Genomic DNA, 72,089 nt, shown 5'->3' with positions numbered 1-72,089 from the left:
TCATACTACAGCATCACACAAAAGTATCACAAGTAGCAGATCCACAAGCAGAAACCTTGTATCTCCATATATAACTTTTTTATTTTATTTTTTTGTATTTGTAATTTCATGCATATACTTTGTCATACACAAGAGTGTTGCACAAAAGCAGTGGAAACAGCAGATCTACAAGTTTCTTTTAGATCTGCTATTTTCAAATCATCATCATACAAAAGGAACGGTTTGGTTTCCACCCGACAGAGACGATATATATACAGTATATATATAGCTCTAGTTCCCCGTAGGCAGCAATCAGACACAGATTAATGATTCTATGTTCTATTATTATTAGAATAGAACTATTAATAGTAATTATAGGGATTCTATGTGAACCTGTATGTGGCATAGATCGGTCCAGTGGTTTGCGAGATTAGCTCGGGACAGACACACGGACAACCGAGCCCCTTTGACGTCCAATATAGAACATTATGTGAACAAAATAAAAACTAAGTGGGATTCTATGTGAGATTCTCTGATTGATCTCCTTTCCCCCTTGCCCCCCTCCCCCCACTCTTCTCCCGGAAATAACAATACGATGGGAATTATGTACAAAGACACATTTCACCCACTCTTTTACTTCTGTAAACCTGTCATGTGTCAATAAAGCTGACAATTCTGAGCCTGGCAACAGTGTGCACGAGAACTTTGGCGGTCCATCAGTCCATCAGTTTGCGCGAGATTTTCTCCGGATAGACACACAGACCCACAGGCCAAACCGTAAAAAAAAGGGACGATGGCAAGAGATGGCGGGTGTCGGTGGGCATGTTCTTTCCTACTGAGACTGCCGGGGCGTCAGGAGTGGATGTTTTCCCAATGGATGGGTCGCATCCTGTCTCTGCCTCCTTGACCTGCCGGCCAGGCTTTCCACCGGCCTGTTGCAGCGTCTCTCCTTCTGGGGCGCTCTCTGCGAGTACCGGGGCGTGCGGCGTTTTGTAAGGTTTCCAATCGGCGGCGTACTTGTTCCCTTGCACCGGAACACCTCCTGGGCCGGTGACGTTGGCCACCTCCGCTCCCCTGTCCCGCTCGACCACGTCGAATTCCACCATCTCTCCTCCTCCGACGCTGTGAAGGTAATTCCTTGGGTTGTACTTTTTTATATGTCCGTCTGATGCACAAAGACGTCCTCTTTTGTGTCATTCCTGTTGATGAAACCGAATCCATTCCTGACGTTAACCCTTTAAGACCTGGTACTGTGTAATTTTTAGATTTGAGCTAAAAAGCATAATTGTACACTTTGGCTATTCAAAAATAGCAGATATACAAGCTCATAGCGCGGCACCGAGTGCCGCGCTATGAACTTGTAGATCTGCTATTTTTGAAAAATCGTGAAAATGTGTGAAATATTTGAATATAAATATTTTTAAAGCGAACATTTTTAACTCTATTCTTTGCTTCTGGGGGTCCCTGGAACAAAATATTTTGATGGGGGTCCGCGGCCAAATACATATCATTTTGGGGGTCTTTGACATGAAAAAGATTGAGCACCACTGACATAGAAACATAGGTTTTTCAGAAAACTGTTGGAATTTAGGAGACATGTAGAATCAGCTTCAGGTCTCAATGGGTTAAACCACTTCACTGTGCCCAAGACCTTAGTTGCAATGAACTTCTGCTTGGCAGAGGCTGCATTAGCAGGCTGCGGCGGTTGTTGCATGTCGGCCTCGCTGCTCATGCTTGCTGAGCGGTTATGGCCTGTGCCGGTGGTGTCAGTCTAGTATTATGTTGCTCGGTTGCTAGATGGTAACCTTGGCCGCCGGTGGTGGGGGGGGCTGTTGTCTGCTTTCCTCTAAACCCTCGATAACTCTCTCGATTTCTGTCTATCAACTGTCAAGATCTAAAGTATTCTGCAGCACCCTCACCACCTTATATAGACTGGTCGGTCACACAATGCACAAACTGTTGCCATGCGTGCCTCTGACATCGCTCATTTGTGCAGGCGTTCTTATCTGCACACATTTCTCTTAATGTTTCTCACAGCAGCCATTATTGCGAAGAAATTCACAGGTGTTGCCAATGATACTAATGAAGGCTCTGTTCCATTCTGGTCAAACAGAGTCAGAGTGCTGATATTCTGCATGTTGGGCTCACTGGAAACACTGGGTGTAAAATTGGGGTCCAGGGACCCTAATGGTTCCTTTGAGGGGGTTCCAAATGGCCCCTTACGGGCGTGTAGCTCTGAGAGTGTGGTTCCATTTGTACACTCTCAGAGTTATGGGGGGTCGTGGAAATTAAAAAGTCTGAGAGCTACTGTGCTACACTAAATGGAACAGAGCCTTCATTAGTATCATTGGTAACGCCTGTGAAGGAAGTGATAATATGGCTGTCTTACCTATCTTACACTCAGGCAGCACAGAATGGTGCAAAGCTCAGAGCAAGTGTCATTGCTAGTTTACAAATGATACATGTTCATCCATGTAGACAGTGGTGGAAAAAGTACTCAATTTGTTTACTTAAGTAAATGTATCAATACCGCAATGAAGAAACAAGTAAAAGTCCGGTAATCAAAATTTGCTTGAATAAAAGTACAAAAGTATTTGCATCAAAATATACTTGAAGTACCAAAAGTTAAAGTACTCATGATGCAGAATGTCCCGTTTCAAAAGTTATCATTATGTGTCAGATATATTACAAAAAAGCACACAACATGCAACGTGTTGTGTAGATCGTCTATTTTCAAATAGCCAAAGTAGATAGGGCTGAAGTGGTAAATGTATGTTTTGTAATAATAATCCAAATCTACAAAGTAACTTGGAACTAAGGTTTTCAAATAATTGTAGTGGAGTAAAAGTACAATATTTGTCTCTGAAATGTAGTGGAGTAGAAGTAAAAGTATAAAAAATTGGAAATACGCTGTAGAAAACATTCAAGGCATATTTGCCAGCACTAGCCTATATATGGAGATCCCCATAAATGGAGACTATCAACTACTGCCCAGATCTCCATATATAGAGATAACCGTCACGTCCAGGACTGACGGCATAGTCCCATATTCGGGCATAACCGACGTAGGCCGATCCATATAAAAGTCATAATGGTGTTTGGGAACATACAGTATAGCAGTGGTAGCAGTTTTTCGTGCCAAGGACCCCCAAAATGTATATATATTTGGCCGCGGACCCCCATCTGAAAATGTTTTGTGCCAGGGACCCCCAGAAGATTTTTTGTGAAAAAACGTGTATATCTGCTATTTTTGAATAGCCAACATATACATGGATGAAGTGGTTAAAATTATGCTATTAATACATTTTGCTGGGGACCCCCTGGATTTTTGGAAAAAGCCCAAAGTTCGAATATGTAGATAACTGCCTGACAGCAATGATATACTGTACATATATTCTAATTTTTTGGACACTTCACCGTCTCTTGAAGATAAAAATGTAATGCCTTCATTATTTATGACCATGTAACGAATTAACGCTGCAGATATTGAGGCTCTGTGTTTTGTATCACAACAGGTGTTATATGTTCTGCAACGGTTAATTAGACTGTCTAAATTCAACCGTGTTTTCCTATTTTCCCATTAATGAGACATGCGTGCACTGGAATTGTACATTCATCGTGCATTAGCACTGAATGTTTTTTTATTATTGCATTGATGGAATACCAATGAAAGCAGGGACCTTGAAATGAGTTCTTCTATAGCTACTATAGCAGATCCAACCTGGAGAGGCACATACACTGGAAAGAATCAGTCTGCGATGTATGTGTGTTTTCAATGAACACCACATATCGTTGCTGTCGGGCATAAAACTCTTATCTCCATCTCAACTTTATGTGTTTTTTCATAAATTAACGCCCTACTTGATCATACTACAGCGTCACGCAAAAGCATCAAAAATAGCAGATCTACAAGCTCAACAGACGTCGCAAGCTTGTCGATCAGCTACTTTTGATTCTTTAGAATTTGAATCCTGAAAAATAGCAGTTTTGTACATGAGGTTTCCTCCCGACAGAGACTAAATGGTAATCCTCACATTTCCAGTCCTCTGGTGTACAAAAGAGTGACATTTTCACATGACTAATCGAATGCAGTTTTGCTCTCAGGGAAGCAGGAGACGAAAAGAAAAAAAAAGACCTCCTTAAAGAGATCATAATAAAACTGGGACAGCCATTTATTCTTCAATTGAGATGCTAGAAAGGACATTACATTCGGTAGAGCATTGAGCCGTTCACCGACAATAGCGCTGCTGCAGCCCAGCGACCGTTTTGCCCCGCAGGCAGCTAAGCAACAGGGGCCCTTCTTGGCTGTGTTGTGTTGTGTGCTGGCTGCAAGCCTGTGAGGCACGCTTTAGGGCACAGAACAGCCTGCGTACACACAGTGTACACAGGTTCAGTTTGGACCACAAATAGCCTAAAGGGTGATGAATGGCACATTGGAGAGAGAGAGAGCGCTCGTGACTTTTGTGTGATTAACAATGTCGTCCCTGCCGATTCATAACTAGCAGACCTACAAGCAGTGATGGGAGAAGTACTCCCATATTTTATTTAAGTAAAAGTATCAATGCCGCAATGTAGAAGAAATACTCTGTTACAAGTAAAAGTCTGGTATTCAAGACTTGAGTTAAAGTACAAAGGTATTGGCATCAAAATATACTGAAGTACCAAAAGTAAAAGTAGTAATGCAGAATGTCCAATTTCACAGGTTCAAAATGTATGAAGATGTTTTGAAAATAGCTGATCTACAAGCTTACAACGCGTCGCAAAGCGACGCGTTGTAAGCTTGTAGATCAGCTATTTTCAAATAGCCGAAGTATATACTGTAGGACTGAAGTGGTTAATGTATATTTTGTAATAATTGTAAATCTAATTCTAAAAAGTAACAATTAAGTAACTGAAGTTATCAAATCATTGTAGTGGGGTAAACGTACAATATTTACCTCTTGAGATGAAGTGGAGTAGAAGTATAAAGTATTGAACATTGTAAATACTCCAGTAGAGTAACAATACCTCAAAATCGTACTTAAGTACAGTACCTGAGTAAATGTTCTTAGTTACTTTCCACCACTGCCTACAAGCTCACAATGCTGCGACGCATTGTGAGCTTGTACAGACCGTTGTCTGCTATTTCTGACCCGTAACACAGTTGTGCGACGGAGCAAAGAAATTAGTCTTTACAATGGCATTAATGTGTCACAATACAGTGTTTGTTATACGAGGCATTTTTTTCTTCGTGAAAATCAATGTCCTGACCCTGTAGTCTTGAACTATCGATCGTTGAGTAATTATGCAGTTGAAATGGCGAAGCTGTACTAAACAGACCGGCCGCTTTTGTGTGTATGTCCTAGTGGTTTGTCCAAATGGAAATTATCTTTAAAATCTCTATAGACCAGAGGGGTCTTCAATGTTTTTCAGGCCAAGGACCCCAGCTGAGAGAGAGAGAGAGAGAGAGAGAGAGAGAGAGAGAGAGAGAGAGAGAGAGAGAGAGAGAGAGAGAGAGAGAGAGAGAGAGAGAGAGAGAGAGAGACACACACACACACACACACACACACACACACACACACACACACACACACACACACACACACACACACACACACACACACACACACACACACACACACACACACACACACACACACACACACACACACACACACACACACACACACACACACACACTGTTTCATAGATTCCATAGAGTGGTACAGTAAAACATTAAGGCTAAAAGGATGACACAAACAAGTCCTGGGGACTTGTTTCCATTGTGGTCCTATGTATTCATATCATCGACATAGCATAAAGAATTAACACAATAATACATGTCACGCAACAAATACAAACAATATATGTACAAAGTTGAAAAAGGAAAAACAGCATCAGTGAATGACGCCTCCTTTCGATGGGAATTTATTTATATTTACCTCCCCTAGTGGTCTCCTGATAGGTGTTTAGACCAATTTTTAAAGAAACCGGCAATGAAACACGTGTACCCAGATGTCCCTGGTGGACATTTTGCCTAAAGTAGCCGATCTACAAGCTCACAGAGCAGAGGCTTCACAGTGGTTAACCATCATTTTAGTTTTTGTGTTATTGTCCAGGCAGGAGGAGACGACCACGGGAGAACGACATCCTGACGGTGTGTACAGGGAGATCCACAGGGAGAAGCAAGTGTTCGAGAGGGAGAGGAATGCATTGGAGGATGCACGATACGGAGGAACGGTAGGCCGAACGGCCAGGAGACGCGCCAGAGGGCAGATGAACACCGCCCAGAGGAGGCAGGAGATTGCCCATCACTGACGCATTCCAAACAGGTTTCCTGATCACGCTGGGCCAGCTTGTGCATGAGTATAGCCGCCGTGGATGTTAAGCTAGATTAAAGTGTGGATTGTATTTATTTATATGGATTTGCACTGCCCCAGGACTTTCAGAACACTTATATAGTTTTCTGTACTTTTTCTTATTAGTAAGAAATAAGTATATTCGTACACTGGATTTTCTGTGGTTTGCATGCACTGGTTTTGCTGTGACTTGTTTACATTTGTCGTGAATAAACAGTTTTACTAACATCCATTTGGTTCCATTTTTACACTCCGGGTTTGCAGATCTGTAAGGGACCATTTGGTTTGAATCTACTGAGGTAAAAGGGTTAATTATTATAGGCAAATATAACCACACACATGTTTTTTGTTTGTTTTATAAACATAAATATATCGTCCTGTGATGACAGGACTTCAACTTTTAGCAAGTATTTCAACTTGCAGTTTTCACAGCTACACAATCAGAGTTCCTCCACCTCTACTGCCTGCACATTTGATTTCATTGGTGTACAGCAACGGTTCTCAAACTATGGGTCGCGACCCAAAGTGGGGTCACGGGAAGGTGCCATTGGGGTCGTGCATTGGCAACCGTGGGGTGATGGGGTCTCCCAAAAAAAACTCATAATATAGGGTTGTGGTATAAAAAATGTTTAGAATCCCTGGTGTACAGGATCTGTACTCCACTTGTGCTTGCATTACAAAGGCGTGTCAATGGCCGTAGTCTGCTGCGCATAGCTGTGGATTCGCGCATTTTACATTTCAGGTGCTGAACACATGCATGACAAAGAAAGGTAGCCTTTGAGTCAAATTACAGCAATAGGCAACAATCTCCACCTGTACTTGCATTACAAAGGCGTGTCGATGACCGTAGTCTGCTGCACATTAGCTGTGGATTCACACGTTTTACATTCGGGTGATGAACACATGCATGACAAAGCAAGGCAGCCGTTGAGCCAAATTACATGGCTGCTCCAAATACAATTAAAATGTTGATACAAGAAATTAGCTAGCTCGCTTAAGGACAATAAACCGTGGGGAGGGGGATACTGCAAGGGGGTACTTTTGTGTAATGAAAACGGCAGGAATTTTGGGTGCTGGCCTGGGCCATGCCGTGTGGTGTTGTGTGGGGCTAAAGTGGCACTGGAAATCCAGAGTGCCAAAGTAAAATGTGTCAGACTGTTTTGAAAATAGCTGATCTACGTGCTCAAAATGCATCCCCATGTGACTCGTCGTGTGCTTGTAGATCAGCTATGTTTCGAATAGCCAAAGTACAAAATTAGACTGGTCAATATATGAAAGAACATCATAGTATAACCCCCAAAGAAATGATACAAAATGGTTGGAGAGACAGAGAGTTTAGAAAGGTCGCCAGTCGCCACTGGGAGATTAATGCAGGGACGAGAAGAGGGGTTGTGGATGGGTAAAGGTGTGAGATTTGGGGGGTTTACATGTATCGGCTTCACATAGGCAAGAAATATTCTGCTCTGTAACTGTAGCTGTTATTTTTATTGTATAATTGTGTTTCTCCTTTGCGTGATGTTCTGTTTAAAGGGCCATTCACACTGAGCACTATAACGATAAATATAGAAATATAGTTTTAAAAGTTGTTTCAAGTCAAGTGGATGTTCACACAAACTTAACGATATAGTTATTGTTATCGTTATAGTTATAGTGCTCAGTGTGAATGACGCTTAAAGCAGGGGGTCCACAGCTAAATGATAGATAGTTAGGAACCAAATGGACCCTTATGGGTCTGTAACTCAGAGAGTGTACAAATGGAACTAACGGGTCCATTTGGTTAGATTAATTTAACATTGATTGTACATTATAAATTGGGGTCCCAGAGATAGAAAATTCATTAAATAGGGGTCCGTAGCCTAATGCATGTCAAACATCCTTACATTTTAAATGGTTGAAAATCACTGCTATAGAGCCGTAAAAATCTTCTCTTATGGGGATTCTAGACATTATCTTTTCAAATGGGGGTCCGCAGGCTAATAAGGGTCAATTTGGGGGTCCTTGACATGACAAAGTTGGAGAACCACCGGCTTAAAGCACATGGAATTGCCTTGTCGGCAGTTTTATTTGTGTCACATTTCAACGACAAGTTGTCGTTGAAATGTGACACAAATAAAACTGCCTCACCTTGCCTATATCTCGAATTCATATTGGACACAAACAATTTCTTCACGTGAGTGACTGGCACACAATAAAAAATGGTTGACACAGATTTCCGCAAGGATTCCTTAATTGGTCCTTGAATGGCTTACGAAGCAAGGACCGCTTAGCCATTGTGAAACCCTCTGGCTTAGGGCCCAATAAAAGGCCACAGAATGTACAAGTTGTCTTGGTTGCTCTGCAACAGCGGTTACATCACATAGTTAAACAGTAGTGCATGGGCCAGTGGTACAGGGTCCAGGCAGAGGCACCACTGACCCCATGTCAAATGATGGACCTTGTGGTTAGTGGTGAAAGGAATGAGCCAGTATCCTATCCGGTGTGGGATATCACAAGCGGAGGCATGGATTCTACCCAGCAAATGGAACCCATGCCATTTTGTGATCCCTTGAATGAAAAAAAAAGTATGACAATCCCTGGTTTAACCAATTATGCCCCATTCTCTATACTCTCTGTCGTGCAATGATGATAAGCTGAAATGCCAGTGAGCTAGATCTGCTATTTTCGTAACCTGGTATAAGCCCACATTTAAAGAGGTTCAGAGTAGAAACCTCATTATGTCCAAAACTGTTACTTTTCAGGATTCAAATTCTGTGAATCAAATAGTGTGATCAAGTAGGGCGTTAATTTACGAAAAAACACAAAAAGTAAAAAATATGGAGATAAGAAGTTTACGATAGGTATGTTTCTCTTTACTGGCAAGTAAAGAGAAACCAACAGATAGTAGGTCATGATGTGTGTGTGTGTGTGTGTGTGTGTGTGTGTGGGGGGGGGGGGGGGCAATCAGGGTGTAATTTAGCATAACAGTAAAGTAGCTCACAGCACAGAGAGGAGGAGGCGCTACATACAGTTATGTTTATCAAAGGTGCTGCCCAGCATGGGTAAAAACCTGGCCTCATCATCACACCTGCCCCCCCCCCCCTCCACCTCCATGCCTTTCCCGCCACCTCCTTACAAATTCCAACCTCTTGCACACAAAGGCATCTGCGATCTGATTGGCAGAGGAGACATTAAGGTGTTATTCATTGGTATAGTGACCATGTTCCCCTCTTACCTGCAGGCCTGTAGGATCACTCATGCTGCACACATAGAACAACACAGCCTCAGGAACAGGAACTAACCCAGGCTCCTGGCCATCCATCCATCCATCCATCCGCCAGCCCAGCACATGCATGCATGCATGGTTCATCTGTTCTGCTCCGTCTTGTTGTGGTTCTGATTAAGGCCGGTCATCATCATCATCAAGCTTGGAAACCCACCACAGCAGCACCATGAGGACCGAGAAGGAGGCCCGGGAGAGGGAGATGCCGGACGCGGTCATAGTGAACACCTTTGCAGAAGGTAAGAGAGATTGAAATTGTAACCAAAGTATACCAAACCAAAGTAACCAAAGTTTGACATTGCGTTACATTTGAAAGGCATTGTTTCTTTAGCGTAGACGACATGGAGCCCCCCCCCTCCTTACAAATGACAAAAGATGAGAGCCCCCCACATGTGCACGCATGTGTGTGTGTGTGTGTGTGTGTGTGTGTGTGCTCGCTCACACGCGCGTACACACATGCACACATGTAACATTTATGCTATAACTCTTCTTCACAATGATGTTACATGTGGGAGACATGTAGCTATGTTAAAGGGATAGTTCACCCCCCCAAAAAAAACAATCAATTAGTCACCCGATGGAGACTGGAGATTTTTTTTTGGTTATTGTCGCATTCCTAAGCCAATACTTTGATGACCAGCGGACCGGTAGGCAGCAGTTCCAGTAGGACACAAAGGAGACTCTTTGTGTCTCCTACCGGAACTGCTGCCGGTCATCAAATTGTTGGTTTAGGAATGTGACAAAAACAAATAAATATCCATGAATTCAAGTCTCCATGGGGTGACTAATCGATAGACAAAAAAAATAGTCATTTTGGGGGTGAACTATCCCTTTAAGTTGACAGAGGGATCACAGATATTGTATGACGATGTGATTGTGAATGAAAAGCAAGGACCTAAATGATCAGGAGAATTAGCTATATGACTTTGTGTAATATTGGACTACCACAAGCAGACAATGCCTCAAGCCCCCCTTTACAATGCTTGACCTCAACTTTTTGCATCGACCTATACTGTATGTGTGACCACTTGCTGTGTTTTCTTTTCTCGTAAATTAACGCCCTACTTGATCATACTACAGTGTCACACAAAAGCATCAAAAGCAGCAGATCTGCAAGCTTGTCGATCTGCTACTTTCGATTCTTTTGAATTCTGAAAAGTAACAGTTTTGGACATTACACATGATGAGGTTTCCAGAGAGGATTCGATATGATATGTTGTTGTATGTGATTTTTGAACACACCTTTGTTGTGTTGTGTTGTGCTTGTTAAGTAGAGCTGGCAGAGGGATTGATAACCTTGCGTTTAGAATGAGGTCAGGGTGTTGACTTGATAAGCAGCTGGTCAGTGTCTCCATCTGGCGTTAACCCATTCAATCCGGGAACGCATCTCTGTCATTTTAGATTTCTTTGGCTATTCAAAAATAGCAGATCTACAAGCTCACAGCGCGGCACCGAGTGCTGCGCTATGAGCTTGTATACACAAAATACTTTAGAAAAATACTGGAATTACTTTTTAATTGATGAAAAGTTATAACTTATTTTTTGTTTAAACTTTTTTTAATCTTTTGATTTTTTTTTTTTTTTTGTATGTATAGGAAACCCATAAAAAATGGTCTGCGACCCAAACATGAGTCCAGACCCACTGTTTGGGAAACAGTGGTGTACAAGATATGTGTCAGTACATAAGTACATAAGTCAGACCAGTGGTTCTCAAACTTTTTATTTTTAAATTTCAAGGACCTCCATAACTCTGAGAGTGTAAAAAATGGAACCACATGGACCTGTGCATTCTCAGAGTTACATACCTGTAAGTAAGGGTCCATTTAGAACCCCTTCAAGGAACCGTGAGGGTCCTTGGACCCCACTTTGAGAACACACTGAGTTAGACATAATGTACCCAAATGTCCACTGAGCCTCTTTACTACGATCAATTCAACTTTGAGTCTTTTACCGTGTTAATGATGCAATATATCTTTCCACAAAGTGACCAAATGAGAGCTCTCTCTCTCTCTCTCTCTCTCTCTCTCATTGCACTGTCAGGCTCTTCCATGTGATTAATGATCACACATGTGTTTGCAACAGTGGTGGAAAAAGTACTCAAATGTTTTACTTTTAAGTACTCTGTTACAAGTACAAGTCCGGAATTAAAAAAGTACTCCGGTAAAAGTACAAAAGTATTGGTATCAAAATGTACTTGAAGTACCAAAAGTAAAAGTACTAAAATGTTTGAAAATAGCCTAGGTATAAAATAGGGCTAAAGTGGTTAATGTATGTTTTATAATGTAATGTATATCTGCAAAGTAACTAGTAACTGAAGTTTTCAAATAATTGTAGTGAAGTAAAAGTACAATATTTGCCTCTGAGATGTAGTGGAGTAGAAGTAAAAGTATAGACAATTGGAAATACTCCGGTAAAGTAAAAGTACGTAAAAAATGTACTTAAGTACAGTACTTGAGTAAATGTACTTTCCACCACTGGTTTGCAAGTGTACCCAAAACGTAATGGTTGACTGCAGATGAGCTGCCCAGCCGTGCGTGCTGTTAAGACATTTATAGCTCTCATTCAGTAACATATTTTCAGCTACTGCATTTCTTCAGTAGTTATGACCGGCAAAAGTAGGTCAGAGCGGCTTATTGCCGGTGTCAGCCGAGAGCGAGGGCACCTATATCCCCACTTTCAATGCACTAGACTAGACACCATGCAGGGAGATGACGTACCATCAGCTTCCAGTGTTTGCCACACCCGCTGAGAGCAGTTTTTTCTGGGCGGGGCTAAACACCTCACCTGATGACACGCTGACAGATATCCACAGGTTGACAAAACTAGACATAGCTAATGTTCTGGACACTTTATTTTATATTGTGTACATATCGATGTATTATAGCTCTATGGAACATCCATAGACATTCTACCCGTAAATACCGCTCTACACGTTTGTTTACAAACATTCTGACCTGGTCCATACAGGTATGATTAGCATAAAAGCTCTTTAATTGGAAGAGTGGTCAATTAGAAATGTGCTTAGCACAGGCCAAAGTGTAGTGATCCTCTATTGAACCAGCAGAGGGTGGTCTTTCAACACTAAGCCAGTCTATTATACTAAGTGGTTCTCAACCTTTTCGGGCCGTGACCCTCCAAAAGAATCATATTTGAACTGGGGACCCCCCACCCTGATAAGCAGTTGGAATTGTAGGAGTTGAGGCATTACATTTAGTTTGACTCGGTTCCACAGATCAACATTGTGAAAACAGCCGATCTACAAGCTCACAACGCCTCGCATTGCGAGGCGTTGTGAGCTTGTAGATCAGCTATTTTCACAATGTTTGCCTCTTTCTTATATTATTTGACAATTTGGCCAATGTTTGACCAGTTTTTGTAGTATAGTTTTGTTTGTTGATTACTTTTGATGCAGTAATCTGTCCTCGTTGTTTACAGTGGGGAAACACAAAAACTAATGGCCAGAGCTGTCAGATAGTTTTAAACAGAAATGTGTTTTGGTTAAAATAAGTGTTAAATAGCTCCATATTATTTGATAGTACTCATTGATATATAGAATGGAGTCTCCATGTCTCTCCAGCTCGATCTTTAGTAAGCAGAAAATGCATTTTCAGATCAGGATACCTATTTAATCCACTCGCACAGGATACAGATTAAACAAAATTGGAAGTGATGACACAAAGAAATGAGCAGACAGAATTGGAACTGGAACACTATAAAATTTTAAGCTGATTGATTGCCTGAGTTATTTCAGATTTTTTGCAGTTTATTGCCAGAGAATTTTCATTGAAAAAAAAAAAGTACTCAGGAGCTGAGATACAAAATTTTAAAGTTTTAAGTTAACAAGGAAGTGGATAGGAGTCTAGATCTTCGACTAATCATATCTCCTTGGTCTTTGGGTCAAATTAAAAAAAAAAAAAGTTAAAAAAAAAGTTTAAAAAAAATCTATCTAGGCAATCAAGTGATGGATTTTAAAAACGAGTAAAAACGAGTTAACTCGTTCTAGGCAATCAATGTGTTAATGGGTACTATTTCCTGATTGGCTGATGATTGGTCGCCCACCTGAAAATGTATTTTGTGTTTATCAAACATCTGGAGAGACAGGGAGACCCCTGTGACAGAACAAACACTCTATAGCAATGATTACTATCAGAATATAATGCTTTAACCCAGAGGTCTTCAACAGGGGGTCCGGGACCCCTAGGGGGTCCTCAGAGTTACTACAGGGGGTCCGCCAAATCTTTGTGTGATTTTTACATTAACCACTTCAACCCCAATCCCTAGTCTGAGGAGAACTTTAGCCAAAAATAGCAGATCTACAAGAGACTCGCACTGCGAGGCGTTGTGCGCTTGTAGATCTGCTATTTTCAGCAAAGTGGTTTGGTGTAGAGGGGGAAAAAGCAGACTAAGTACAGAGTGAAAGGTCAGGTTTACTAAGTATTGTTTAAGTGCATGGTTAAATGTCTGGAAATACACATTAACATGAATCCAACATGATAGTGCTGTGAAACAAGTCATGAAGCTGCCGATGAAATCTATGAAAAAATAAATATTTTATACAATACATAATGGGGGTCCCTGCTTTATCTCGCTCTCAGCCAAGGGGTACTTGGCCTGAAAAAAAAGACCCCTGCTTTAACCTTTTAACAAAACACTTTTTGTTTTAACCAAAACATATCACTTACCCTACCTTTAAGAAATCATGTTATTATTATTATCATCATCATCATGATTATTATGATTATTATGTAACCTCTCCTCAGTGAGTCAGTTTCAATCGATGCTCTGCCTTTGAAAACCAGGACATGCCTGCCATCTGCTGGTAGAGAAGTACACAAAGAAAAAGAGTCACTGGTGTAGCCTATACTCACCCAATAATTAATCGCTGCCACTTGGGGTCAGATATTATTGTCCTCTAGTTTCATATTCATTTGAAAGTTCTGGCAGAAAACGTGTGTTTGTATATTATTTCCATTGTTCTACGAAGATTCACACAGACAGTAGGCTATTCTGCTACTAAACCAAACGAACCCGAAATAAATCTGCTGGTCGTGCTCGTGCTGGACTGAACAAATGAAAACTTCCTTTGTTACTTGTTACTGTGCAGATAAAAATTATTATATTATAAAAATATGCATTAACCACTTAAGCCCAATTTTATACATACCTATTTTAAAATAGCCGAATCTACAAGCACGTTGTGAGCTTGTAGATCTGCTATTTTCAGACTTAATAGTACTTTTACTTTTGATACTTTAAGTGTATTTCCATGCCAATACTTTTGTACTTTTACTCAAGTAACATTTTGAACACAGGCCTTTTACTTGTAACAAAGTATTTTTTATATGGCTATTAAAGTAAAAAAAGGTTTTCCCACACCTGTCAAGTGTGTGTGTGCCCCATACATAGTGCTCCCCAAAGGAAGTGTTCATGTTCGGTGCAACAGTCATTTCGGTCCCCGTCGCGGGCAGAGACAGTCCTCCGTGTGAATCTTCGTGGGAAAAGTGGAGATATCTTACTAAACACACGTTTTCTGCCAAAACCATCATATGTATATGAAACTAGAGGACAAAATATCTGAGCCCAAATAAGTAAGTCGCAGCAATTAATTATTGGGTTAGTGACGCGGCGCAGCACAAAATGTAATGCCGTCCAGATGAGTCTGCTACCCGGGGGCATGGGGGGTGATCTATGGCTGTGTAACGGAATACATGAACATGAAATGTATATATCACAGCCATTCTAGAGCATTACTTGGTCTGGTGATGCGATGCCAAGACATTTAAGTTGCAGGCCTGCAGCCCCCGAGCTCCTCCTATGGATGGAACTCACTCCCAGCCAATGTTGCCAGATTCTGCGAGAGAAATAAGCAACCAGGTCTACGAAAACAAGCCAAAAATAATCTAGGCCACATGAGCACTTTATACTTTATTTAGTTTACCTATGTGCATCGGATATTTGATCTGCTATTTATTATTGTTTTTAATCTTGAAAAAAGTGAAACATTTTGAATCTTTTAAAAACATTTGAACAACACAAAGGATTCCCTGTTACAAAATATATTGTGTGTGTGTGTGTGTGTGTGTGTGTGTGTGTGTGTGTGTGTGTGTGTGTGTGTGTGTGTGTGTGTGTGTGTGTGTGTGTGTGTGTGTGTGTGTGTGTGTGTGTGTGTGTTGATGTACTTTATTTAGAAAGACATGAGAACAGTAGGCCTACATGGAAGTACAAATTCACAATAAAAGGTCTACTAAACTGTAAGGCTCATAAAGCACTAAGCTTGTTTAAAATGAGATCCCCACACACACAAATCATGATGACATATACTGTAAGAGACAGACAGATAGTTTGTGTGTGGGGGGGGGGGGGGGGGCTCCGTGGCCAAATAATTAGGCTACAAACTAATTTGGGGGTTCCTTGACATGAAAATGTTTGAGAACCACTGATTAAACAACATTAGGAAACAAGCCCAAAAACCACAACCCGCAACTACCAAGCGACTTTACAGAAATACAAGCCCAAAATCGACATTCGACAATCGATTTTTAATAAGCAGACATGGCAACATTTCTCCCAGCTCAAAGCTGCCCCCACCCTCACCACTCTATGTATTATAACTCTATGCTCTCAACCCACCTCTTCAGACTCTCATTCCCTATACCTAATTCAAATGCCCCTTTAACCTTTTAATTCTAACAATTTAGTTTTTTTTTCTTCCTATTTTCTTATTTTTGTTTACCATTGTAACTAGTTATTTTCTTAATAAAGCGCTCGAAAGGCGCTATATAAATTGCATTTATTGTTATTATGATGATAATGATTATTATTATGTTTGCCTCCACCCGCTCATCAAAATGCAAGCTGCCCTGTATGAAATAAAAACATTACTGAGAGACTAGAGTGTGCCGTGCAACTGCCTTTGATGTCAATTAAAAAAAGAGGTAATAAAGTTTTACAGGGCTTTGTAGCCCCTCAAAATAGAACCAGCCAGCCGGTATGTTGTTCAGAGTGTGTGTAATAATTACATCATCATCGGGATTTCAGGCAGTGGTGGAAAAAGTACTCACAATTTTTACTTAAGTAAAAGTATCAATACTGCAATGTAGAAATACTCTGTTACAAGTACAAGTCCGGAATACAAAATGTACTTGAGTAAACGTATTGGTATAAAACATTTACTGAAAGTACCAGAAGTAGGCTACACTAGGCTCTATAGCACAGCAGCCATAATTGGAAAGAAATTGGGCCTCTTTCTTACTTCCTTCACAGGTGTTACCAATGATACTAATGAAGGCTCTGTCTGTTCCATTTAGTGTAGCACAGTGGTTCTCAAACTTTTCTCAGAAAAATAAAATGATACAACCTCTAACGCCGCCACCGCCCACACCCCCCCTCGCTGCTCGCTGCAGGCCGCGCTCTCTCTCGCCACTGACTGTTACGCCTACCTGTGTAAGTCTATGGCGGCGAGAGAACAATAGCCAGTCATGGCCGCATGGCCTCAATGCGCATATACTTAGTTTCACTATGGCGGCGAGAGTACAATAGCCAGTCATGGCCGCATGGCCTCAACGCGCATGCTTAGTTTCACTATGGCGGCGAGAGAACAATAGCCAGTCATCATGGCCGCATGGCCTCACCCGCATGCTTAAGTTTCACCATGGCAGCGAGAGAAGAATAGCCAGCTCTGGCCGCTTGCAATTAGCATACTTAGTTAGTTTCACCAAGCACGGGTGGGTGGCCTCATTTACGTTCTCATTCATAGCATGATTGAGTTCACTGCTCAGGTCTACCAAACGTTTTCAGGCCAAGGACCCCCTAGCTGAGAGAGAGAGGTAGCAGGGACCCCCCCTCTATATTGTATAAAATTGTGTTTCAGATTAAACTTTTTTTGTTTACTTGGTCTGCCCTTTTTTCCCCTCTACACCTATATCTCTTTGCCAAAAATAGAGCTTGTAGATCTGCTATTTTTCGCTAAAGTTCTCCTCAGAAAAGGGATCCTAGGGTTCAAGTTAAAGGAGCTACACCATGAATTTAAAAAATATATTTGATATTTAATATCATATGGTGTATGTCCCTCAAACCTTTTTCAAAAGGATATCAGATATACTCATCCCAAGTCAATTGTCTCTGGCTTATACAGCACTTTCAGCTGCAATACCAAAACGTCCTCTTGTGCAGGGGGGGGCTACTGAGCAATTCTGTCTGTTAATAAAAAGAAATATTAAAAAAAAAAATATTTTTTAAAAAAAAGGAAAAATTCTGCATAAAAAGAAGCATCTAAGAAAAATACAAAATCGAAAAAAAAACACTTTGAACATTTTTGAACAATTCCACCAAGTGTTTGAGGTGCCTGTTTCACCCACTTCCGGGGGCGGAGCCAAAATCCGAGCCCGAAGTATTTGTTCGTAGACCCCCACTTAGGGGGGGTAGAAAAAGTTTCGGAGGAATTCGGGCACTTTTCATTTAACATTGGGTTTGCCATCATTAATGTTTATGACATCATAAACATTTCCATTCTGAGATCGCCTGTTCAGACACGCCCATTCTGGAAATCCATGAAATGAAAAGGAATGACTGAATTTTAAAAAAAAACATTTTTTGGGGTATAAGAGACACTGGGGACCCCAAAAAATAAAAAAAAACAAGAAAAAAGTGATTTTTTTAAGGTAAAAAAAAATTTTTATATCACACAAAGATTTGGCAGACCCCCTGTAGTAACTCTGAGGACCCCCTAGGGGTCCCGGACCCCCTGTTGAAGACCCCTGAATTATTGGGTTAGTGACGCGCTATGCCGTCCAGATGAGTCTGACTCTGAGACCCGGGGGCATGGGGGTGGCATGTCTCCATGTGTGAGTCTAAACTTCAGACTCACTCACAGGAGCCAAGGACTTCCAGGGAGTGAATCTGTGGTTTTCCCTCACAGACGCAACCATAGTGTCTGCGTCGCCACAAAGACTGCAGTCCCGGCTCCCGGGGAAGCTGAGCTACTTAGCGGTTGATACAACAGGGAATTCCTGCCCAGCCCTCTTAGAATATGAGAAGCATGTTGTAATGAGTCCATTGTCACCGCCGTGTATGCCACACGGACAAAAGAAATGTCTCGGTGACGTACCTTTGGTGAGACATATTGACATACGATATTATGTACACACCCACACATACACACATGGTAGATGGAAAGCAAAGACCTTGCAGAGTCCCAAGAGACAATGTTAGCAAGTAGACTATATTGTTGTCGGGCCAAACCTTGTATCTCCTGTTGAGCAGAAACCTCTTATCTCCGTATTTTAACTTTCTGTGTTTTTTTTCTTCTTAATGAATGCCCTACTTGATTATACTACAGCGTCACACAAAAGCATGAAAAGTAGATCCGCAAGCTCGAAACGCGGCGCGTAGCGATGTGTTTTGAGCTTGTAGATCTGCTACTTTTGCTATTTTTTTTTATTTGAATCCTGAAAAGTAACAGTTTTGGGCAAATGAGGTTTCTACCCCACAATACTGTACAATAAAATTACTGTATTAGGCCTACTGGTCTATTTATACTCAACGTTCGTTATTGTGTTATAGCTCAATTCTAGTTCCACTAAAAACAAAAACAAAAAAAATAATAGTCAACTGAGTAAATATACTTGATTTTGCTGTAACAAAATACAACAGACAATAGGAAAACAATAATTATAATAATACATTATGCCTACATCAAAATGTAGGCATACAGTAAGTGTACAGTAGTTTTTACCGGCAGCAGGCTGGGCTCCCTCCCACTTCCCTTAAACCCTCCCACTTCCCCCCGGCCATGTGCTAAGAGGCGCGTGGGGGAGGTGATCTTATTACTCACAGTGTGTGTGTGAGTGTGGGAGTTTCTGTGTGTGTGTAGTGTAGTGTAGTGTGTGTGTGTGTGCCTCCAGAAGGCACTGCTGCCAGTGTGAGCAAGCCGGTGTTAGGGAAGTGAAGTTCTCCCTAGACCAAACTAGGATGAGGAAGATGGTGATCATGGGCTGAGCTATAGTAGGGAAAGTGTGTCTCAACTCAACTTGTAAACATGGAAGCCAAACAGGTCCTCCATTTCGTGCCATCTGGTAAGTTAAGATTTCACATTGAGGTTGTAGAGGGGATACTAGAGAGAGAGAGAGAGAGAGAGAGAGAGAGGGGGGGGGGGCTTTCACCATGCAACATGAAACCACCACATGACAAACATGTGGGGGTCTGCTCTGGTCTGCTCATATGCTATGTACAGTATGCTGTTTCTCTCACTGCTCATATACTTTGAATCACTAGTGTTGTTGGTGGAAGGTGATATGAGGTGACATTTATTAATAGTGTTGGTTTTTATTATAGAGGATTTGATTGATTGAAATAGTACTATACTACTACTACTACTACTACTACTACTACTACTACTATACTACTGTATAGCTGCATGTCTCTGCTTTGTCGCACTCCGTATTGTACTGTAACTCGGTTATAGTTGCTATTTAATGTTTCATTCTTGGTGGTTTAATCCATTCAACCTGAGGAAGATGCCCTTTATTGCCCGGAAAGTTCAAAAGGAAATGGGGATCAGTTAATATTTACAGATCTGCCTATAAATGGGGACACTTTGTCTGGGGAAATGTGAGCATGCACAGCTGAAATAATCATTAATGTTTGTTTTAACCTAGTTGGAAGGTTGGTTCTTACTGTCATACAAACTGTCCATCAAAATTAATCCCAGAAACATTAAATTGACTAAACGACAAAAATAATGTTCCTGTGATTGTGTAAAGTGATAGTGATTGTGTAAAGTAAACATTCAGGGAGTCGTTTAGTCCTTTATCAGCTAGTTAACTTGACATTGTCACATTGCATTTTCTAATGTAATGTACACGGCAGACTACAAAATACAGTTTAGTCTCTGAATGGATACAATTGTTATCCCAACCTGAAAATGTAGCTATTTTCTGTTTAATAGAGAGCTGGAGAGAACCCTGTCACAAACCTTTCAGGCCGTGACACCTTCAAAAGAATCATATTCGAACTAGTGGGACCCACAGGTTGAGAACCACTGCTTTATACTATAGCATATATCACACAACTCATCTGGTAGGCTATCTGAGCAGATTAGAATAAACACAAAAATGAGTTGACAACATATAGCATTTATACTGTTTTTGCTCTAGCTTCTATCCACAGCACACTGTGAGCATGCACCTGGTTAATATGCAGGTCATTTATTCAGTGCTGTGAATAGGGCTGGGCAACTAACCGAAAAATATATCGAAACTGACATTTAGAGCCAATAACCGACTTAAAGGGATATTTCACTTTCAAATAAAATAAACATTTAAAAAATGTATTAAAAATAAATGAAAAAAGTAATGGAAAAATCACGGCCCCCTCACGCATTAGAGTGTCCTACTAATGTGTGAGGGGGCCGTGATTTTGCCATAACTTTTTTCATTTTTTAAAAATATTTATTTTAAATTATTATTTTATTTGAAAGTGAAATATCCCTTTAATGTAGTTAATTGAATAACCCAGAAGCAGATTATTTTTTCTGTATATATATCAAATGAATCAGCACACAAAAAAATAATTATTTTATTATTTACTAAATAGATTCGTCTGATTAAGCCCTGTATACACATATAGCAAAAATAGCCAATCTACAAGCTCACAGCGGGTTGCATCGCAACGTGTTGTGACCTTTTACTTTTTTAAATAATCCTTCATTAATCGTAATCGAGGCAAAGGTTTTAAATAATTGTGATATTGATTTGAGGTCATATCACCCCGCCCTAGCTGTGAATACACTGCGTTTTTGGAGTCAAGAATGGCACAGAAGTCTGATCGTTGTCATGACATGATCTGTAATGGCGATTCAGTATACCTTTCAGGGTTAAAACACGTCGGTTCCATTTTTTCTCAGGCTGAGGCTTAAGAAGATTATCCACTAGAAAAATGTTCAAGATTCTAATCTTTCCACTCCCCTTGACTGCATTATTAGGCTCAAACTGTTGAAGACTGGAATCATAGTGTCATGTTGTTTACATTTGAAAATAACATTTATTCAGTTGATTCTTCCTGTCTCATATATGATGTACACAATCATTGCTGTTGTCAGAAACCTTGTATGTCCATATTTCATCTTTTTCTTAAATTAATGCTCTACTTTGGTCGTTCAATTAGCCTAGTGTGACGCAAAGGTTTCCAAAATAACCGATCTACAAGCTCACGACACGTCGCGATTTGACTCGTTGTGAGCTTGTAGATCTGCTATTTTTGCCGCTTTTGAAAATGTTGGACATGCAGTGAAAGTGAAAATGGTTAAGTGGGTCTGTGGGTAAGGGTTATATTAATAATAACTGCATTGGATCCATTAGAACACAGTAGACTTTGTTACATTCGCTGAAAGGTAAAAGACAGAGTTGTGATACCCTGGTTGGCTTTATTCTACACCACAATCCTTTAGGCTTAGGTAGGCAGCAACGTTTTGTTTTATAATCCACTCGAAAAGCACATAATGAAGTGAGTTCTGTCATGTCTTCCAGGGAATTACAGCTCCCTGTGTCACAGAGAATAGCTGTCATGGAGACGAGGTTCTTTCATGTCTGTCTAATTGTAAAAAATAAGTCACTTGAAAAATGTAAGCTGTTGGATCATAGGCAGGAAGGCTGCGTGACCATTTATCTGTGCAATTGTCATTTGGTCCAGTGATTCTATCTCGTCTCTGTCGGGTGGAAACCGCATATGTCCAAAACTGTTACTTTTCAGGATTCAAATTCAAAAGTAGCAAAAGCAGCAGATCGACAAGCTCGAAACGCGTCGCTTCACGCCGCGTTTTGAGCTTGAGGATCTGCTACTTTTGATGCTTTTGTGTGACACTGTAGTATGATGTAGTAAGTAGTAGGGCAATCATTTATGAAAGAACGCAAAAAGTTAGAACATGGAGATAGGAGGTTTCTGCCCCGTCAGCGACGATAATGCTCGACCGCAACGCACACTTTCAGGTGTGTGTGAAGTGTTGAAGTGGAATGAACTGCAGTTCCTCCATACTGTTTACGCTGCATGGATGATGTAGCACCATACTGTGTGCATTGTGAAGTTCACCCGGTGTTCTGCAAAGCCACCGGTGTTTCAAGTGCATGCACAAGGCAAGGCCAGGCCAGGCAAGGCACTTTTATTTGTATTGCACATTTCCACAACAAGGCAATTCAATGTGCTTTACACAGAACACCAAGCAAAGGAAACACAATATAGATATTACAGTGCAGAAGAGAAAAGAAAATAGGAAAAAAGAAAAGTAACTCAATCAAAGGCAGCGGCAAACAGAAAGGTCTTTAATTGTGTTTTGAAATAAATAAGAGTGGCAGCAGACCGGCAGTTTTCTGGGAGTTTGTTCCAGTTATGTGGTGCATAAAAAACTAAATGCTGCTTCCCCCACGTTTATTTTTGGTTTTAGTAGACAGAAAGCAGGCCTTTCCCAGTTGACCTGCATGGTCTGTATGGTTCATGATATCGTACAAGATCAGACATTTATTTGGGCCCTAAACCATGTAAAGCTTTATAGACCAACAGTATTATTATTTGACACACAGGGAGCCAGTGTAAGGATATACGAACTGCAGTGATATTCTCTTGGTAAATTAGTAAGGACTTTTTTTTGCACAGAGTTGCACAGAGTTCAAGTTTAGTCTTGCGGGAAAAGGGATTCATATTGTGTCTCAGTGTTAATCACAATAGAGAAGGAGAGCAGCATTGTCAAGGAAGAGGTTGCGATGAATGTCGTAGCTTCGAGAGCGCTGTGTCTGTTTTGACAGCATTGGCCTTGTGAGTTAAAAGATATAGTTTGAGAATTCATGACATTTACAGACGTTGTGAAAAAAAACAACAAGGCCATGTCAGATTAGTGTTTTTCTTCCCTCAAGCACATTGTAATAACTAACCAATATTATAATAGTAATTCCTTCTCAATTAAGAAAGGCTGGTAAAGTGTTGTTAACCCCTTAAACCCTCTAATCTTAGTAAAACGGACCTGAGTTGCAACTGTATTTGAACCACTTCTTTTTTTCCCGTCTACAGCAAATCTTTTCCCTAAAAAAATAGCCAACCAACAAGCTCACATTGCTTCATGTTGCGACGCGCTTGTAGATCTGCACATTTTTGGCTAATGTTCCTCCTAGAATATGGACGCTGCGGGGTTAAATTATGGCCCGGGTGTACTGCACTAAGCCAAAGCAAAAGTAACTATACGCAAAGAATCAAACTGAAAAAATATAAATATGAAGTGTTTCAACTGGCCAGCCAAATGGGTTATAACTAGGTATATAGAAGTGATATTGCACTAATTATATCTGTTCATTATATATCGTTGCTGTCGGGCAGAAAGCTATTATCTCCATATTTTTTCGTAAATTAACGCCCTACTTGATGACTACAGTGTCACACAAAAGCATCAAAAGTAGCCGATCCACAAGCGGGAAACGCAGCGAGCTTGTAGATCTGCTACTTTTGCTATTTTTTAATTTGAATCCTGAAAAGTAACAGTTTTGGACAGTATGCGTATGAGGTTTCCACCCGACAGAGACGATATGAAGTGGTAGCTTATTGTTTGTGATAAAATAATCCTTTTGAGGTGGAGGAGGCATGGGAATATACTGTCTACTGCTTTGAGATAAAGTCCAGTGCCCGGAGCCCATGGAGCCAAACTCTGTGCTTTTTGGCAAAACAAATCTCCTCCCTACGCCTCACAGATACCTGACCCACATACACAAACATAACACACTGCTGGACGTCACGTTTGCGTTGTAACCTAACATGCTCAGTCCTCGTAACCTTTTTCCTCCCCAGAGAGGTCCAATTCTTGGGTTCTGTTCAGTTTCTCAGGGATACAACAAAGGATTAACATTTTCACTATTCAATTCAGTTTCTAGAGACAGTACAACGATTTACAATTTAGGCATTTAGCAGACGTTCTTAATCCAGAGCGATTTACAGTAAGCAAGGTAAACACAAGGTAATACTGTACATCCAATGCATAGAGACTCAGTAATCCAGATAAACCAAGAACCTATCATCAGTCTAAACATTATAATATCAAAAAGATATATAATATGTACATTGAAACAATACAAACTATAGGGTGCCAGGTTAGCAAACGAACCTGGCATCTGTCTAAATGAATATCTAAATAACCTTTGTTTTTGACAACACACACATCCTACTTTCTTTGTTCCCCCTCTCTGCATGGTCTCCTGGATAGCATGAAGAATGTTTCTCGTAAAAATGGAAAAAATAGACTGTTGTCACACATGCTACCAGGCCTGCATGCATATACAGTAGAGTAGATCAAGGCTATAGGTTACATAGTTGGAACATACATGTTTTTTTTTTAACTGCTGGAAAGCATCAGTCCATGTATAATAATAACAGCAGTTGAAAAGTCACTTCTATTTGTCAGCTATATGTCACTAACATTACTCAACGTCGGGCTCGGGGGCCACCAAGGTTCCAAACGGATCCTTAAGGGTCTGTAACTCTGACAGTGTACAAAATGGTCTGTAACTCTGACAGTGTACAAATGGTCTGTAACTCTGACAGTGTACAAAATGGTCTGTAACTCTGACAGTGTACAAATGGTCTGTGACTCTGACAGTGTACAAAATGGTCTGTAACTCTGACAGTGTACAAATGGTCTGTGACTCTGACAGTGTACAAATGGTCTGCGACTCTGACAGTGTACTAATGGTCTGTGACTCTGACAGTGTACAAATGGTCTGTGACTCTGACAGTGTACAAAATGGTCTGTAACTCTGACAGTGTACAAATGGTCTGTGACTCTGACAGTGTACAAATGGTCTGCGACTCTGACAGTGTACTAATGGTCTGTGACTCTGACAGTGTACAAATGGTCTGTGACTCTGACAGTGTACAAATGGTCTGTGACTCTGACAGTGTACTAATGGTCTGTGACTCTGACAGTGTACAAATGGTCTGTGACTCTGACAGTGTACTAATGGTCTGTGACTCTGACAGTGTACAAATGGGCTTAAGATAACCTGATGAAGGTCTAACAGACCAAAAAACGTTATTATATATATTCCCTTTTTTTTTTTGCATTTGAAGACAGTTTTTATTTTATTTTTCAAACTGGTGATCCTTGAAATTCAAATGGTTCGAGTGTCACTGAGCTACACAGCATGACGTTTGTTTTAAAGGCCACCGCTGAAACCAGAAGCTCTGGGGTCAGACCCGGACCCCCGTCTGCAGGGGGTCTAGTTTCACAGAGCAGAGGCCCACCCAATCTGGGTTGTGCACTTATCAACCTAAAACCATGGGCCTTCAACAGGGGGCCCGGGAACCCTAGGGGGTCGTCAGAGTGACTACAGGGGGGCTACCAAATGTGTGATAGGAAATAACAAAAATAATAATAATTTATTAACCACTTGGACCCTTGCATCACTATTCTGGGGGGGACCATTTGCCGAAAAATAGCCGATCTAAAAACCTTTGTAATTATTATTTCAAAACATTTTCAAAAAATAAGAAAAACATGTTCAGATATTAAATAGAAAGTTCAAACAGTTTTCCAGAGAATTTCAGAAATGTAAAAAAGAAAGTGAAGTGAGCGGTGCTATTTATGAGTTATTAATTTCATCATGCATCTCGGTAGCCAATCACAGCGAAGTGACGTGCTTACATTTTTTACATCATTATTAATTTCATCATGCGTCTCGCTAGCCAATCACAGCGCGTCTGCGAAGTTTGAAGTTAATTTCATCATGTGTCTCGCTATAGCCAATCACAGCACGTCCTGCAGAGCTTAGCCTATGGGCGTGTTTTCCACAGCATGGCGTCACAGCGAAAGACACATTTTCACGACGGAAAGAAAAACTTTCGCCACGGATGGGTCCTAAACCCACTTATAGGAGCGGTTACACCGCTCAACTAAACCCACTTATAGGAGCGGTTACACCGCTCAAAAATAGAAGAAGTTTGGGAGACATCACATTTCTCTTTTGGGTCTCGAGCAAAAAAGTTTGGGAGCCAGTGGTTTAGAGGCCCCTCAATGTGTGATTCAAAGTTGGGCTGTATGATATGATGCCATACAGCCAGGGATTCTCAATACAGCAACCGCCGTTGCAGACAGATGATGGAACGTTGAACAGTGAAATACAGAATGATTTGAACTGATATATCTCATACTGTATGATCAATTGTCTTTCTTTCTGTCTCCACAGGGGCTCCATCAACGGGGAGGTCCAAGAACGGATATGTCTTCCAAGAAATGGGTGTGTACTGTTACGCTGTAATGCATCTTACTAGTGCAGTGGTTATAGGGTTAAATGGGTGTGTACTAGTTGTAATGCATCTTACTAGTGCAGTGGTTAGGGTTAAATGGCTGGGTGTGGACTGTAGCTGTAATGCATCTTACTAGTGCAGTGGTTAGGGTTAAATGGGTGTGTACTAGTTGTAATGCATCTTGCTAGTGAAGTGGTTAGGGTTAAATGGGTGTGTACTAGTTGTAATGCATCTTACTAGTGCAGTGGTTAGGGTTAAATGGGTGTGTACTAGCTGTAATGCATCTTGCTAGTGAAGTGGTTAGGGTTAAATGGGTGTGTACTAGTTGTAATGCATCTTGCTAGTGAAGTGGTTAGGGTTAAATGGGTGTGTACTAGTTGTAATGCATCTTGCTAGTGAAGTGGTTAGGGTTAAATGGGTGTGTACTAGCTGTAATGCATCTCACTAGTGCAGTGGTTAGGGTTAAATTAGCTCTTGTCCATAGCGTTAGAAGGAGTTCTCCTTAACGCTATGTTACTTTCGAGTCGTTGCCCGCACACCCTCGATAGCGCAGGCTGCGCAGCCTCTCGTCTGTAGTAAAAAATAAGAATACACTTTCGCCATTCACCAAAACTTAATCAGTTTCTCTTTCAAATTTGTTCCCAAAAAATTGCAAACATAACTGATCTACACGCTCACAATTTGCATGACAAGGTTACAGCGACAATATTTTCAAAGCAGGTTGAACGGGTCGTCTTTTATTTTTGTATTATAATCACCAACCTAATAAACAGACACAAAGGGATACTGGATGGTACTTTAGCCCTCCACTCCAGAGCGAGAGGGACAGGCAATGCAGAACAACGCTCAAGCTCAAGGTCAAGGACACACTGCTCGAAAATGCGAAAGGACTCATAAATGATTGGAAAGCTGTTGCCTTTAGTTATATAACCACAAGTTTTCATGACCTAAATCAGTACAAAAAAAATGAATATCACTTAATTTTGACATGTTTTTTTAAAACAGAAAAACCTCTATTACAGTCTCCTTAAACAGGATGAAACTGATGCTAGGTTTTTATATTAGCTGTTCAGTAACAGTGGTCTCCCTGTCTCTCCAGCTCTTTAATAAACAGAAAATACATGTTCAGGTAGGTGACAAAGAAAGTACACACGTATCAGCTTCAATTTTATAGTGGTGCAGTTCCAATTTTGTCTGTTCATTTCTTTGTGTCACCATGCACTTCCAAATTCACTTGTTTGTCCTGTGTCCTGTGTGAGTTCTCTCACCGGATTGGGTAAAATTGTTATCCCGACCTAAAAATGCATTATCTGTTTAATCAAGAGCTGGAGGGACGGGGAGACTCCTGTTACTGAACAAACACAATGAGTACTATCAGAATATAGAGCAATTTAACACTTATTTTAACAAAAAAATATCCCTTTACCCTACCTTTAATGGTAAATAAAGTGACCCATTTCACGGGCTAGTGAGCAGCACATAGCTAGTGTCGTTGCTGGAGTTATTGACAAGTTAATTAATGGGCGAATAACAATGTAAGTGATCTATGAGGTGAAGACAGGTGGTGCTGGTGGTATTCATCCATAGATCATGGGGAAGGAAGGGAGAGCCACGGTTCGCCAGAGCTAATTTCAGAATCCAGCAAAAGGCAATTTTAATTCCCCCTCCACGCCATTTCTTGTCTCCTCATAAAACATTCTAGCAGCCATATTTCTGTTCTATACGATGAAGGAATTTACGAGGGGCTGATATTGTTATATAGCCGCTTGTCTGGTTTAAGGAGGATATTTTTATTGGGCCTGAGAGTGTCGTCCTCCCTTCTGATCCCCCCCCCGCCCCCCTCCCTCCTTTGTTGCTGTGTGCTGGTCAACAGATGGTGGAGTGGTGGGAGGGCAGAATGAATACTTTTTATTTATTGTAGACATTGTTAAATCTAGTCAGTATTGCATCTTAACCTTGAGATAAAAAAACATGTTTTTCTTTTTCCTATTATTAGTATGGCAGCCACCCACCAAAACCATGTAAACGTATGTTTTCTCATGCCAATAAAGCTGCTTGAATTGAACATTTAAATTGTTATTCATTGTGTGTTTCCAGAACTGCACGATGGGGAGCAGGAGAACTCCGAGGAGGGCAAAACGTCGCCTGTCTCTACCAAGGACCTCATATTCAACAGTCAGACCCACACCACAGGTGTGTGTGTGTGTGTGTGTGTGTGTGTGTGTGTGTGTGTGTGTGTGTGTGTGTGTGTGTGTGTGTGTGTGTGTGTGTGTGTGTGTGTGTGTGTGTGTGTGTGTGTGTGTGTGTGTGTGTGTGTGTGTGTGTGTGTGTGTGTGTGTGTGTGTGCGCGAGAGTGTGCGTGTGCTTATTGTATCATGATGACATATGCCATGTTTTTGTGAATGTACTTAACTGTAAGAAATAATAGAAGTCCGCACAACACTATAACTTTACAAGAAGCTCCCAGTCAAGGCTTTATTTGTAGATCAACGTTTCGACACAAGGTCTTCTTCAGAATGAGGCACAGGACAAATACAACACTCCTTATAAGTAACCTTAACTGTACCTTTAATATTTGTGTCCTTGAATGCTCTCCTTTATGTGGACATGAATAAATTGTGTGTGTGAAAACATCCTACATTTTATGTTTAAAACGATGCTTATTGTGTCCACTTTGTATGTGTTTTCATCCTCAGACCCGGACAGCCCTGGTTATGGGCTTCTAAACACAACCAGAAAAGTAAGATTATTTTTATTTTGTGATGCCTCCCAAGTTACAACTTAATTCAGTATTCCCAACTTGTGGGCCGCGAGGGTATTGCAAGTGGGCACCCCAAATAATTGGCAAAACACTTAAGATGTTAATGATTATGATAATATAACTATTAAAAAAAACTGTACTATAAAAAACAAAAACTAATATTTTTTGTTGTTGTATTTATTTCTTTAAAACCTTGAGAAAAATAGTTTTCATTGTGATACAGATAAATAGTTCAATTCAATTCAATATTTATTTTATTTTAAGTTGTCTCGAGATACTTTGCATGTAGAGCAGAGACCCGACATTGGCAGTCGTTCTGCTGTCGTGTTAAGTGTTCAGTTAAGTGTTCAGTTGGTTCTGTGGTGCCGTTTTTCAAATTGTTTGAGTTTTCTTTTCCGATCCAGAAAAGTTTGGGAATCATTGAACTAGACTAGGATTCAAATCATTAATTTCATAGATGTGGAGAACATGCAGCTATCAGTGAACATTGTCAATTTTTATATTGTCGCTGTCGGGTGGAAACTGCATATGTGCAAAACTGTTACTTTTCAGGATTCAAAAGTAGCAAAAGTAGCAGATCTACATGCTCAAAAGGCGTCCACTTTTCGAACTTGTGGATCTGCTACTTTGGATGCTTTTGAGTGACGCTGTAGTATGATCAACTAGGGCGTTAATTTATGAAAAAACATAAAACAATAGAATATGAAGATAAGAGGTTTATGCCCCCCGACAGCAACGATATCCAACTGTTATGCTTCCTCCTACTGATCCTCGTCTCTCTCAACTCCATGGTAAATAGTATGTCAAGCCGATGAACTTCCTGGAAGAGGTCCGGGCCCACAGAGACCTGGACGGCTTCCTGGCCCAGGCCAGCATCGTGCTGGACGAGAAGGCCAGCACCCTGGACGAGGTGCTGCGGCGCATGCTGACCCACGTGGTGGACGAGGGCCACGGCAGCTGTGACGTGGACGAGGTCATGGCCTCGCTCTTCACCGACTCCGGTGGGAAGGAGCTGAATGGTGAGTTACAGCAGCAGTGACGACGCTATAGTGCTACATAGGAAGCGGAAGAACCATTACCCACTTTCAGGGCAAATAATGTGAAGAAAAAAACATCCTTTCTACTTAAATCACACATTGAGGGGCCTCTAAACAATGCAGAACCAAACGCAATTTCACTTCCATCCATAGGGGGGCTCCACAAACGTGATAAATGTCACTGCTTATTGCTGAAACATGATTTGTTTTCTTCACCAAATTAGGTACAAATGGTCTCGTGAGTCATGAGACAAAATGACCGGGTTGACAGGGTTTTAATAGACTGTACCGTAATTGTGGTCGGAGACTATTTCTTACAAAAGTTGCGTTCTAATATCATGAACGCAGCATCAAATCATCCCCAAATTGGAATCGCATGTTATGGGGCTTCTATAGAGCGCACCTTCACATGCACTTTCACTTTCATTCCATAGGGGGTTCCAAAAGTTGCACCATTTGTCGTACAAAGTCTATTTCCCCCCCACAGCTTCCTCATGTCCTGAAGGCTGCACCACACAACTGACAACATCCCTGTTGTAGGCAACCCAGCCTGGCAGAGCTCTGTGCTCAGAGGAGCGCACCTTTCTAATGTTTTGTTGTTTTTTTTATGTTCCCACAGTGCAGCTTCTGTCAGAGACCATTCAGGGTGTAACCGCTACATCCACGGGCATCCACTACCAGCAGTCCTGGCTATGTATACTGTGAGTACACAGGTTTTAGTTTTTAATGAAAAGCTCTGCGGTGCCAGTGTAATAATTAGATGGGGGGGCGCACTGCAAATCCCGAACCCATTTCAACTCATCCTTTGACCAGCTTGCTGGATAAAGGTAAAGTTGCTCACAGAACCAAAAATTACGTAACTAGGGCAGTTACTATCGACCATTTATAGCAATTATTTTATTGATAACGTTTTTGATTAATCAAATAATCAATAAGCACTATATCAGATTTTTTGTCTGTACAACTTTTACCAAATTAGAAATACTTCTTTGTACAACAGTGTCATACAAAAATAGATAAAATAGACGATCCACAAGCTCACAATGCAGCACGATGTGACACATTGTGAGCTTGTAGATCTGCATTTTTTGCTCCTAAAGAAAAAAAGCAACATTTCAGTTTCCGATAATCGATTAGTTTGATTAACTGTTGCACCCCTACAACTAAGTTAAGGGTGTAAAATCTTACACAAATACCTTTGAATGGCAACAACACCAGCACAGCTGTTCTAATGGAGCAGGGCCGCAGTATTTATCTACAGTATGCTGGATGTAAACAGTGATAATAACACAGTGTGTGAACGCTCTCACTTACACAGACATGTTGGGCAACAACAGGGCAGAAACTAGGGGACAACATTGTGTAGATAAAGGCAGCGTGAATACAGCTGGACCCCTGCTCACTGTGAGGACAAAAAGTATCTGTCTGTCTGTCTGTCTGTCTGTCTGTCTGTCTGTCTGTCTGTCTGTCTGTCTGTCTGTCTGTCTGTCTGTCTGTCTGTCTGTCTGTCTGTCTGTCTGTCTGTCTGTCTGTCTGTCTGTCTGTCTGTCTGTCTGTCTGTCTGTCTGTCTGTCTGTGTTCAGCTAAAGGAGGTGTCATTGACTGGCGCCGTCTTTCCTTTTTCTTTTCTGTTCATATATGTCTTGTATGTGTTGATGACATGTATTATTGTGTAAATGTTTTATGCTATGATGATGCATTGAATGCATAGGACCACAATGGAAACAAGTCCCCATGACTAATAAAGTACTCAATCAATCAGCTCCACTGTGAGGACCCTCCAGCGGCGTCATGTTTGCATCACCCGTCTGGAGAGACCCCAGAACTGGGGACAGAACTGCTGTGAAGCTCGCTACGTCATCCTCATCCTGGCCCCTCCCAGAACGGTAATAATGACCCTTTCCCACTGTGACCCCCCCTCACTTCTGTCACTGAAGTACCAGTACCCCTCATAACTCTGAGAGTGTACACATTTTGTTTTGTTTTGGCTAATAAATCGAATTAGTCGATGCATATACTGACACTTGATGCTTAGCAAAAATTTACTTTTCTGACATACAGCTTCCGTTCGCTGCTTTCAGAAGGCGTATAGTTACAGACTGTATGTAACATTTTAAGATTGCAGAATTGTTGTCTGGCTTGAGAGACTAATGATAACTTTCCTGAAATAATATAAACAAAATTTATAAAATCCCCAAATCCTGTCTCGCCTTCCAGAAAAGCACCAAAACGGCCATTGAGCTGGGCAGGACGTTCGCCACCATGTTCTCGGACATCTCCTTCAGGCAGAAGCTCCTGGAGTCCAAGAGCCAGGAGGAGTTTGTCCAGGAGCTGGTCTACCAGCGCCAGCAGCTCTCCATGCCCAGCGACAGCCCTGTGGTGGAGGAGGTGGACGACACTGACCCACGGAAAGGCAAAGCCCTACAGGTACTATGAAACCGTGCTCGGGTTGTGTGTGTGTGTGTGTGTGTGTCTCTGTCTCTGTGTGCGTGCACTGCCTGTGTGCAGCCACCAGAGTGCGCCAGAGTGCAGGAATGTAGACAATGCTCTGATTAAAATGCACAACAGCCTGCAAAACACACACACACACACACACACACACACACACACACACGATGTCAATGTTCTCTCCCTATCACGGTGAAATAACACGGATTACAAGTCCGTAAATATACAATATTTTCGAGCTGCGTTCGCTTCCAGCGTTCGCGCGTCTTACTTGTCATACTACAGCGTCACACAAAAGCATCAAAAGGAGCAGATCTACAAGCTCGAAACGCGGCGCGAAGCGACGCGCTTTGAACTGGTAGATGTGCTACTTTTGATACTTTGGAATTTGAATCCTGAAAAGAAACAGCTTTGGACATATGAGGTTTCCACCCGACAGAGACGATATGAAATATAAATAATACAAATACAAAATAAGTAATAATTAATAATAATGTGAATGTAATGCAACCAATCACGCGCACATTGGAATCAAATGTTGAGGGGGCTCGCTAGAGTGCACATCCAAAACCGCTTTCACGTCTGCCCATTAGCCGACATAAGTATTAGAGATAGCAGTGCCAGCACACATATCTAATGGTTCATTAGTGGCCTGCTAGTCAGCACACACTGTATTTCTTACCATACCAAGAAATGGCTTAGGCTATGTTGTAGAATAGGTTCAGTGCAATCATCATGCAACCTACTGTAGCGTACAGTTAATATAGCAACAGGGAAGCTGGGTATTACACCAGCCATGTCATGCATGGCTGCTTGTAAAACAGTGCACTTATCTCTGCACATGTGGAGAGACCACCCTCGTATTTTACTCCTCCATCTAGTCATTTAAAGATGTGGTCCAGTAAAAAAAAAAGTAGTTAAAACTCATTATTTGATCCTGTTTTCCACACTCTATCAACCCGCTCTAGAAGAATGCAGAGCAGCTGGGCGGCACATTGAATGGCTGCCAGGTCTGCCATGGTCGTCTGGCAGCAGAATGCTATGCGGCCCCATTGCAGTGTTGCCAGATTTTGCGAGAGAAATAAGCAACCAGGTCTTTGTTAAACAAGCCCTAAAGAAGCAACTAGGCCCACATGAGCACTATACACACTATTTGGCCATTTGAAAATAGCCGATCTTCAAGCTCACAACTTGAGAAGCACGGCTTCAAGGCTTGTACATCTGCTATTTGTGAACAATTTAGAGGTCCACGGCCAAATAATATATATCATTTTGGGGGTCCTTGGCACGAAAAAGTTTGAGAACTACTGATTTAGAAGGCATTTGTAGAATCGGCCTCGGGTCTTAATGGGTTAAGTACTAATCACATCAGGGTACTCGTTCCACCACTGAGTATTTCATTATACTCAGTGCTTAAATCAAGAGGACATGTGTGCACTGAGTAGGGGCACACATTGCCCAGAGACAGACCAAAGCATGCACTTTTATAAGGCAACACTATTTATAACAGATTGAGGCTGAACTTTCAATAATAGCTTTCTTTGCTTCTGTCAAGCCAACGAAATGTATGTAAAACTCATCCCTTCTGTAAGTTCCAAATGTACAATGTTGGACATAATAGGTATGACTCAGAAATTGACAGAGTACAGAGTTTCAGCAACATTCTTGTAGTTAGACAATACCACCAGTTTTATCAGCCACCTCTGCTCTAATGGAGCAGTTCGATGCTTGCCAATCAAAAATTTACTTTTTCCTCTAGGGGAATTTTGTACACACAAACTGTACCCTGGAATTAGACAATGAAAACAATCTGCCATGTTTATTATAAATTTTTCGACAAGCCCACAACGAGCTTGTCAATCTGATATTTTCTGCGAGAGTTTTCCCCACAATTCAGATGCTGGGGTTTAAGTGGTTAGGGTGTGGTCACACCGAACTTTAATTCTGCCTATGCTTTTCAATGGGAACGGAGTGTGTTTTTTGCGGAAATCCTCGAATATCAACAAACCGCTCCGTTCCCATTGAAAAGCATTGGCAGAATCCGCCCGCATAGGCAGAATCAAAGCTCGTGTGACTGCACCCTTAAAGATTTTTTTTGTTGAACACGTCAGTGGTGGCTTGAATGAGTTTCCCCCTGAAATCCACACCTCTCTTCATCTTGTTCTGCATCACCAGCTCACTGCTCGTCTTGTTCTGCATCATCAGCTCTTTGACCTCCGCTGACAAAAAGTCTTGTTCTATCTCTTCACAGACCAAAGAATTCTTCAAAGCCGGCAAAGGTGTCTATGACGACCTCCGTCGCAGACTACCTCTCTACCCCTCCGACTTCACAGACGGTAGGACCGCTCGCTCTGAACATCACTGTGGACCTTTTATCCTAAACTTAGTTTTTCATTAAAGAATGTTTTTTTAATTTTTTACTTTATTTAATTGATAATGCTGCCTTATTAATATCTAATGATTAATCCAGCTACTGGGTTGTTTTTGGCTCAAGGGGTTGGTTTTCAACGTGTGGGTCTGAACATGATTTGACCCACATGATTTCACATGGTCCCCACTTCAAATATTGTTATTTTTTGGGGTCGTGGCCTGAAAAGTTCGAGAACCACTGGGTTAAGACACTGGTTTTCAACACCACAGGGTCCAAATGGACCCTTACAGGGTTGTAACTCTGAGAGTATACAAATGCAACCAAATGTAGACCTGTAAGGGTACATTTTAATGTACACTGATCATTTTACAGTGTAGATTGGGGTCCCAAACATAAAAAAAGGTTCCATCTGAGATACAAACGTTGAGAAACAGTGAGTAAAGATAATACTTTATTGGTCAGAAATGTAAACCGCACGTGGTACAGTAAGACATTAAGGCTAAAAGGATAACACAACAAAGTCCTGGGGGCTTGTTTCCATTGTGGTCCTATGTATTCAATTCATCAACATAGCATATAAATTCACAATAATACATGTCATCAACAAATACAAATACTATATGTACAAAAGTACATACATACATTTTCAGCCCAATTCTTAAAGAAACCATTGTTATACAATCCTTTAATGGGTGGTGTCAGGGCATTCCACATTTTGTTAATGCTAATGTTTGGGTGCTTGGTCCACAGGTATGACAGGGAAAGACCGCTGTCTACTGAAGTACACCACCACTGCTATCTTCCTCTACATCGCCATTCTGCTGCCCGCTATTGCCTTTGGCTCTCTGAATGACGAGAGCACAAGAGGAGAGATAGGTACATAACGTATATGGACTCATAATGTGATGTAATCCTGAGCCTTTGACAAATTATTAAATATCGTTGAATTCCAACCTAATTCCTAATTCCAACCAATTCTCAACCACATAATATGCTGCAAACCACAGTCAAAATACTAGCATTTACAATACAGTATGTTTCAATCTTGTTTATTTTTTTAATTATATTTGGCTGTGGATTTTGCCACATAGGGCAGGCATTAACAAGTAGCTGACTGAAATGTCAATGTTATATACTTCCTAAGGGCAGTTTTGTCAACAAACCGCTCCGTTCCCATTGAAAAGCATTGGCAGAATCCGCCCGAATAGGCAGAATCAAAGTTTGTGTGACCGCACCCTTAACGACTAGTTTGAATTGTTCTCATGGGATTCGTGGTCACATACTCAATTAATCTAAGAATAATTTGCCATTAAAATTGAGTTTCCCTGTGTTTTTTTAAAGATGTCCAGAAGACCATAGTTGGTCAGAGCATTGGAGGAATCATCTATGTGCTGTTTGCTGGCTCTCCACTGGTCATTCCACTGACTACGGCACCACTGGCTATTTTCATAAGCGGTATGTATCTGAACTGAGACCCAATGCAAGGGAAATAATATTGAAAGTAATTTACCTGTACCAATTTCAAGCCCTGCATGTTGTCCACAATTGCTAAAATGTGTCTAAAATAATGAGCGATAAGTGAGCTACTTTCACAATTTGTTTTAATCTTTGTGTGTTTTCCAGTGATCAGGGGAATCTGTGATGACTATGACCTCGACTTCCCTGCATTCTACGCCTGCATTGGCCTGTGGAACAGTCTCTTCCTTATCCTCGGAGGCTTGTTCAACGTCAGCCTGGTGATGAAACTCTTTAAACGGTGAGTCCATAACATCAGGGAGTTTCATTCTGAAATGCAATAACCACCATTACAAGAAAATATGGCTTTACCAAAACTGCCTAATCGAGGTGAAAATGGCCACGGGACGCACATGTAACCTAATATTAGGCATTGCTGTATGTATACTTTTGACCCAGTAGATTTTGTCATATTTTCAGAAGACCCATAATAAATTAATAAAATAACAAGTTTGTTTTGTGATGATGGATGGGGCAAAACAATATTTACTCCACTGTGCCCCCAGATCTTGTCAGTAGAAAAATGTCATTGACCAGATCTGTAGGGGGTGCAGTGGAGTAACTAAAACATTTTTCCAACTGGTGGAATATTGTCTTTCCTGGCCAAAAAGTGTATTTTAGACGGTTGGGGGCGAGAGTGTTGCCACTAAGGAAAGTCTTAGGCTTTCAACATATTGTTTTGGTGAGTAGCAAAGCTATATGGACCAGAGCTAACAAAGAAGTGCTCTAATCACTCTATCACAAAAAAAAAGAGTTCTAACTATGTGAAACAGTAATGGAAGTCCTATGCTTATAATAACTAGACAGTACTTTCTACACTAATGTTGAAAAGAACCAAATCTTCCTTCCACTGATAAGAGAGGCCGGTCTGTTTTGTCTTCCTATTCTCTCTCATACAACTTTTTGTTTAATGTACCCTCTATCTATCCACCACCCACTGTCTTGCCTTGAATGCACTGCTATGTCTGCCCATATCAAAGACATTGTTCTGATAAGAACATGCATTGGTCTCACCATGGCTGTTTTGTTTCCGGTGTCTCGCAGGTCGACAGAAGAAGTCATCGCTCTGTTTATCTCCATAGCTTTCATCGGGGACGCAGTGAAAGGCACCGTCAAAAGTGAGTGCAGCCGCCTGGGTCAGATTTCGCCCAGCATGCTGTTCATGCGTGTGCCTGCTGGCTCTGCAATTTCACTGTAATGTAGAAGAATGTGTAAACGATCTGCCTATCATTTGTCATGGTCAATGTAGTCCAGCGAAATATTCATACAGTGTCTGTCATGGGGTCTTTAGTTTTCCCAAACAGTGGCTCCGGATCAATTTGTGGGTCACGAGTAAATATCCCCTTATATTTGTTTCCTCCATTTAAAACAAATAAATATATTATTTCAAAATATATTTAAAAAAAAAAGGTTTAAACTTTTTCAAGTATTTAATCAAAAAAAAATAAAAAAAAATACATTTTCATAAATAAAATAAAAAGTAAAGTGGTGAAAATAGCAGTTATACAAGCTTGCAAAGCTGCTCGCAAAGCTGCTAGCAAAGCTGCGCGAAGCGACACGTTGTGAGCTTGTAGATCTGCTATTTTCACTAGTTTCAGTCCCGGGACAAATGTCTAATTTCTCTTTTGGGTCTTGAGCTCAACAATTTGGGAACCACTGGTTTAGAGGAAAGGCAAGCATGTAGTCAAAGTAGACCGGCCCTCCCAGGTGCTGCAAGACGAACTGACAACCATGTAATGTGCATAGTGTAGTCTTTCACATTGCCTCTCTTTACATCTGTTTCTGATGGGTTTTACCACAAGAAATACAAGGGCTGTCCAAATGGTGGATGGATTCTTTAGAGCTTCATCTCCTTTTCCTTTTAGCCTAAGGGCTATTAATTACACTAACAACTATACAATAAAAACAGAATTATGTTTTGATGTACAGTGTTAAATGTACTGACATTTAATCTAAAGTGTTGGATATGGCAGTGTGGTGAGAGAGATCACCAATACAAAGTAAAATGAACATAACATGTCAGGTGGGAAGCTCATATCTCCAAAACTGTTACTTTTCAGGATTCAAATTCAAAAACAGCAACAGTACACAGATCCACAAGCTTGAAACGAAGTGTTGAGCTTGTAGATCTGCTACGTTTGATGCTTTTGTGTGACGATCTAGCACGGTCGAGTAGAACGAAAACAGCAACGATATAGAGTTTAAGTGGTTAACCCATTAAGACCTGGAACTGTGTCATTTTTAGATTTGAGCTAAAAAGCATTATTTTACACTTTGGGCTATTCAAAAATAGCAGATATACAAGCTCATAGCGCGGCACCGAGTGCCGCGCTACGAGCTTGTAGATCTGCTATTTTAGAAAATTCCTGAAAATGTGTGCAAATCTTTGAATATATATATTTTTTAAGCGAACATTTTTAACTCAAATCTTTGCTTCTGGGGGGTCCCTGGAACAACATATTTTGATGGGGGTCCGCGGCCAAATACATACCATTTTGGGGGTCCTTGACATGAAAAAGATTGAGCACCACTGATATAGAAACATTTGTTTTTTCAGAATACTGTTGAGATTTAGGAGACATGTAGAATCGACTTCAGGTCTCAATGGGTTCGTCAAGTCACAGACCAGACCAGCAAAGTGTAATAACCTCCGATCTATACTGCTTTTCATCATCATCAACCCCTTTTTCCCTTTCTTTCTTTCTTTCGTTATTTCTTTCTCTCTTTCCTCCCCCGGCTTCTCTTACATACAGTCTTTGAGCATTTCTACCATGAACCCACCCTGGCCACCACTAACAGCACCGCCGTGCTCCTGCAGATCCAGGAGATTCTCCGGCAGGCTGAGAACGTGTCGGCGGGGGGGAACGGGACAGAGGGACACCCGTCCGTGTTCCTGCCCGACTCCCTGGTGCTGTGCACCAGGGAGAGGCCCATCCTCTGTCTCCTGCTCATGCTGGGGACCCTGTGGCTGGGCTACGCTCTCTACCTCATCAAGAGGAGGTAATATAATTCAGCAGCATTTCAAAACATTCGACTTCATTTATTAATACATTATTATGCTTACATATTAAGTTGCATGAAGATGTGCTATTAGATCAGTCGTTCTCAAACCCCCAAGGACCCCCAAATTGATGTATTTATTTGGCCGAGGACCCCCCCCCCCCCCATCTGAAAATGTTTTGTGCCAGGGACCCCCAGAGGAGAAAAAATGCAGCATTTTCCAAAAGATTCAAGATTTTTCTAAAATGTTCAAAAATAGCAGATATACAAGCTCGCTGCGAGCTTGTATATCTGCTATTTTTGAGAACCACCGTTCTAAACCACTGTTCTAAATCCTTAAGAATTTTCAGAAAATCCTATGTTGCTATACACTTTCCCGGTTTTAATGGGTTAATACATTATTATTATTCTCACATAAGTTACATAAAGATGTGCTATAGATATTTCAGATTTTTCTACAAAAAAAAACTAAAACAGTGTAGTGTTAGCTCACATATAGCTGTTTTAGGGTGATAGGGGGTTTGAAAATAATGCCCAGTAAGTACTTTGATCAATCAAGGTTTAACAACTGCAGCTGTGTCATACTGCAGTTATTTGTTTTTTTCTCCTTTGGAATTCTTAATTTTTTAGCATTTACAGTATATGATGAACTTCTCACGTTCTCAGGGAATTTTACATTCCTTTATTGCATTTTCTCAATGCTGATGTAATAAATGTGATACTTTCTCCCCCACAGCCCGTATCTGAATGCCAGGGTCAGAGAGGTGGTGTCTGACTGTGCCTTGCCCACCTCTGTGCTCATCTGCTCTTTCATCGGCTCCTACCTGTTCCTTGACGTACAGCGTGAGTAGCAGCTCTGCTTTTTTTCCTCTCTCAAATGAATGAAATACTGAAGGAATCTTTATGACTAGTGAATGACAGGAATTAGACAGTTCCAATCAGAGACCCGTCGGTCAAGTTGAGCGAGTTGAGCATTTTATTTTATGTTTTTCGTTAGAGATGATTGCGTTAGAGGGGACTTAGCTTAGCTTTAGGGGACATCATTTGTAGCCAAATGCTTCAATGATGGTGAAACGAGAGCTGTCAGCAACCTTTCGAAATTCATTATAAACTTTGGCGAGTTGGTCCTTTTAAAGTAATTTGTTTCTGTTTTTCTATAGTTAGGTAAGTACGTTTAGAAATTGTATATTTTTCTTTTGGTTAAGGATTAGGTTGGGGTAATTTTTTCTTTATTAGTCAGTTCTTTTTACTACATTGTAAACCTGAAGTCATTTTTGCACTTATAAAAAAGAGAGATTGAAGTCTCTGCTAAAAAAATAAAATAAAAGCAATTCACTTTTGAAACGACTGTTGTCCTCCATTACCTTAGACAGGGGGTCGTAACATAATTGGTTGTGTAGCAGTGCTTCAATGTGGACCAGTGGCACCTGCCATACCTTGGCTATACCTTGTTAATTTGCCTCTCTTTTCATGAAATGTTGAAAAATCTTGACAAAAATGTTTCTTATGGGGGTCACAAATATTTTCAAATATATGTTGACATATAATTGACAAATATTAATTTTGGGGGTCCATGACATGAAAATGATTGTGAACCACTGGTCTAAAATATACTGTACTGTCTCTTTTCCCATTAGTTCCTGTATTCAACGTCCACAACGGCCCGGTGTTCAACTTTGCTCCATTCGACAAGCTGACAGGACTGCAAACTCTGAGTGCCGTTGGTCTGGGCTTCCTTCTGGCACTGCTCATCTTCATCGACCAGAACATCGTCATCTCACTCACACACGTACCAGAACACAAGTAAGGCCCTGGTTACCTGCGTTTGGCTACCAAGACAAATGAACGATGTTGTTTTGTGGTGTTGACACATCATGAATTGTACCACTGTTTCTCAACGTTGGGCACAGTCAGACACCACCTCTCTGACCCTGGCATTCAGATACGGGCTGTGGGGGAGAAAGTATCACATATATTACATCAGCATTCAGTAGCCAAGACCTGACCAGGTTTAGCATACTGATGCACTGTCATCATATGGAATGCATTTATCTCAAAACAAAGTGAAAGCACAGCCTGCAGGGCACATCGTTGGTGATGTTGTTGCGTTAGTTCTCTCTCTGAGACGGACAGGCATGAGCATGTTGTTCGCACATGTGTTGATGGCTTCTCTATTGTCCTTAACTATCGTAGTTGATTGTGAATAGAACGTAGAATGACTGAAGGTGTGAATGATTGAATGAGTCTTTACAATGCGTTAAGTAGTAGGCTACTGACATTTCAACAGAACATTGAAGTGAATCTAGCTTTCCTCCTGCCTGTACAGAAACGCTAGCTGGGAGGGTTAGCAGACATTACACGTATTTTGTCAAATTTTCCCACATAATTAGCCTCATCAGTATTCTGTACATTAATTGTCTCTGATAGTATCAGAAAGGTGCTTTGATAGTAACACTAAAAAGCCAATTAACGCGTCGTGTTTTGTGTGAATGTCTATGCCAACAGGTTGCTCAAAGGCACAACGTTCCACTGGGACTTGATGCTGACGGGCTTCATCAACATCCTCATGTCGTGTCTGGGGCTGCCATGGATGCACGCCGCGTTCCCACACTCCTCCCTGCATGCCCGGCAGCTGGCCAAGACCGAGCAGCACGTGGAGAACGGACACGTCTACACAACGTGAGTATGAAAGAAAACACACGTTTACACGATTTGAGTACAGAAAAAAAAGACGTTCACACGATGTGAGTACAGAAAAAAAAGACATTTACACGATGTGAGTACAGAAAAAAAGACATTTACACGATTTGAGTACACAAAAAAAAGAGACGTTTACACGATTTGAGTACAGAAAAAAAAGACGTTTACACGATTTGAGTACAGAAAAAAAAGAGACGTTTACACGATGTGAGTACAGAAAAAAAAGACATTTACACGATTTGAGTACACAAAAAAAAGAGACGTTTACACGATGTGAGTACAGAAAAAAAAGACATTTACACGATGTGAGTACAGAAAAAAAAGACATTTACACGATGTGAGTACAGAAAAAAAAGACATTTACACGATTTGAGTACACAAAAAAAAGAGACGTTTACACGATGTGAGTACAGAAAAAAAAGACATTTACACGATGTGAGTACAGAAAAAAAAGACATTTACACGATGTGAGTACAGAAAAAAAAGACGTTTACACGATGTGAGGACAGAAAAAACACGACACTCATCGTGAGTACAGCTCTGCCAGGGAATTTCTGATGTCCTATTGATGACATCATAGTGATGATGTCAGTGAGGAATTCCATATTTGGGCCAGACTGATCGACGGATAAGTGGGATAAGTGATCCCTGTAGATCGGCTATTTTCAGTAGGCTAGTTTAAAAAAAAATACTTTTCGCTTTTATCATTACATTAAAAGATTATTTTAGTAAATGATCAATTCTTTTTCAAAGAATCGATTAAATCGATCACTTCGATGAATTGTTACACCCCTAATGCGTTGTATCTCACAGTGGTCCATGGGGGGGGGTTCCAGGGGGTCCTCAGCAAAAGTGTGTTAACTTGGCATCATAATAATTTTAACCACTTTATCCATTTATATGTTGGCTATTCAAAAATAGCAGATGTACAAGCTCACAGCTGGTCACGTTGTGCCACGCTGCAAGCTTGTACATGTGCTATTAACTCTATAAACGCCATTGACTCGAAAACACGTCAATAACTACTTAATCCACCCACGCCATTGACGCGTTAGACGCGTTGGATTTGCGTTCATTGTTTAATCTCTGATCGCGCTATGCTGCTTAAAATTCAATGTTATTCTCGAGTTCCACTTACTTCACCCATATCTGCATCCGGTTTCATGTCCTGGGTTCCGTTTCCGGTTTTTGATTATTTTCCCCCGGTCATTTCGTCCAAAATAGGTAAACAAACGGTTTTTCACACGGTACGACGGACAAACGGACAGTTTCTCTTCTATAATCTATGGTCTGGGTGACGATCAGTCATCGCCGTCGTGTATCACAACGTAATTTTGACGATCAAAACAATCTGGGAGGACGTCACATCCGTTTTCATGGTTTTCCCTGTCTAATCGCTCAAGAAGGGTGAGAGAGACACCAGGAGCTGATCAAGCTATCATGTGCTGCTCTCTGGTGGCGGATTTGTGCGGCGTCTTTAAAAAACAGTCTGATCAATTATTTTCATGAAAATTTTCAAAATATAAAAATAAAAAAAACACGAAAATTGCTGGCAATGGGGGAGTACTTTATGAAAATACTCTGGCAGTCAAAGAGTTAATAATAATTTCCCCACAAGATTTTATTTGAAAATAGCCGATCTACAAGCTCACAACGCGTCGCATCGCGACGCGTTGTGAGCTTGTAGATCTGCTATTTTCAAATAGCTGATGTATATGTTAAAGTGCTCATGTGGCCCATAGTCGCTTCTTTTGGGCTGGTTTTCCTAGACCTGGTTGCTTGTTTCTCTCACAGAATCTGGCAACACTTGGTCCTTGGCACGAAAAAGGTTTGAGAACCACTGCGCTGCTAATTGACTAAAGTCTATTTCTTTCTCCGCCCCATTACAGAATTGTCAGCGTGAAGGAGACCCGTCTGACCGCTCTGGCGGCCAACATCTTCATCGGCCTCTCTGTGTTCATGCTGCCCATCCCGCTCCAGTGGATCCCCAAGCCCGTCCTGTACGGCCTCTTCCTCTACATCGCTGCCACGTCCCTGGACGGCAACCAGATGATGGACCGCATGCTCCTCCTGATGAAAGAACAGGTGAGGAGAGACCAACAGAAGAGAAAACGTCGCTTTTTTTTTTTTAAATCCTCTTTGTTTTTTGCCTCTGGGTGCACCACCTCCTTTTTTGTGTAGAGACAGGAACTCGGGTTTGTCTCCTCCCCTTTCTTAGTCCACTTCCTCCCGGGTGCCTCTGTGTTCATTCCTACTAACAACAACACTACATGTGTAGGGCAGTGGTGCTGAGAGATTCAGCTGTTAGCAGAATCTGTCTTGAGAGTTTATTTAGTCAAAATCTCTTGTTAGTAGGCCTACTTTTCATTTGTTCAATGTGTTTAAAACCTACAGACAGACTTGACCACTTTGACTTTCAAAAATAGCAGCTCTACAAACTCACAACGCGTCGCGTTGCGACGCGTTGTGAGCTTGTAGATCTGCTATTGTAGATGGTCTGTCGATGGTCTTGTAGATGATCTACAAGCCAAGCTTGTAGATCGGCTATAGAGCACCGAAGTCTGACGTCACTGCCACTAGAGGGCGCTGTTTCATGGGTTCGTGGCTTTATTTTTTGTGTTGAAATCCCCATTTGGGAATCTTAGATCACGTCGTATAAGAACTGTGTTCCAAACATAAACACACCACCCTGGCGTTTTTGTCAGGGGGGTGGCTCTGCATCGTTTATGATATTCATTCATATTTGATACAGGCGAAAATGGAAATTAATTATGCCTTAAAAGTCTTAAGAACTACTACTTCCGGGTCTGAAATCACTGTCCCTACAGCAGCCGCGTTCATGGGAAATGTAGTCTTTGGGTTGTTTGACTCGTTTCTAGTGTTTATATTGTGTTACTCTTTGGGTAAATGTGTACATTTTCACCTTCAGTCGATGCATCATATCCATATGAGTAAAATCGCCAGGGTGGTGTGTTCATTTTTGGAACACAGTTCTTATATGAAGCGATCTAAGATTCCCCAATGAGGATATCAACACAAAAAGTAAAGCCACGAACGAACCTGCGGAAAAGCGCCCTCTACTGGCAGTGACGTCAGGACTTCGGTGCTCTATTGTAGATGGTCTGTCGGTTGTTGCTGACCGTCTCTTTTCGCTATTTTGTGAAGATTTTTGACAATTAAAACCCTCATCATCTCCTCTCAGACCTCCTACCCTCCGACCCACTACATCCGGCGGGTTCCTCAGAGGAAGGTGCACTACTTCACAGCCCTGCAGATGGTGCAGCTGATCGTCCTGTGTGCCTTTGGGATGTATCCGCTACCCTACATGAAGATGGTCTTCCCTCTGCTCATGATCCTGCTCGTTCCTGTCAGGTGAGACTGAGACTGCAGTGACTGGTTACTAAGTTATACATTGTTGCTGTGTCGGACAGAAACCTCCTATCTCCATAGTCTGTGTTTTGTTTTCATGAATTAAAATGAATTCCCTACTTGATCATACTACAGTGTCACACAAAAGCATCAAAAGTAGTAGATCCGCAAGCTCGAAACGCAACGCAGCGCGTTCTGAGCTTGTTGATCTGCTCCTTTTGTTGTTTTTGAATCCTGAAAAGTAAAAGTTTTGGACATATGAGGTTTCCTCCTGACAGAGACGATATATATTACTGTGATATTATTACTTTACACAGTAACTAGTAGTGTGACTTATAGTCCATATTCACACGGTGGCCATTTTGGAATTTAACATTGTGTTGCTGTGGCAACTGGGGTGGCAACTGGGGTGGCATTTCATTGACTTAATGGCAATATGGCCGCCGTGTGAATATGGTCTATTACAATTGCCAAAACAGTCATAATATTACAGTTATCCAAGTAACTTTGAGTTATTAGGACTAAGTTTAGGGTTAGGCTTTATTTTTATTTTGTTATTAATCAAAAGCACCACTTACTTTTTTAATTTGTCATTTCAGGACCAGCTTGCTGCCAAAATTAATAGATGCCAAGTATCTGGACATTATGGACTCCCAACACATGTAGACACCCATAGTGGTGCTGTGAAACAAAGACAATTCCAAGGGAACCAAATTGCTTACGTTACTGACATGACTGTCACAGTACAAACATGAGTGTGTCATAATGCATTATGACACACTTATATTTGTACTGTACACTCATATTTGTACTGTGCACTCATATTTGTGGCTGAAGTCAGTGTCTTTGGATGGATGGATGAAGTTCACCCCCTCATTTGCTTTCTCAATGATGAATTGCATACATTTACAAGCTACATAGTTCTCTGTCATATTTGACATATACCTGTGATGTTGTATTTAACAATTTTATCCAGTTTGCAGTCCTTCCCAACAGATTCTTTGACTTTTTGTAATTAAAAACCTTTGGCCTGGCGTAGGTGTTTATAGACTGTGACATTTGCTGTAATAAACACTACTTGGTTTAGGTTTTGTTATTGGCTTCAACAGTACATGACATAATACTGGACACAATTTACAAATGGTTACATTTAACACATAACTACAATAACTGGAATTCTTCAATTTGCCAGAGTTGTTGAAATATGTACTGTAGGTGATTTCACAGTTTTTACAATTGATATGACCTACACTCTTGTAACATTCATTTAAATATTACACATATACGTTGAGCACAGTCAATACAATTTATGCAACTTCTGATTGGAGTATTTGGATGAATTCAACATGTTGTCAAATAATTAAAAACCTTTGTGATTGTGTTTTATTTTCTTCTCCTTTTTTTTGCCTGCACCCATTTGGATGTCCAGTTTCAGTCCGGTAAAAGGTGAATGTGTACATCCATGAGTGCAGAATAGACCCATCTCTTCAGTAACCCCACCAATATAAGTTATTCATATTAATAGATACATATAATTGCAGTTATTACAGTATGCACTACTGAGACCTAGTATGGATGATATGGTGACTGTATTATGTAACTGTAACTACCTACGTCACATACGGTACTATATAGACACAGCACGGCGAACAGTTCCATCACAAATCCAGGTTCTATTGTTCTTAAGGAATTTGAGTGATTGTGTACAAATTAGGTTTCTATAGGGAGTAATTGACCTATTTCATTGGCCTCTTAGTCTTGAATGGCCTATGTTAATTGAATAGCAAGTGGAGAGAGATACCGTACCCTATCACAACAACTCACTACCTTCAAAAGCAGATACTAGATGGCACACACACACACAGAGTCCACAGGTGTTGTTAGCTTGGAGCAAGAGAGATGCAGTGTAAAAAGTAACTTTAGTGTTTATTAATGGTCAAAACACAAATCAAACAAACTAGAAATAAACAGATGAGGTGTGAAATCAGTAGTCAGTAATGCTATGGATGGATGAGTGGATGGTGTACTGTGGGTGCGACTGTTGTATGTATTAACATAACTGTTAGAAGGAGTACAGGTCAGGGAGCTGCAGAAAAGCAGATCTGTCAAAGGTCTGGGGAGCAGGCTTTTTATAGGGGCGTGGGCACCCGGGCCCAGGTGCACGCCAATTAGCCTGATGACCTGCATCACTCTGCTCCCCAAGTCCTAGGAACCAAATAGAAACAACAATTAGAAAGGCAAAGCAAACACAACTCATAACCACATAACCTAAGTGAAACATATGAAGGTGAAATACATATAGCAACTACACGACATATAACCTAATATAGGGAACCGTCACACCAGTAACTTGTGTTGTCTTTCAGAGATGGGACATTTAATATAATGAGTAAATAATAGTATACAGTCTATCTACTTTTTTTTCAAAACTCATTTTATCCAGTAAACGTAACCCCAAAGTCCTCTTCGACACTATCAATAACATTGTCAGTCCACCAACACCCGACCCTCCTGTTTTCTCTGTCAATGATTGCAATAACTTCATTAACTTTTTCGTGAACAAGGTTGTCAATATCAGGGCAGGTATAACCCCCGCTACTCCCACCCCTCATATAGGCCCCAACCACCAGTCAATCCTGAACCACTTTGCACCCATTTCCCTCCATCAGTTAACCACGCTTATGAGCACCAAGAAAATGTCCTCCAGCCCAGTTGATGTGATTCCAACCACTCTTTTAAAGGATGTTTTTTAGCTCTATGGGCCCCTCTATACTTAACATTATTAACCTCTCACTGATTTCAGGCCATGTCCCCTCCTATTTTAAAACAGCCATTGTAACGTCACTTTAAAAAAAAGCATGGATTAGATCCTGCACTACACACCAACTACCGGCCTATTTCTAAGCTTCCCAAGATTTTAGAGAAAATTGTTGCTAACCAACTTTTAACAGTTTTAAATTCTCACAACATTTTAGTTTCAATCTGGTTTTAGACAAATGCATTCCACTGAGACAGCTCTTCTTAAAGTGACCAATGACCTTTTAATGTCATCTGATGTTGGAAAATGTTCTATCCTGGTGCTACTTGACATGAGTGCTGCTTTTGACACAATTGATCACAATGTTTTAATAGATAGGCTCAGGGATCAGATAGGGGTCACGGGGACCGCTCTTGACCGGTAGACGGTTCTCAGTTGCTGTGGGCCCACATGTGTCAGACTCTGTTCCCCTTTCCTGTGGTGTCCCCCAGGGCTCAGTCCTTGGACCAACCTTATTTGCACTTTATATGCTACCACTAGGACACATTATCAGTACTTTTAAAGGCATGTCCTACCATTTTTATGCAGATGATATCCAATTGTACTATTCTTTTAATACAAAGAGCCCTGCTGATTTTAATTTTAACATTTTACTAGAGTGTATGTCTGCCATTAAGGCCTGGATGTCAAACAATTTCCTCCAGCTAAATGAAGCAAAGACTGAGCTGCTTATTGTTGCTCCTGACAGCATCGTTCCTAAGGTGGTTGATGCTATTGGTTCCCTCAGAGACAAAGTGCGCCCCAACCTCGGAAACCTCGGTGTTATTTTCGATCAGTGCATGCATCTAGACACTCACGTCAAATCAGTTACCCGGACATGTTTCTTCCACCTTAAGAACATAGCAAAACTCAGGTCAATTGTCTCCCTCCCAGAACTTGAGATGATTATCCACGCATTTGTCTCCTCACGGTTGGATTATTGCAACTCACTCTTCACCTGCCTCAATAAATCAAACATGAACCGCCTCCAGCTAATTCAGAATGCTGCTGCCAGACTGTTGACCAGGTCCAGCAGAAGGTGCCACATCACCCCAGTCCTGGCCTCTTTACACTGGCTTCCTGTACACTTTAGGGTCCATTTCAAGGTCCTGGTGCTCACCTACAGAACTTTGCATGGTCAGGCCCCGAAATACCTAACCGACCTGGTCCCACGTTATGTGCCAGGGAGGGCCCTTAGGTCTGCTGAAGAGGGTCTGTTAATAGTTCCCAACACAAATCTAATTACAAAAGGTGACAGAGCCTTTCGGGCTGTAGCTGGCAAGCTGTGGAATGCTCTTCCACATGCCTTGAGAACTGCAGCCTCTGTTGACATTTAAAAAAACAATCTTAAAACGCTATTATTTGAACAAGCTTTTGCAAATGTTATTTGATTGTATGTCCACGTTGTATCATTATTTGCTGTATACTTGAGATTATTGTACAGGCTTTTTACTGTTCCACTTATTTTAATACCTTGTTTTGTTTTTAATCTCTATGTATGTGAAGCACTTTGTGAGCCATCTCTGTGAGAAGTGCTATATAAATAACATTTACTTACTTACTTACTACTGTTTATACAATATATAACTATCACAACTGTTAATATAATGAGTAAATAATAATATACAGTCTAGCTACTATACCAGTGTTGCTCCCCAACTAGGCTATAGTGTAAACTAACTATCCAACTATAGTGTAAACTAACTAACCAACTATGAACTAACTAACTAAATATCTAACTAAATAACTAACTAACTAACTAACTAACTAAAGAACTAACTAACTATAAACGAACTAACTGACTGTAATCACTTTGCAAACATCTGACTCCGTTCATCTGTCTATATTCAAGGGTCTTTGTCGCCCTCATGTGGACAAAATGAGTAAATATAAGTGGAAGTCGTCAATAAATCACTGTTTATAAAACATTAAAACAAGATGAAAGCAGGCAGCACGACACCAGTATCTACATTAATAAATCTACAAGCTCACAATGAGACGCATTGTGAGCTTGTAGATCGGCTATTTTCAGCGCGAGACACCGTAGTAGAACAGAGTATTTAAGAATTAAAACGGTTGTATTTTGAAAAAAGACCGGAAAATATCACGTTGCGTTGTGTGTGAGGCTTGTCACGTCACGTGTTTTATTTTTAAGAGAAAACGGCAGTGTTCACGACACGTGGTGTTCTATGTGAAGCATGACCCTTGGTTTTGGGGAAATGTAGTTCTTTATAATTCTTATAGTTCTTCTAGCTACCCGTGGTGTAGTGTAGTATGGGAAATGTAGTAGTAGTCGATTGTAGTTCTTCTAACCACCATGGTGGATGGAAAATGTAGTTCCTAGGCTTAAATGTAGTCCTCATAGCTACCCGCGCAGCATTACGTTACGTTCGACGTTTGACATGACAACGTGTTCCTGACGTCACGTGTGACGTATGCCTGTTTATGTAGCTAGCGGCTAGCTAGCAGCTAGCAGCTGCTTTATGCAGCAACAAACTAACAAACCAATGAGTGGAGGATGAATTAACAATACAAATCATCATCTTATGATGATGATGCTCTTTCTAAAATGATTAAATGGACTAAATATCCATAAATAGTGTTTGTTGAGTCAGCGTCATAGTTATAAATAATATACCTAGAGTAGACGAGAGTAGAGTTTGTCCACTAGAGGGCGACACAGTCCATAGAATAGAATTAAAGGCATCAAAACCTCTGGTTTTTATTCTATTCCATACATTGGCAACTGGCGGCTCGGGGGCCACATGCGGCCCCCACCTTCACTTAATGCGGCCCACAGGTTAAAGGTAGGGTAAGTGATATTTTTTGGTTAAAACAAAAAGTATTTTGTTAAAAGGTTAAAATACTATATTCTGATAGTAATCATTGCTATAGAGTGTTTGTTCAGTAACAGATGTCTCCCTGTCTCTCCAGCTCTTTAATAAACAGAAAATAAATTTTTCGGTAGGTGTCAAAATCTCAGCCAATCAGGAGAAAGTACCCATTTTTAAGCTTAATTTGTATAGTGTTCCAGTTAAAATTTTGTCTGCTCATTTCTTAGTGTCATCACTTCCAATTTCACTTGTTTAATCTATATCCTGATTGAGTTCTCTGTCCTGGTTGGATAAAATTGGAAATGAAACTACAAAAAAAAAAAAAAAAATACAAAATACATTTTCTGTTTTATAAAGAGCTGGAGAGACATGGAGACTTTTTATATGGACAGGACACTCTATAGTAACGAGCACTATCAGAACATAGACCCATTTTGCAATTATTTGAATAATTGCAAATCACTTACCCTACCTTTAATATCAGAATACTGATATATTATTGATTTCAGCTGTTACAATTCCAATCATGACCCGCTTTAATTACTTCAATCTATATTAGTAGCTTAATGACTAGTATTACAATTCTGTTGTCTTTTTTATTTCCAATGTATTTGTATTTAAGTTCATACCGTATAAGTATAACTAAAAGCGTTTGAAATTAAATAAAAATGTTACTTTTCAGGATTACAATTCAGAAATAGCAAAGAAAAATCTGGATTCCAATAAAAAAAATAGCAGATCTACAAGCTCAAAACGTGTCGCACTGCGACGCGTTTTGAGCTTGTAGATCTGCTATTTTTGCTACTTTTGTATGACATAGAATGGGCCAACAGTATGCAATGTGTCCCTGTGGAGTGAGTGAGGAAATATAGTGGCCCTTTACCAGGGTTGAGCTGAAGGGGGTGCTACGGGGGGTCGTCGACCCCTTAGTTCCCAGGCTGGGGGCTCGCGCGTGCTCCACATGCACGAGCTCCACATGCACGCGCGAGCACTCACCGTCAGCCGCCCGCGAGCCGTAAATCATTAACACAACAACGCACCGTCAGGGGCGAGCTATATTATACCTCTATGGGGGCGAGCCGTCTTTAACACCTTTAACAATGGCCTCAACCTGGCTGCTTTGCATAACATTAAGCCATGTTGTGTGATAGGGTTAATCGCTTAGCAGAGGACAAGAGCTAGTAGCCTGCCAGACACTCACAAACTTATCCCTGTCTAGCTCTGGTCCATAGCGTTAGAAGGAGTTCTCCTTAACGTTATGGTACTTTCGATTCTTTCCCCTCGCACCGCGGTAGCGCAGCCTCTCGTCTGTAGCAAAAATAAAACATACACTTTTGCTACTCACCAAAACAAAGGCGGTTTAATGGAGTTGAAAGCCTACTCTACTAAGTGGGAACACTGTGAGCCCCCACCTCACGTCTAAAATACACTTTTTGGCCAGAAAAGAAAATATTTCACCGGAAGGAAGAATCTGGTCAATAGGAAAATTCCATTGACCAGATCTGTAGAGGGCACTGTGGAGTAACGAAAAACAGGTTTTAATTCCGGTGAAATATTTTCTTTTCTGGCCAAAAAGTGTATTTTAGACGTGAGGTGGGGACTCACAGTGTTCCCATTTAGTAAAGTAGGCTTTCAACTCCATAAAACCGTCTTTGTTTTGGTGAGTAGCAAAAGGGTATTTTTTTTATTTTTTACTTGTTTTAAAAAACACTGTTTTAAAAGCAATGTAAGTCTTAAAAAAAAAGTTATTCAAGTAAAGACAAGTTGATTGATTATTTTAAGTACTTATGTGTGGGTGAATATATGTAAAGGGCTTTTATATAAAAAAAGGAAAATAATGTTGCTATGTTGGATATGCAGGCATGTTGCTATGTGCACATGCCTGCGCGCGCATGTGCACGTGACGTCATAAAATATAGCCCCCTTAGTTAAAAAATCCACAGCTCACCACTGCCCTTTACATCATCAAAGTTGCCCACCGCTGTTCTATTCTATGGTATTTTTCTTTTCTTTTTTTATTGTATTCTATGGTCAAAATGTCCTCTTGTTTCAGGATGACAAAATGTTTCATTATGACAAAATATCGTTGCACAATGGTTACCGGTATTACTGATCACATGCAACATAGATACAAACAGAACAAAGCAAAATAAAAACATAAGGTACATAATATCCCCTACTGGCTGTACAATGCCTTTTTTCCTCAGGTCACAGGCTTTCTCTAAGTACTTTTCCAGTTTAAATATATATATTTCAGTGAGTCATTGATATCCACAACCCTGCATGGGTGACCGGAGTCCCTCAGGGCTCTATCCCATTTGAAAAACCTTGTTGATAACATTTAAACAACAAGCAAGGAAATAAATACAAAGAAAAATGGATATGCATGGAATGCAAAAGATCGAATCATGTATATCGTCACTGTTGGGCAGAAACTGATGTAGGTGTCTGTTCAGTAACGTTAAGGTGCATGTGTTCATAACATCTGTACTTCACAACATATGTCTTTATAAAACACAGGGACTATTAGTGTCCTATTTTGTAAATTCTTTCTTCATCAGTATAATTACAACTTGTTTGTATACATCCTTTGGGGCATTGGTTCTCAAAGTGGGGTCCGGGGACCCCCAGGGGTCCTTTGGGGGGGGGTACCAGGGGGTCCCGAGCTAAATTAGTCAAAGCGTCCCAATCATTTTAACCCCTTTAACCATATTTTATACTTTGGCTATTCAAAAATAGCAGATATACAAGCTCATAGCTCGTGCCGTGTGCAAATCTTTGAATATATATTTTTTAAGAGATCATTTGTAACTCAAATCTTTGCTTCTGGGGGTCCCTGGAACAAAACATTTTGAGATGTGGGTCTGCGGCTAAATACATGTAATTGTGGGGGTCCTTGACTTGAAAAAGTTTGAGAACCACTTCTTTGGGGGATGAATTCTAGTATTTTATACAGTGGAGAGTTTTACATGGGATAATAGCTGTCAATGCCTTTATTTCTGTCATGAATCAGGAGGTAACTGATAAATGTCCTTTTTGAGTTTGGGACAACCAAACTCATACACACAGCTTTGTGGAATGATTGGAATCTGGGCGTGCACTCCTCAAAGGCTATATAGGTGGGCGTGGCTATGGTGAAAAAGGGGCCGGTTTGGTAAAGAACGCTCTGTGTGTGGGAAAAAGGGGGCGGGTTTGCTAAAAAAGGGTCCGGAACACGTCGTCATTGGTTGGCCGTCCACCGATTGTGATATTGCCCTGACAACCAACAACAACCAATCAAACCCATGACTGTCCCTTCGGGCTATAGAGCGTCGCAGTTCCCGCCCACTTCCTGTTTTTTTGGTGCCGGAAGAAAAAACTCAATGCATTTTTCCATTGACATTTCCAAAAATATTTATATCTATTAATTTAAGCCTCGAATCAAGCCATCACGAGATGACATGAATCATGACCATAAAACGTTTTTTTCTGTGATTTTTTTTATTTTATATTTAATTATATGATATACTATATTTAATAAATACCCTTTGTTTTGCCGTTTTCAACAAAAAAAAAATCACAGAATCAAACGTTTATGGTCATGATTCATGTCATGTCATGATGGCTTGATTCGAGGCTTAAATTAATAGATATAAATATTTTTGGAAATGTCAATGGAAAAATGCATTGAGTTTTTTCTTCCGGCACCAAAAAAAACAGGAAGTGGGCGGGAACTGCGACGCTCTATAGAGACACACGGCCGGAAGCGGAAGGCCTACAAATCCACGCCCACTTTTGACACTCGGGGTCCGTTAGAACGATGAACTGCAGCTCTCAATGCAATCTCTATGAGAGGCATTGTAAAATACCGTCATTTCACTGGTTAACTACTGAGGCTGTAGCGATTTTTTTTGTGTTCTAATAATCTGTCCCATTTGTTTAATTTGTCCTTTTTAATGTCCCATATCTTTCATCTCGATATACTACCCACAATATACTATAATATACTCCATCAGTATGTCAAAACCGCTAGCAACGGAGATCCAGACTTTAAGTGGTCGCATCACGGACGCATCCCTTGAGGTTTTCAATACCCAGAAAACTGGCGAAAGTGGCCGTTTTCAATAGGTTTTGGTCATTATCTCTGGAACAGAAGGTCCAATCTGCTCAGTTCAAAGCTTGTTGGATGCGTGACTTTGAGGACATTAAGCACGCAATGACACATTTTCGGGTTATTTATTTTTTTAGGGGAGGCGAGATCTTAGTTGGGCAGGCGACCGCCTCTCCTGCCTCTACAGTGGGTACGCTGTCGGTCGGCGCTCGGCGCTCGTAAAGACAGTGATGTCACTGAAATGCCTGTCTGCTGTCTACCCTCTGCTGTGTTAGCATTATGGGTAACTCGTTAAAGTGGCAAATTAAATGTGAAACACATCAACTATTAAGAAAACAAGAAGATATGTTGACAAAGACACTCCATACATTTGGAAACATATTTTTATTTAAATCAATATCGTCTTCAGTTAATGCAGGATAATTTTAAAAGTAGGCTAACTTTCATATCCTCTCATAGGGAATGCATTGGCAGCTGCAGTTCATCGTTCTAACGGACCTCGAGTAGCGGCGCTGTCTCAAAAGTGGGCGTGAAATGTGTAGTCCCCGTGTGTCTCTATAGAGCGTCGCAGTTCCCGCCCACTTCCTGTTTTTTTTGGTGCCGGAAGAAAAAACTCAATGCATTTTCCCATTGACATTTCCAAAAATATTTATATCTATTAATTTAAGCCTCGAATCAAGCCATCATGACATGACATGAATCATGACCATAAACGTTTGATTCTGTGATTTTTTTTTTGTTGAAAACGGCAAAACAAAGGGTATTTATTAAATATAGTATATCATATAATTAAATATAAAATAAAAAAAAATCACAGAAAAAAACGTTTTATGGTCATGATTCATGTCATCTCGTGATGGCTTGATTCGAGGCTTAAATTAATAGATATAAATATTTTTGGAAATGTCAATGGAAAAATGCATTGAGTTTTTTCTTCCGGCACCAAAAAAAACAGGAAGTGGGCGGGAACTGCGACGCTCTATAGAATCTAGCTCCACAACATACTGGCCCCTCCCCTGCGCCAAGTTTTGTGTGTGTGTGTGTGTGTGTGTGTGTGTGTGTGTGTGTGTGTGTGTGTGTATGTGTGTATGTGTGTATGTGTGTATGTGTGTGTGTGTGTGTGTGTGTGTGTGTGTGTGTGTGTGTGTGTGTGTGTGTGTGTGTGTGTGTGTGTGTGTGTGTGCGTGTGTGTGTGTGCGCGCGTCCCGCGGCAAGTTTCTTGTTTAGTGTATGCGCGCGTGTAGCGTGCGTTATTGTGTTTGCCAGAGGTGTCATATTTTGGTTTGTTTGACAATGGATATACTATTGATCTTACGACGATCGTCTGTCACGACCGTCATGGATGAACTTCAACCTGGTGTTTGCACTTTCTCCATTTACGGCCCTACATCTACATAAACGTTCAGATTTCAAATATAAAGTACTTACCTCATGGCCACGGACGTTATAATTATGTACGGTTCCTCAACAGTATCCGTTTATTCCGTGTTGTTCAATAAAAAGCATTTTAATCCGATCGACGGCCATTTCTTCATACAGTTACAATGTATCAGAGTGCAATGCACCTCCCAACCGCTAGGGTCACTTAGTTGAAAGCATGGAGAAAATTCGGAGAAAGAGGCCACTGATCGAATTAGAATGCTTTTCATTGAACAGTACGGAAGACACGGGTACTTCTGACGGCCCTTATATAATTTTAACATCCATGGCCATCGGGTAAGCACTTTATATTTGAAACCTGAACGTTTATGTAGATGTACGGGTTGTAATGGAGAAAGTGCAAAAACCAGGTTGAAGTTCAGCCATGACGCTGGTGACAGACGATGCGATCGTGTTGCCACAGTATGTGATGTGTTGCTTTGACAAGGTGTCACCTGAACTACTACAGTACTAGGCAAATGTTAACCTGGCTAATTATAGTGTTATGTGCACACTACAGTAGGTCTATGTACATTATGTGAAGGCCTGTTATGTGCGCAGTAGGCCTACCTTTTTTTATTTGACAACTTCATTTACTTGTTACTTTGTAGATTTCGATTATTATTACAAAACTTACACTAGCCACTTCACCCCTATATACATTTCGTCCATTCGAAAATAGCCGATCTACAAGCTCACAGATCATTTCAAAAGATGACATTTGTGGTCTAATTTTTTTTCTTCACATTTTGTAAATTTATTTTGGCAAAATCTGATCTACACGCCCACAACGTGTCACAAACTCTCACATTGGATAATATGTTATCCAATTAATTCTTGTTTTCCTTTGAGAGAGACTGTGTTCCACTGTTTTTTGGAGTGTAGACGCCTGGTGCCTTTGTTCTTGTTGCTGGAGAGGTTATTTAGTAGGGTGGGAGAGGTTTTCTCCATGCATACATTCATTTTGGGTTTCAAGTATAGAATGAATACAAAACAAAAGTCTCAACTTATGAATTTTATTTTTGGACAAGTAAAGATGGCCATCTACCGTAAATCTTCTAATAGTGACCTCTATTCAATTAAAAACCGGGTCTCTATTAATGACCGGAGGCGTTGTTGAAAGCCTCTCTTCTAATACAAGCCTCTTTTTGTACAATACAATACAATAATAATATAATACAAGCCTTTTTTCGAAAAATTGAAATATAGGCCTCTCTCTTATATATGCCTCCTTTCAATAAAAACCTGGTACCCGCTACAGTTGAAACAAATAAAAGCCCGGGTCACTATTAGAGGATTTACGGTATGTCAGTAGAAAGAGGAAGATCGATGATTCAGTGGACATTGATGCAGAATTATTGTTTAATATGATGGTGAAAGCGAGAATAATGATTCATTAAAATCTTTATAAAGCAATGAAGGATATTGATCAATTCAGTATGATTTCGACCTATGGTGATGTGCAATCTTATGAAAAGGTAAACAAATATATGCATGCTGTTTTGGGGGATTTTTGGCCAAAATCTGTAGGAGTACTGTTCAAAAATGTGTTTTGCACAAATCGGCGTCCTGGTGGCGCTATAACAGGCCCATGTGAAAAATTGGGCAGAGGTTCTGATTTGGCATCCAGGGAGAGTGTGTGCACAGTTTCGCAATGACCGGGCCAACGGTGCCGGAGATTAGCTGTACACAGACAGAATGACACACGGACGGACACATGGACGGACGGACAGGGGGTAAAACATACTCTCTCGCCATGCCTTTCGGCCTGGCGGAGATAAAAAAGTGCTCCTCGGAGCACAGGTCTCCGCCAGGTCAGGTAGGTTATTGTGGCCTCCTGGTGGCGCTATAATAGGCCAATGTGAAAAGGGTGCCATTTATTCTTAGGTCGTTCACGGCAATCGGACACTGCATTCATGATTTGAGGCATTTTGTTCCAAAAATTTGTTTTGCTAAATTAGACCTACTGGTGGCGCTATAACAGGCCAATGTGAAAAAGATTGACATTTCTTCCTTGGCCTAGTGGGAATGTGTTTGTGAAATTTCATGGAAATCGCAAGCTGCGTTCATGATTTAAGGCATTTTGTTCAAAACGGACCAATCCTGCAAATTTTGGAAGCGAACCTTAGCCAATGAGGATGGAATATAGGAAATCGGACAGATCCGTGTTGATCACATGACTATAGAGATACTGTGTACCGATTTGCATGACGTTTGGATAAAATCTGTAGGAGTAATGTTAAAAAAAATCGGTTTTGCACAAATCGGCCTCCAGGTGGCGCTATAACAGGCCCATGTGAAAAATGTGAGGCAGAGGTTCTGAATTGGCATCCAGGGAGTGTGTGTGCACAGTTTCGCAGCGACCGGGCCAACGGTGCCAGAGATTAGCTGGTAACACACGGACAGGACACACACACACGGACGGACGGACGGAGGGTAAAACATACTCTCTCGCTATGCCTTTCGGCCTGGCGGAGACAATTACTTAAAGAGGTGAGTCTTAAGAGGCGCTTTAAATGTTCATATTGAATAAAGTACAAGCAGCTAACAGCTAACACTAGTACTGTCTGTTAATGTTAACAGCAAACAACAAAACGAACGCTCCCCCATCCCTGACAGGATGATTTTCTCCTTCAAAATCTATTAAAATTCCCCACCAGATTCCCCTTTCATTCACCGAAACATCATAATTACATGAAATATCAGATTATTCATTCAAACTCCGGTCAGTGTGAGGTGTGTCCAGAGCTCTGCGTCCAGGGTGCTGTCCAGCCTGGGACCAGCTCAGGTAGGTGTGTCTCTTCACCAGCCTCCTCATGTGATAGTAGGGAGACAACTGGTGGGCTGGAATGTCCTCCAGAAACACCAGGATCAATACGTCCTTCTGTTCATCAAACAGACGGTAGCTGCACACAGGAGACCAGAGGACATTTACACTCAGTCAACTTTCATTTGCATTAAGTAACACTTTATTTACATTAAGTAACACTTTATGTACATTAAGTAACACTTTATGTACACTGAGACAAACTACTAGTTGCATTTAAAAATATTCACTTTGTTTTCTGTAAATAATGCTTTATTTACAGTAAATAAAGTTAAATTGAGACACTCACATAATGTGTTAAAGGGTATATTTCCTGCCCATCTATTGGTATTGAATGACTCATAACATACTTGGTGATAACAAAGGGAATATATTGGTTAAAAAGATATTTGAATATTTAACACCTAAATGTAATATTTTGTTTTGATGAAAACATCCATTCATTCTCTATTATCAGGGTTCATTTCATAAGGGGCGCTGTGGGGAAAAATCAACACATGTAGTAAAAGTTCCAGGAAGTGACAGGTGGTAGAACAGTTCCAGGAAGTGAGGCTGTGGGGGTTCCATTTTGGGAGGTAAAGAGTGTTTGTTGCGGTTGACAAAGAGACTCTTTAAACTAAAGCCTACACTGTAATCCACATCAGAACTTTAAACCATTGAATATTGTAGTGGATAAACTTTAAGATCTGAATAAGGGAAGCTTGGTCCAAATGAAGAGGATATTCTGATGGTGGGTATCATCAACAAACACATTCACACAAACAGAAAACACACATTCAGTGAATGTTCAATTCCTCTGTAATGCAAGGCACCACCACCAAGTCACAAACAATGTGACAAAACATCCTGGATTGTAGGGAGACATAAGCATTGTGATGGAGCCTCTACCCTCCTCTCCTCCAGCTCTGATACTGTACCACTGTGATCCACCACAGTGTTTTGTATTTGATTACAGCACCCTTATCTTTTGTTCTTCTTTACATTGTTCTACATCCACAGCAGTTCATTAAAAAACAATAAGCCACAAGAGGCTGTGGTTTACCCTGGAAATGAGAAGTGAGGCCCGTCACGGAGCACAGTGCTTCAGACCCTCTTATAGCTGTTCTAACATCACAGTAAACCACAGCCTTTCAGACCCTCTTATACGTAGCTGTTCTAACATCACAGTAAACCACAGCCTTTCAGACCCTTGTATAGCTGTTCTAACATTACTTAGTAAATGTACTTAGTTACTTTACACCTCTGGAATTAAGACATGTGGAATGGACAGCATGCAGTGACCTTCACAGATAAAAGATGGAATGTAGATTACAATTTACAATAAGGTTAGGCATTAAGAGCAGACACTCTTAATCCAGAGCGATTTGCAGTAAGCAAGGTAAACGCAAGGTAATTACACAAGTAAGACGTGCGAACGCGGGAAGCGAATGCAGCTCGAAAATATTGTGTATTTACGGACTTGTAATCCGTGTTATTTCACCGTGATGGGGAGAGAACATTTACATTGTGTGTGTGTGTGTGTGTGTGTGTGTGTGTGTGTGTGTGTGGGAGGCTGTTGTGCATTTTAATCAGAGCATTGTCTGAATTCCTGCACTCTGGCGCACTCTGGCAGCTGCTTACAGGCAGTGCACCCACGTGAGTCACATGGGGGCGCGAGCCAATGAGAGCGCGGCTGCACACAGAGAGATTCACACATAAGCCGAGCACGGTTTCATAGTAAGCTCCACTTGCGTGGAGGCGCGCCTTCGGCACGCCTCCTTCCGCTGCGTTCGCAATCAAATGTGCCTCAGTAATCTGGGATCATAGGTAAACCAAGAACCTATCATCAGTCTAAACATTATAATATCAAATACATACATAATCTGTACATTGAAACTATAGGATGCCAGTGGGCTAAACTTCAATTCAAAGTCAGAGTAATTTGAGGTTATATAAATGATGTAACCATACTGTGTTTATAGTAACTTCAGTAAGATTCTCTCATGTATCCCATCATGTGTACATCCATGAGAGCAGAATAGACCCAACTCTTCAGTAACCCCACCAATATAAGTTATTCATATTAATAGATACATATAATTGCCGTTATTACAGTATGCACTACTGAGACCTAGTATGGATGGTATGGTGACTGTATTATGTAACTGTAACTACCTACGTCACATACTATATAGACACAGCATGGCAAACAGTTGTTCCATCACAAATCCAGGTTCTATTGTTCTTAAGGAATTTGAGTGATTGTGTTCAAATTAGGTTTCTATAGGGAGTAATTGACCTATTTCATTGGCCTCTTGAATGGCCTATGTTACTTGAATAGCAAGTGGAGAGAGATACTCTCATTCACACATGGGTACATGGATAGCTTACATGCAAATGAGGGGAAGATGTGTGGAATGGACAGCAGTTACCTTAAACATAATCTCTCAAGAACAGATTCTGCTCAGCGTTGGAATCTGTCGTGAAGGTTCGTCATAATGTGTACGCACTGTGTGGGCGTGGGCGTGCCTTCAGATCAGGAAGCAGGCCGCGCTTTACCCAATCAAATGTAGTGGGCGGGATTTACGTGTCCGCTGATCCTTCCCTACTCGAAACAAGCCGAAACTAATTTAACAATAGCGTCCGCGGAGCAGACAAAACCACGGAAAGATATTCACATTCTAACTTGCTCTTTCATCATAGAAACAAGTGGGCTTATAACCAAAACGATCCATGTTCTCTGGGAGAAGTGGTGTTAGTGTTCCGTGTAGAAATATTGTTAGTGGGAATGAAAACATAGTCGCACCACCCGGAAGTGGAGCGTGAAGGCAGACTAAAACCCCGGTTTCCTTGCGCACAGGTGCTGCGTCGTCATTGTCCCAGAGCCAGTGAGAGATAGTACAAACAGCAGAGGGCGCTGTTTTTCATTCTCACTGGCTCTGGGTTCCCAGATTGCCTTAAACATAATAAAAGATGGCATGTAGTTTACAATTTAAAATGTAGACATTTAGCAGATGCTCTTAATCCAGAGCGATTTACAGTAAGCAAGGTAAACACAAGGTAATACATGCATAGAGACAGTGGGTAAGAATCATCATCCGTCTAAACATTATAATATCAATATATATAGATATATTGTGACGGCCCCTGGGACCTTTGCTAGGGTTCTGTGTGTGTGTGTGTGTGTGTGTGTGTGTGTGTGTGTGTGTGTGTGTGTGTGTGTGTGTGTGTGTGTGTGTGTGTGTGTGTGTGTGTGTGTCTGCTTTGGCAATGTAAACGTATGTTTTCTCATGCCAATAAAGCCCTTTGAATTGAATTGAATTGTGTGCCTTTAACTGCCTAACCAGATTCCATTGCAGTGCTGGTTTGGAGGGTGGAGTCTGAGACAATCAGGGGAAGGGGAGACACCTGGCCATGGTATTATAAAAGCCCTGCTATACATCAGTCAGTTTCTTCTATTTTTTAGCAAAACTAAAAAATAAAAGCCTGGAGATAGAGGCTAGTTTCTTCAGTCCTCCCCACACAGGAGAGCATTTCTGTTTGGTTTAGTTATGTTGGTTTGTTAACCTCAGTTCTAACGGGCAGCATGTTTCCAGGGACGGATTAACCCCCGCAAGGGCCCTGGGGCCGCCGATTTTTTAGGCCCCCCCCTCAATTTTGCTTTTTGGGGGGCTAGTGAAAGTTACAGGTATGGTGTGTATGATATGAAATCCTTAATCATGTTCCATCATATTATATGGAAGGGCCCCAGGAGCCCTTGGTGCCCAGGAGCTCTTGAAGGGCCTCAAATCCAACGAGAATCACTGCTGTAAATACAGAGGAAGGGCCCACACATTTGATATTTGATTAACCTATACATTTAATTTTAGTAAATTGTCGATGGCCGCACGGTCCAGTTCCATCGGGGCCACGGCCTGATGGCCCAATGGCTAATCCAGCCCTGCATGTTTCCCTGCCTGATATGATTTGGAAACTTAACCTGTTGCTGTCTTGAAGTATTTCACCATTTGTTAATAAACCTAACACTTATTTATGCAGTACCTCCGTGTCGTTTCCCCCTTTTTGTTATGGCCTTGGAGCTAGACCAGTGGTGTAAAGTAACTAAGTACATTTACTTAAGTACTGTACTTAGTAAAATGTTGAGGTATTTGTACTTTACTTGAGTATTTCCAATTTCCAATACTTTTACTTCTACTCCATTACATCTCAGAGGCAAATATTGTACTTTTACTCCACTACAATTATTTGAAAACTTTAGTTACTAGTTACTTTTCAGATATACATTATTACATTATAAAACATACATTTGCCATTGCTATTTTCAAATATTTAGTACTTTTACTTTTGATACTTTAAGTACATGTTGATGCCAATACTTTTGTACTTTTACTCAAGTACATTTTGAATTCTGGAGTTTTACTTGTAACAGAGTATTTTTATATTGCAGTATTGGTACTTTTACTTAAGTAAAGAATTTGAGTACTTTTTCCACCACTGTAATTTATTCATTAAAAAAAAGTTACATAGTGCAGCTTTAACCACTTTCACTTATATTTACTTTAAAAAAACAATGTAATAGCACATCTGACAGCTCACAACGCATCACATTGTGAGCTTGTAGATCAGATCCTTAGATCAAAACAGTTTTGTGCCACACTGTGTTAATTTATTATATAAATATTATATATTATATTATAAATATTATATTTATTAACACATTAAACGTTGAGATATGGAGATATAAGGTTTCTGCCCCGACAGCCAACGCTATGCTTATTGACTTCAGACGGACGTGACGAGACTAGACTCAAACATCCTCATCCAGTTTTCAACAGAGTTTTCAACAAGTTTACCGTTAACCCATTAAGACCGGGAACGCATCTGAGTCATTTTAGATTTATTTTTGGCTATTCAACAATAGCAGGCGATTCAATAGCAGGCTATTCAAGCAAATGCCGCGCTATGAGCTTGTAATCTGCTATTTTTGAAAAATATAGATTATTTTTTTAAGCTAACATTTGTAACTCAAATCTTTGCTTCTGAGGGGGGGGCGGGGGGTCCCTGGAACAAAACATTTTGAGATGGGGGGTCCACGACCGAATACATATCTAAAAATGTTTTCTAAATCCTAACAGTGTTGCTATATCAGTGGTGCTCCAACTTTTCCATGTCAAGGACCCCCAAAATGATATGTATTTGGCCGCGGACCCCCATCTCAAAATGTGTTGTTCCAGGGACCCCCAGAACCACAGATCGGAGTACAAAATGTTCGCTTTAAAACAGATTTATATATATATATATATATACATATATATATATATATATATATATATATATATATATATATATATATATATATATATATATATATATATATATATATATTCAAAGATTTGCACAAATCTCCCACAACAACAAAAATCTGATCTACAAGCTCAAATACATCTTGAAATGACACATTTCCCGGTCCCAGTTCCCGGTCTGGATGCATTAAGGAGCAGAGTATACATAGTCATTCAGAGGGACTGACAATAAGCTCAATAGTAGGAAGTCAGTATGTGTGAATTGTGCTCGAACCACAAATGCACAGAATGTCCTTTAGAATGCGGTTGTTAACATGGTAGCCTAGTTTCTTAGAGACACCAGTCTGCACTCACTCATCATGTGACTATTTAGCCTGTCATTTGCCGACTTAATGACCCATCTGTGTCATTTTAGATTTTCAAGATCTACAAGCTATTTTGCTACTCCTTGACTTGACCTCTGCTTTTGACACTCTGGATCACAAGACTCTAATCTCCCGTTTGGAGCAGTGTGTTGGTGTCACAGACACAGCCCTAGACTGGTTTAGGTCTTATCTATCCGAGAGATGTTTCTCAGTCAAATTTGGAGATTTTGTGTCATCCTCCACGCCCCTGTCCTCCGGAGTCCCCCAGGGCTCGATCCTTGGACCTATACTGTTCTCCCTTTACCTTCTCCCCCTGGGACACATTTTTAAGAAGCATCTCATACCATCTCTATGCAGATGATTCTCAAATCTACATGCCCTTAAAGAAGGAAAGTAATAGCTCCCTGACACCACTTCTAGATTGTCTCAATGATGTTAAAACCTGGATGGCTTTTAACTTTCTAAGTGTCAACGAAAAAAAAGACAGAGGTCATAGTGTTTGGGCCTAGTGGTCCTGGCATTATACCCACCAATCTGGGCCCCCTACAGTCTTATGTGAAACCTGTTGTCTCCAACCTTGGAGTCAAATTTGACAATCTGCTCAAATTGGATAAACAGGTTAATGCTGTGGTCAGCTCCAGCTTCTACCATCTGAGACTGCTTGCCCGAATTAAATCAGTTCTGTCCTTCAATGATTTTGAGCGAGTCATTCATGCCTTTATTTCCACACGTCTGGACTACTGTAACGCGCTATATGTCGGGCTAAATCAAGCCTCCTTGGTGGCACGCCTCCTGACAGGAACCAGTAAGCGTGAGCACATTACGCCCGTGCTGGCCTCACTCCACTGGCTACCTGTTCGCTTCAGAATTGATTTTAAAATTGTATTGTTTGTTTTTAAATCCCTGAATGGCTTGGCACCTCAGTACCTCTCTAACCTCATAAAGGTCTATACCCCCCCAAGGTCACTGCGGTCTGCTGGCCAGCTAAGTCTCGAGGTCACAGTAAGGACCAAATTAAAGACCAGAGGCGACCGAGCCTTTGCTGCCATAGCCCCCACCCTATGGAATGCGCTCCCCCCCATGTTAAAAGGGCCCCCACCATTGAGACTTTTAAATCTCGGCTTAAGACACACCTTTACACCTTGGCATTTTAACCCCGCTTGAGAGTTTTCTGTGGTCTATGTCTTATTTGTTTTCTGTGTTTTTGATGGTGTTTTCTGTGTTTTTAGCATATTTTAGCTTGTATTTTGCATGATTTTCTGTACAGCACTTTGTAAACCCTTAGGGCGCGCCCCCACCAAGAGTTGGCTGGCCGCTGATTGCAGAATCTGCCAATGCATTGTCAATGCAAATGCGTGGATTCCTGGTCTTGCGGATTTTTTCCAAGAATCCACGCATTTGCATTGACAATGCATTGGCAGATTCTGCAATCAGCGGCCAGCCAACTCTTGGTGGGGGCGCGCCCTTAACCCTGGTTGTGAAATGTGCTATACAAATAAAGTGGATTGGATTGGATTGGACAAGCTCAGAGCTTTAATGTAGATCTGGTATTTTTTTTTAAATCTTGACATTTTTTGCAAAACTTTGCTTCTGGGGGATTCTACAAATGTCTTCTAAATCCTAAAAGTTTTCTGAAAAACTTATGTTGATATATCAGTGGTTCTCAAACCTTTTCATGTCAAGGACCCCCAAAATGACATGTATTTGGCCGCGGACCCCCATCTGAAAATATTTAGTTCCAGGGACCCCCAGAAGCAGAGATTTGAGTTAAAAATGTTTTTAAAATATATATATTCAAAGATTTGCACCCATTTTCATGTTTAAAAAAAAATTAGCAGATCTACAAGATCTTTTTTTGGGCATAAAAGACACAGGCAGCCAGACAGACTGACAGACGATTGCAAAGGGTTCTCTGACAACGGCATGTAATTCCCTATTTGCATCGTTAAGATTTTGAACAGTGGTTCTCAAAAATAGTAGATATACAAGCTCAGTAGGCTGGTGCCCAACGGGTATAAACCTGTATTTAATCAGTAGGCTGGTACCCAACGGGTATTGTGGGTTATATGTCATGGGTCATAACATATAACCTTAGAACTCCATATATGGCTTTGGCTGATACATCTGACTCTGACATCAGGGAGCCCATATTTGGGCATGGCTGACCTGCTGGGAGGCCATATATGGATATACCGTAGCAACGGGATGTCATAAGCAAACTAGCCAGCAGGATAAAAAGCACTGCAGCCTCAGAGAGAGTCCAGATTAAATCGACGCGTGCCACGAAAGGTCCAACAATCTCCGTTCTCCAAGACTCAACTCTTTACCACATAATCCCACGTTTTTCCATGGGAAAACCGTGGGGCGGCTGTTACGAACATTCAGGGCATACTTAGAAACAATAGCCTATATATGGAGATCCCTATAGATGGAGACAATAGACCTGCAGAGTCGTCATAGAGACCCAAACGTGCCATATGTACGGAGTCTGACATCAGCGAACCCTTCCCAGAAACTCCATGTATAGACATAACCATCACGTCCAGGGGCTGACGTCTTGATCCCATATTTGGCCATAACTAACTAACTAACTAATCGGCTGCTCCATATATGGAGACGTCTGACACTATCTGACATCATCATAGTGATGTCAGGACCGCAAGCCAGTATTATAAAGAGAGGCTCGAAACCTCTCAGAAGGGCATGTCCCAAAGAGATTCCGAGATACTTTGCTACTTACAGAGAGAGAAGCATCGAGGAGAAACCAGTAATAATACCCTCATCATCGGCACTAGACTCAGTCTTACCTTTCCAGAGTGACCAATATTGACCCAAGCAGGATTAGATCGTCAGACAACCCAGTTCCCTCAGCGACGCTCGAACGACTGCTCAAGAGTGTTATCTTCAAAACTCTTTCGACCAGGATTCTAAAACAGCTCTAGAGTCTAGAAGAATCCCTATTTGGCTCTTGAGCTCTTCATTCTTCTACAGAGCAGGAAACCAACAGGTTTCTACTTCAATTCACCGTTAGCTGTCATTTTCAAAATGTTTTCTTGGACGTTGCATCAGAAAGGATCACCAAAGAAAGATGATTATGTTGCCGTAGCTGTGAGACACAAGCTGTACTACTTTGGAAGGAACGGGGACGAGAACAAGGAGGATCAGATTGATGTTCAGGTCTTCAACACAGTGTCTTTACGCTGGATGAAGTTGCCCCCAGTGACACCTGGAAGAGGAGAACGGCCCCCGTTAGAGTTAGAGTTTTCCCCTATTCGTTGGGACCTCACAGCTGTGCTGATAGAAGATATCATCTACTTCTGGGGAGGGGTTAAAATTGACAGTAAAAGTGAGCACCACTACGGAAACCTGCTTCACGCTTTTGATGTGGACACCCATAGATGGTTCAAACCACAGGTTTCTGGGGCTGTTCCAGAGGGGAGGTATGGCCACTCAGCCTGTGTCTTGGGGAAGGTCATGTATGTCTATGGAGGAGATAATGATCTAACTGGATGGACTAATGACATGTACAAGTTGGACACCACCACAATGGTCTGGTCTATAATTAACACCAGAGGCACTCAGCCACTGGCACTCAGCCACTGGCACTCTGCCACCATCATCGGGACAAAGATGTTTGTATTTGGGGGCCTCGACGACGACGGCAACTACTACAACAGCATCAGAGTGTTTGACACAGAGACCAACTGCTGGCTGAACACACCTTCTGCACATCTTCCAGAAGGACGTGAGAGTCATTCAGCCTTTGCCAACAATGGAGAACTATACATATTTGGTGGTGCAGACTATGGCCGAGACTTCAATGATCTGTGGAAATTCAGTCCAGAGAGCTTCTCCTGGAAGAAGGTTGAGCCCAAGGGGAAAGGCCCGTCTCCGACGTATAGGTCTTCGACGTCTACTATGTGCTGTTGCATGGTGGGAGATCGTATCTTCCTCTTTGGAGAACAAACAGCCGATGAGCTGTATGTCTTAGACTTGAGTCCTAGTCTGCAGACGTTATGTAAGCTAGCGGTCATTCAGTACGGTGTGGAGCAGTCTGAACTCCCACACAACATCCGGTGGGAACTGGCAGCCATGACTACCATCCTCGAGAAGGATCACAGGCAGGACAACGTCCTGGTTGCGATCGATCACTGACTTGAAGCGTGTTGCGGATAACATCTCAGAGAAGGATTTGGACTTTCGCAAATTGGACGTCATCGCGGAGAGACTCACTGCCCTGCAAGGCCAAGTTGCTTTGTTGAGAACCACAATGGAGGGAGAATAAATCGTATTTCCCTCGCTCTAAACGGTTGGGGCCGAATCAATGGTTGTCTCCACAGCGCCACAATTTGCTGTGCTTATCGCAATGACACCAGCGGAATGAGATAACAACATGACCGGCTGAAACTCGAAGGACAAAACCCCAGGCCTACTCACCACATAAACACATGAACCTCTCATGGACTTACATAACCTCGAACACACACGCCTTCGCTTCCCTGCATCCGTATAATACAACAGAAAACTAAAAAAACTAAGTGTGTGACCTAGCAGTGATGACTACCATCCATCCACTAAAGAATGACAATAAATAAAAAAAAATTTTTTTTAAAAGACTACGGTTATTGCACTGTAGTTAAATAAAATGGTTATAATACGATGCATTTATGTGACTTTGTTATAATGCAAAGATACAGTATGACATGAGATGCAGTCAAAATGGCTCCTTTGGACAAAAAAATTATCTGGACACCCCTGACTTAAACCCTTACAGTATTTGGTTTGGGATCTGGAATCGGAGGAATCGGGAGGAACCGGATCCAAGATTGAGGAGCCGGAATCGGTTCCATGTCATTTGGAACCGTTTCAGGAACCGGTTTTATCTATACTGTCAGAGCTGGTCTTCACGTCTGCTATACAATTACAATACCGGGGGTTCTCTTTTAGATTCCATGGACCACAATAACTCAAGAGTTACAGACCTGTTAGGATCCATTTTGAACCCCCTATCCGGCTTTCTTTCTTTTTCTCCGATTCTACCGGACCCCCGTGCGTGTAATGAGGCGATGATCTCCGTGGTGCGGACGATGGGCGGAAAATATTCAATTTTTCAACGGTACAGTAGAATCGCTCATTTTGCTGGCAAGGGGACGAAAAACAATGCCAGGGGTTTTCTAAAACAGTTTGCAGCCTCTGCCAGCATTTTTTACGATTTCATACCTTTTCAAGTAGTCACAGAATATTTATCTCCAGTATGATTGATCCCCTGATGGTTGCTAATCACTGAAGGTTTTCAGGTGTGGTTTCAAAAATGTCAAGAGGTCATCGCGACCTCATTGACATTTGTTGTTTGATGTTTGAAATTTTGAATTTCACTCAAAAATACATAGTAAAACATAGGAAAATTTTGAATTTCTTTTCCGTTTATTTTTTAACATTGAAGTGAATGGAGCAGTAAATCTTTGGATCGCGTTATCTCCTGGTTCTTTGTGAAGAACGGAAAAACCCCAAAAATAAAGAATAATTTTAGAATTAAAAAAAAAAGATTGTAATTTTTGTTTTATATATATATAAACGTTTTTGGCAGGAAAATAGTTAGACCTGAAGCCGATTCTACATGTTTTCTAAATCCACAGTTTTCTGAAAACGTATGTTTCTATATCAGTGGTGCTCAAACCTTTTCATGTCAAGGACTCCCAAAATTATATGTATTTGGCCGCCGACCCCCATCTCAAAATATTTTGTTCCAGGGACCCCCCCCCCAGAGATAAAACAGAATATAACAGAAGAGTTAAAAACGTTCCCTTTAAAGGCATCATGACATTCATTTTCACTTTTTTTATTTTCAATGTTTTATTTGGGGTTTTATGACCTCAATTACACCCAAAAAACCTGAACTTAGAACATTCAGTGGATTTTCTGTGGTCTGGGGTTTTCTGAATAACTAGGCTGAAAAGTAATCTGAGCTTGGCCCTTCGACAGTGAGGTCACAGTCGATTAATCCCACCCACTCTCCTCCTCGCCCCTCCCCTCCCCTATCCTTTCCTTTGGGGGGGGGGGGGCGGAGCAGAGGCGATGATTGACAGGCAAAATCCCTCACCAGCGACACCCGCAGGCAAAGATTTCTTTTTTCATTGCAGTTGAAAAGGCTTTAGAAATGTGAGAGAAAAACACCTGCCATGGATCACTGGAATTGAATTTTCACTTAAAACTTTTTGTACACTTTTGAAGGACCAGGACAAAGACTTTGAATGTGGTGTAAAAGTGAATGTCATTAAACCTTTAAAATAATATATATATTGAAAGATCTGCACACATTTTCACGATCTTTCAAAAATAGCAGATCTACGCAGAGTGCCGCGCTATGAGCTTGTAGATCTGCTATTTTTGAATAGCCAAAGTGTAAAATAATGCTTTTTAGCTC

General features: G+C 41.0%; 1 protein-coding gene across 1 annotated transcript; it reads left to right on the top strand.

Annotated features, from left to right (window-relative positions):
- The first annotated feature begins 19,478 nt into the window (after nucleotides 1-19,478).
- On the top strand, nucleotides 19,479-47,394 carry LOC308075761 (solute carrier family 4 member 11-like). Its single transcript, XM_080415712.1, has 20 exons — nucleotides 19,479-19,649; nucleotides 26,790-26,840; nucleotides 28,948-29,043; nucleotides 29,547-29,590; nucleotides 30,411-30,630; nucleotides 31,268-31,349; nucleotides 32,411-32,534; nucleotides 32,866-33,075; nucleotides 35,348-35,432; nucleotides 36,218-36,343; nucleotides 36,809-36,922; nucleotides 37,091-37,223; nucleotides 38,027-38,100; nucleotides 39,736-39,982; nucleotides 40,719-40,825; nucleotides 41,620-41,785; nucleotides 42,488-42,661; nucleotides 44,572-44,767; nucleotides 45,885-46,054; nucleotides 46,651-47,394. Exons 1-20 carry the CDS (start codon nucleotides 19,613-19,615, stop codon nucleotides 46,715-46,717), a joined length of 2,523 nt encoding a protein of 840 aa, XP_080271838.1. The 5' UTR covers nucleotides 19,479-19,612; the 3' UTR covers nucleotides 46,718-47,394.
- Nucleotides 47,395-72,089: the final 24,695 nt, after the last annotated feature.

The sequence above is a fragment of the Gymnoscopelus braueri genome (assembly GCF_963280865.1).
Source record: "Gymnoscopelus braueri genome assembly, chromosome: 20".
Classification (NCBI taxonomy): domain Eukaryota; kingdom Metazoa; phylum Chordata; class Actinopteri; order Myctophiformes; family Myctophidae; genus Gymnoscopelus; species Gymnoscopelus braueri.
The sequence above is the reverse complement of the archived record's forward strand: the minus strand, read 5'-3'. Positions and strand labels throughout refer to the sequence as shown.

What these genes read in the sequence shown, in the direction of transcription:
- LOC308075761 (XM_080415712.1), top strand. Translation starts at nt 19,613, where the DNA reads ATGGAAGCCAAACAGGTCCTCCATTTCGTGCCATCTG. An exon ending in CTCTACCTCATCAAGAGGAG is followed by an intron (nt 39,983 to 40,718) that starts GTAATATAATTC and finishes TCTCCCCCACAG; the next exon opens with CCCGTATCTGAATGCCAGGG. An exon ending in TCCTCCTGATGAAAGAACAG is followed by an intron (nt 44,768 to 45,884) that starts GTGAGGAGAGAC and finishes ATCTCCTCTCAG; the next exon opens with ACCTCCTACCCTCCGACCCA.